This window comes from Dama dama, chromosome 7 (assembly GCF_033118175.1).
Source record: "Dama dama isolate Ldn47 chromosome 7, ASM3311817v1, whole genome shotgun sequence".
Taxonomy (NCBI): domain Eukaryota; kingdom Metazoa; phylum Chordata; class Mammalia; order Artiodactyla; family Cervidae; genus Dama; species Dama dama.
The window spans coordinates 4,426,851-4,498,939 of NC_083687.1; the positions used below are offsets into that span (position 1 = coordinate 4,426,851).

A 72,089-nucleotide genomic window follows, 5' to 3' on the forward strand; every position below is an offset into this window, starting at 1 on the left:
ACAGGGAAGCCTGGTGTGCTACAGTCCATGGGGCAGCAAAGAGTCAGACATGAATGAGCCACTGTACTGACTGACTGACTGATAACTAAAGACATAATGCCTCAGGATCCCTGGAATGTTAGCAAATTAAACTTGTTTTCATATGAACTACTTTGAATCAGATACTATATGTCTTTACTTTTTGTTTTTAATGATTAGTAGTAAGAGTAATAGCTTTTCATTATTAAAATTGCAAGGCATTGGAAAGCAAAATTCATACATACAGATATATAGTACACTATTATATCTTTAAATATTGCTTCTAAACCCAAGAAGCCTTACATAAACAGGTAAATTTTATTCATTGATTCTACTCTGTGGAAGAAGACAGTTGTCAGATGAGCGGACACTGTCAGTGGTTAATTCTGTGGTTCTAGAACCTAAGCTTCTGGGTGAGATTTGCACATAGCAAAGAATCACTTATAATTTTCCAGCCATATGGTTTTTGAAAGGAGTTTTCAATCAGTAGAAACCCTACTTCAGATTCTGAACGTGATCTTCCTCTGGAAGATCATCATTCATGATACTCTCAGGGTGCTGGTGGCATCAGAGTCAGGGTCCTCATCAGCACCTGATCACAAGGGTGAATAACAGGTAACTTGCAACCCTGCTGTCTCTCACCTTCAGTAGAGTATTCAGCCAATTACAGGAGATATTCAGGATGTTGTTATAAAAATAGGCCTTGTGTTAGACAATTTTGTCCAAATGTAGACTAATGTAAGTGTTCTGAACACATTTGGGGTGGACTAGGCTAAGCTATGTTCATTCAGAAGATTGGTGTATTCAATGTATTTTCAATTTACAATATTTTCAACTTTTGATGGACTTATCAGGACATAATCCCACTGCAAGTCAAGGAAAATCTGTATATTTTTGTAATTTCTGATCTTATATTTAGATCTTTAATCCATCTCAAGTTTTCCTTGGTGTACAGTGATAGGAAGTATTCTAATTTCATTCTTTTACATGTCATTGTCGAGTTTTCTCAGTACCACTTTTGAAGAGACTGTCTTTTTTCCATTGCATGGTCTCACCTCCTTTGTCAAAGATCAGGTTCCCACATGAGTGTGCATTTTTCTCTGGGCTTTCCATCTTGTTCCATTGTTCTATATTTCTGTTTTTGTGCCTGTACCATACTGTCTAGATGACCGTAGCTTTGTATTATAGTCTTAAGTCTGGAGGGTTGATTTCTCCAGCTCTATTCTTCTTTCTCAAGATTGCTTTGGCTATTCAGGGATTTTTGTGTTTCCATGCAAGCTGTGAAATTTTTGTCCTAGTTCTGTGGAAAATGGCATTGGTAATTTGATAGGGATTGCATGGAATCTGTAGATTGCTTTTGATAGAAGAGTGATCTTCAAAATATTGATTCTTTCAACCAAGGAACATGAAATATCTCTCCATCTATTTATTTGATTTTTGATTCCCTTCATCACTGTCTTATGTTTTTCTGTTTACAGATCTTTTGTCTCTTTAGGTAGGTTTATTCCTCAGTATTCTATTATTTTTGTTGCAATGGTAAATGGAATTGATTCCTTAATTTCTCTTTCTGGTTTTTCATTGTTAGTGTACAGGAATGCAAGTGATTTCTGTGTATTGATTTTGTATCCAACTATTTTACTAAGTTCCTTGATTAGCTCTAATAATTCTCTGATAGTATCTTTAGGTTTTTCTATGTATGGTATCATTTCATCTGCAAATAGTGAGAGTCTTCCTTCTTATTTTTACAATCTGGATTCCTTTCATTCCTTCTCAGATTACAGTAAGTATGGCTTCCAAAATTTATGTTGAATAATAATGGTGCAAGTGAACACTTTTGTCTTCTTCCTAATCTTAAAGGAAATACTTTCAATTTTTCACCCTTGAGAAGCAGGATGTCTCACCCAAACAACAAGCAAGACAAAAATACAAGCCTAACCATCATCAAGCAGGCTTTCCACAGATACCCCAAATCATGCCACCTCACACAGTCCTGCCCATAAGAGGCAAAAATCTCACCTCCACCAACTAAAATGCAGGCACAAGTCCCTCCCAACATGAAGCACACACAAACAACTGGACCAATCTCACCCATTAAGGGCTGAAACCAAAAGGAAGAAATATTATGGCTTTGAAGTCTGGCCTCAGACTAAAAAGAGACCTCAAGCATAGTAAATTAGGGGAAAAAAGAAAGAAAAGAAAGAGAAATATTGTGCAAATAAAGGAAAAAGGTAAAAATTCACAAGACCAAATAATCAAAGAGGTACTAGGCAAGCTATCTGAAAAAGAATTCAGAGTAATGATAGTAAAGATGATCCAAAACCTCAAAAATAGAATGGAGAAAATGCAAAAATCAATTAAAATTTTGGTAAAGACCTAGAAGAAATAAAGAATAAACAGAGATGAACACAATTACTGAAATTAAAAATACTATAGAAATAATCAATTAGCAGTATAACTGTGACAGAAGGATGGGTAAGGGAGCTAGAAGATAGAAAGTTGGTCATAACTGCTCAAGAGCAGAATAAAGGTATTTTTCTAATTTCTTGCTTAAGTAATCTTTGGTTTCTTTCTTTTTTTCTAAAAATAAAATAGGTACTCAAAGCTCATTGTTTCTAATTATTTTTATTCATTTTATTATCTTCTGTTCTCCTGAGGTTAATGGTATCTGTGTAATGGAGACACTCCATAGCAGGATGCTATAGGGCAGCTTGTCCCAACTCTTATTCAGCAACTGGGAGAGCTGGGACCAGCTACCATGAGAGAGTTCAAACCATAGACATGGGCCAACACTGCAAGCCCAGCTTCTCCCCCATCCACCGGCTTGTGAACAATTTATCATCACTAGAAGTCGCAAAGAATTGAACATGACTGAGCGACTAACACACACACATACCATTTGGTCCTTATACTTTAAATTGTTGTTCAGCTGCTCGGTCATGCCTGATTCTTTGCGACCTCTTGGACTGAAGCACAACATGCCTCCCTGTCCCTCACCAACTCCCAGAGTTCGCCCAAGTTCATGTTCATTGTGTCGGTCAGGTCCTCCAGCCATCTTATCCTATGACACCCTCTTCTTCTGCCCTCAATCTTTCCCAGCATCAGGGACTTTTCCAATGAGTCTTCTGTTCATATCAGATGATCAAAATACTGGAGCTTCAGATTCACCATCAATCCTTTCATTGAATATTCAGGGCTGATCTCCCTCAAAATTGACTGGTTTGATCTCCAAGGGACTTTCAGGAGTCTTCTTCAGCACCACAGACTGAAGGCATACATTTTTTGACATTTTCCCTTCTTTACAGTACAGCTCTCACAACCGTACATGACCACTGGGAAGACCATAGCCTTGATATAGACTTTTGTCATCAGAGTAATGTCTCTGATTTTCAACACACTGTCTAGGTTTGTCATCGCTTTCCTGCCAAGAAGCAACTGTCTTCTGATTTCATGGCTGCAGTCATCATCTGCAGTGATTTTGAAGCCCAAGAAGAGGAAATCTGTCACTACTTCCAACATTTCCCCTTCTATTTGACATGAAGTAATGGGGCCATGATCTAAGTTTTTTTTTAATATTTAGCTTTAAGCAGCTATTTCACTCTCCTCCTTTACCTTCATCAAGAGGCTCTTTAGTTCCTCTTCACTTTCTGCCATTAGAGTAGTATCATGCACATATCTGCAGTTGTTAATGCTTCTCCAGCCTATCTTGATTGCTGCTTGTAGCACATCCAGCTTGGCATTTCTCATGATGTGCTCACTGTAAAGGTTAAACCAACAGAGTGACTTCAGACATCTCTGTTGTACTCCTTTCTCAATCTTGAACCAATCAGTTGCTCCAAACAGGGTTCTAACTGTTGCTTCTTGACCTGCATACAGGTTTCTCAGGAGACAAGTAAGATGGTCTGGTATTACTATCTCTCTGAGAGCCTTCACAGTTTGTCATGATCCACAGAGTCAAAGGCTTTTAGGTGTAATCGATGAAACAGAGATAGATGTTTTTCTCTGAAATTCCCTTGCTTTCTTTATAATTCAACAAATGTTGACAGTTTGATCTCTAGTTCCTCTTCCTTTTCTAAACCTGCTTGGACATCTGGAAGTTCTTGGTTCACACAAGGCTGAAGCCTAGCAGGCAAGATTTTAATGACCTTACTAGCATGGGAGATGAATTCAATTGTCTGATGGCTATCACATTCTTTGGTACTGAAGAACATCAGTTTGTATACTTACTCCTGAGTGAAAACATCTGTTTGTATATTCATAAGAAAGTCTTTCTTATGAAACTTGAAACATTCTTTAAATTCAATAAAGAAGGTAACTTAATATAAATTAAAAAGCAGTTCAATTCTTTCCTCCATGTCAATGGAAAAGGCAGAGCTAGTCTTAACAGGTTATAATCATGATTGTGTTGATTGATCATGTTGACAACATGCATAAAGTATCTAAATCATATAGCAGATTCTACACACATACCCTGCCTACACTTATCTGAAAGTCTTGGGTGTATGAACTCATTTTCTTATTTTACACCTGGGTAAAAGGGGGCTCAGAAATTTAAGTGACCTGACCAGGACCATATGATTGGTTTCAGATCTAGGATTTATATTTTATATTTAAGTTTGGTGCTATCCAGAACTGTGTATGTTTTCACCAGTAAAGAAACACCATCAGGGTTTATGGGAGATATTTCTGATATAAGATAAATACCCACAGTAAAAAATACATGAAAGTTTACCTGATGCTAAACTCTCTTTCCACTATATTGCACTAACTATGCCTATCTATATTTGGGAGCCCAAATATTTTGAACTTAAAGAATTAACTTTAACTATGCAAATTCACAAAAAGATGTAATATTCTCTATGTCCAAATCTGTGTCATATTCATACAATAGCCCATTAGAAATTTCATATTTAATCACACATATGGATAGATGGGGCCTTCCCTGGTAGTTCAGTGGTAAAAAATTTGCCTGCAGTGCAGGATACCCAGGTTCGATCCCTGGGTCAGGAAGATCCCCTGGAGGAGGGCGTGGCAACCCATTCCAGTATTGTGGAGAATCCCATGGGCAAAGCCTGGTAGGTTACAGTCCATAGGGTTGCAAGTACTAGGACATGACTGAAGAGACCGAGCACAAAATAACACAGCACATAGATGGATGGATGGTTGGATGGATAGATTTTTACTTCCAGCCTTTGATGCTTAGTAAAGTTAAGAAATTATGCTTACCATCCTGGCTATACAAATATAATATCATGCAAACCATTTTCAACTTGTCTGATGAGAAAACGGGAAAGAAAAATAGCAAAGAGAAAGATGTCATCTCTTTTATGCATAAATATAATTTAAATTGATGTGATAGTCAAAACTTATTCCTTAATGATTAGCACACTACTCTAGATTTAAGTTGGATTAATTAGTTTGCCCTACTTATTACAAATATAATTTCTCATATCACTTCTAATGACATTTTTAGGTTGTTAAATTGCCAGTGAATGTAGAACTTGAAATAAAAACATTCTTTCAAAATGTTAATTTTGCCGATTATGAAGGGAAATATTGCACTGTGTAAAGAACATGAGACTTGGAGTTTAAAGACCATGGATCAAATCCTGAATCTGACATTTACTCAATTATTTGCTAAATCATTTCATTTCTATGACTTAGTTTTTTCTTTATTGAAATTGTGAGAAACAATATTTCTAAAATGAGATAATGAAAGTACTTCAGAGGCTATAAAGTATTCCAAAATGAAAAACAAAAATCCTTGTGATTATTTGTCACCTAGAAATAATTGAGCTGATGTTTAGCTTAGATGTTATTGAAATAAACTCAGAAATGACTTTCTGTAATCGTTTTATATCCAATATGATTTAGGTTCATGTGTCCATATGTAAGTAATTTGAAGCCAATAGGATAACTGGTAACTTCTGAAACAAAAAGAAAATTTAGCAAAACAGCCAGTATGAAATAAAAAGAACTTTTAGTAGGATGGATTTTTAAGAGATTGGACACCATAATTTATTTTATGCATTTTATACTTCAATCTCTTATATGGTCTCAGGGTTGGGTTGTGTCCAGGGGTGGGGCCAGAAAGGTGGCTTAGCTGGTTTGCCTACCCATCAGGTGGTGTTATGTGCAGGGGCATACACAGTACCTTGCTTTTGTTCTGGGCTCTTCAGAAGGGGCAGTTGGGTTTTTGGTTTCTTTTGTATCTTTTATGTTCAGGTATATACAGAAAGTTACTCTGAAACACATTCAGCTAAGTGTAAGTTTTGTGGTTTTTGTTTCCCTCAGGGAAGGTTATTATAAAATATTTTACATATTTAATGTACACATTTTTATAAGTTTAGACATATATACACCCTCACCACAATCAAGGTATTGAATATACTGATCATTCCCAGAAATTTCCTTGGGCTCTTTAGTTTAATACCTGCTGGCCTGCAGCCACAGTGGCTGCTGAGGAGGTCAGTAACTTTGTAAAAGAAGAAAGCCTGTGGGATTTGTTGAGTCCCAGACCTTCATTTCTTCCCTTTGTAATTCAATGTTAGCAAAATTTCTTTGAAAAATTATGTCCACTGTTAGGAAACAGAATCAGGAAAACTCAGTGTGAGGAAAGGTGTGTTAATCTGGCCTGGAGCCCTGAGCACCAGAGCAGCTGTCCACAGCTTCCTGTAGACAAATCTGTGGAAGCCTAGAGGCTTAAGGCAGCAGTCACTTGGTTCTCCAGCGTGTCTCAGCAGATGGTCGACCCTCATTTGGGCCACCATGACCCTCCCCTAGACTTACTGTTTCTGCCTTGGAGGATATTCATCTGCCCAGCTGCAGGTTTGTTGTTCTAATTTTATAGAGGAGAAAACTGAGAGTGTGGTGGATAAAGAATTCTGACCTGCCCAGACCTATGTAGCTAATAGTGTAGTCAGAGCAGAGTACAATCAGAACCAATTCTGATTCTTGTCTCAAAACTGTTCTGTCCACTTCCTGTGATGTTAGTCTCCTTTTCTCAGTTTTTCTGCTACTGGTTAAACCAGCAGCATCCTGGCTATTCAAACATTCTCATCCATCCTGTATTTATTGAGAGTGCGCTAAGTGCCAAGCATATTGCTGGGTGCTGGGGAGGCAGTGTTGAAGAGTCCAGAAGAGACTCCACTCTCATGGAGTTTGTAGTCTAATAGGGGGAGGCGCAGTCAGGAGATGGACATTGATTTCGTAACATAAGTAAGAATAACAAACAAACATGACAATAATCACTTGTTATTGTTTATGAGGTTATGGTTAGTCATTTGGTTCTGCTGATCTGGGTCAGACGTGAATGATCTTACAGTGGGCTTCCCATGTTTCTCTGATGAATTGGCTAGGGACTAGCTCATTCTGGAGCCCTCAGCTCACCAGGGAGTCTGATAATGAGGTGACATGCCTTTCTTCATTCAGCTGCTGGCCTGCCTGAGTTCAGATGGCAGCAGCAAGATTCTAAGAGAATGAAAAGAAGACTGCTAGGCCCTCAGAGACTAAGGTTTGGAGTTGCTGTGGCAAAACTACCACCATATTCTGTTGCTCAAAGCAAGAGAGGAGACCATCCCAGATCAAGAGGTGCAAGAAGAAACTCATTTCAAGCTGGGAGGAACTGTAAAGCCCCACATCAAATGATACAGTATTTGGGAAGAGTAGGAAATTGCGCCTTTTTTTTTTTTTTTTTGAAGCACCTTATTATACTAGATGTGACTTAGGAACAATGTCTGTGCAAGTCCCTTTGGAATAAAAAGCTGTAACCTCAGGAAATAAAACATGTGAAGCACAGAGAAATCTGTGAAAATGACTTTGCAGGGAGAATTTTCAGCAATGCCCCCAATGAAGATTTGGTGAGGCAAAAACAGTGAAATGACCCTCCAATTTCCTCTTCACCTGGTACTTGGTGAAGTACCAGGGGCAACATGATTGACCCTTTTTTGATTGAATAGTTTTGAGTTCTTTGGCTAATTCAAGTTCAAAGAGGACTTCCTGAGATCTGGATGTCCTGATGTCATTTGAGAGAGATGTTGGAGCGATTAATCTGAGAGACAAAATGTTTTCACAGCATTCACACACAGTTGACACAGCTGTTTACATTAGTAACAAAAGTGTTTGAGATTTGGGCATTTGTCAGTGAGTCTCCCTTGAGATTATAACTGAGCCCCACGTTCTCCTATCACATCCTCTTTTCTGTCACAAAATGTTTATTATCCCTTCATTCCTATTTGTATGGTTTTAGCATAAAGTCATAAATATTATGCTACAAAACTGACACAACATATTTAACTATAAGTTGTTCAATCTTGAAATTGGATTAAGTCCTCTGTATTCTCTACTAGCTGGGCTTACCAGGTGGTTCAGTGGGTAAAGAATCTGCCTACAGTAGAGGAGATGCCAGAGACTCAGGTTTGATCCCTGGGTTTGGAAGATTCCCTGGAGGAGGACACGGTAACCCACTCCAGTGTTCTTGCCTGGAGAATCCCATGGACAGAGGAGCCTGGCGGGCTACAGTCCACAAGGTCACAGAGAGTTGGACACAACTGAGCAACTGAGCATGCACACACACATCCTCTCCTAACGCATATATGTGGAATCTAGAAAAGTGGTACAGATGAACCTAGTACTAGGGCAAAATAGAGACATAGACATAGAGAAAGCATGTGTGGACATGATGAAGGGGTCGATAGGGGAAGGCGGGATGAACTGGGAGATTAGACACAGTGTTCATTTGACACATGTACACTGCCGTGTGTGAAATAGAGAGCTTGTGAGAGCCTGTTGTGTAGCACAGGGAGTTCAGCTTGGTGCTCTGTCATGTCTAGAGGGCTGGGATGGGGGTTAGTGAGAGGGAGGTCCAAGAGGAAGTGGATGTATGTGTACACACGGCTGATTCGCAACGTTGTACAGCAGAAATGAATGCAAAATTGTAAAGCAACTCTACCCCAATAAAAGATTTAAATTGCAAAAAAATTTAATTAAGTCTATAGTAATGTTACATTTCATATTTTACCAAGGCACAAAGTAATGTTAACAGATTGCAGTTATGTTTGACTGAGGGCCAAAGTACTTTTTCAAAAGGTGTATTAATAGTTCCTAAAACTAATAAAAAGCTAAAGTAATGTGACATGGAGTACATGGCTACTTTGTAGTTTTAATACTTTAAAAATTATTTAATGAAAATAGTACATATTACAGAGTATTTGGGAAAGGGGAAAAGCACAAAGAAGAAAGTTGAAATTAATCATAATCAGTCACTCAGAAAGCTGCTATTAATATTTTGATGTAAATAGCAAACTTTATAGAGGATATTTTATTTTCTAAAAGGTACATTTGTGGCAGAGTAACTCCCTAGGATCTCTTATATGTATATGTGAGCTGTGGGACTAGTTCTGGATATGGTGGTGAAGAACACACCTCACCTTCTGGTCAAGCCAGCTAAGAGTTGATGCAGCTCCCCCACTTCTCCTTCTGAGCCACAGGGACCTCAGAGACCACACATGCCACCATCGAGGGCTTTAAGAGGAAGGAGGGCTCCCTAACCTGCAGCAGCCTCTATGTGTATGAGTAATTGAAGATTCAAACTCCAACTTGGACTGCAAAATGGGCAATTCTATCTTGGTAAAGCCATTTCACAAAGGTGTGATCATTCTACATATCAACCTTGTATTTTGGCTATTGTCACTGAACACTATATACAAATGCATTCAGTAAGATACACGTTATATAACACACATATACCATATGTACTATATATATCCTTTGCTAAAAAACATACTTCAAATAATAATTTAAATAGCCATAAGTAGTATGTGTATGTATATATATACACACACACAATGGAATAATATATGTAGTAGCAATAATAATAGTAAGCTAATATATATATGTTAGTCATGATAATTTAAATTAGTATTTTGTTACTATTATAAATATACTACTATTTATACATGTATGTATGTATACATGTAAATAGTATAACCATGTATATATTAGTTATATATATATTATATATATATATATATATACCCTATTTTATTGCAAGCAATTCAAACATATATATGTTACATATATTCTATTATTGAGTGTATAAGTGGATGGACTTTATGTCAGACTACATAATCATATCCTCTGAAACTAGGAATTCCATGTTTAGTTTCCCTTTTCCTGCAGAATTATTGTATTTTCAAATGTTTCCTAAGGATGCCAAAGTGAGTCACATGTATTGTACAGTCGTCTTTATTAACTCAAACTATCCCAACCACAGTCCTCAAATTCAGTTGAAAGCTCTTTATCATTTTTGAGTGATGCTGTAATAGATGTCCAAAACAAAATGCCACTTTGTTTTTGTGGATAATTAAATTATGTGATACTTTTTCCAATTCAGAGTGTAAAATACTGCATTTTACTTGGCACACTACTGCAGGTGCAAAAATTTTAATATCTTATTTATTAATTTGAATTTTTTTGAAGTATACCACTCATTTAATCAAACAAAAACTGAGTAGATATTAGGTAGTCTAGGGCACACATTCATTTCTAAAATAAACCTGATAAAGCTAGACATATAAAGCTACTCTTATCTCTAAGAATGAGATCTTCCATCTCCATCAGAATCAAACTCTCAAATGCTCTGGTGCTGGCATAACAGAATCTAAGGAGTTCCTGATTTCCTGGGAGGTCAGCTTCCCATCCACATTACAGTCAGTGTTATGGAGCAAGTCCTGAAGATCTTCAATGCTAGAAATTACTGATAAGGAGACAGGTCTTACCTGGGCAGATTTCTCAATCTGATCTCCAAGAGACTGTGGGAATTTTGGAAACGCTGAGGGCTTTGATTTGAAACCCTGTACTTGCTCTTCATTTGGTAGTCTCTGGAGGCCTGTGGCTCTCAGCTTTGCCTGTGAGAGCACTGATCAGCTACAGTTTCTCTCTGAGCTTGAATACCTGAGACTCTGAACTATCGTCTTTCTTTCTTGTTGCTCTTCAGTCACTCGGTGGTGTCTTTTTGTAACTCCCTGGACTGCAGCAGCACATCAGGCCTCCCTGTCCCTCACCACCTCCCAGAGTTTGCCCAGGTTCATGTCCAGCATTGGTGATGCCATCTAACCATCCTATCCTCTGATGCCCTCTTCTTTCTTTATGTCCTGGGATTTTACAAACTCTGTTCTGCTGGTCACTTGATGCAAAGACTCTTTCTGGAGAGACAGCTCTATCATTCACCATGGTGGAGGACAGGTTCACTTGCTTTTCTACCTTGCTGATAGCAACCAGAACTCTTTCTATCAAGTTGACTCTCTGGGTAAGATTATTAACTGCCTCATTCATTCCCTTGAGTTTAAGATACTTCCATCGCTGGTATTCCCCTAGAGCACTGTTTACCTCCTCTAAAAAACTATGGAGGTACAGGATATCCTGTTTCAAATTCACACTGTCTGTTTTGTTGTCAAGTTCAGATATAGCTGGAAGTATGATCTAGTTGCTTCCATTGGTCTCCTTTAGGTCATGCTGATTCATGCCACTCTGAAGTAACTTTATGGTTTTCTTGTATTCCTCCACAGTCCTCTGTATTGCCTCCACAGCAAGATAGATGTTGTTTAAAGTGTTGCCAATAGAAGTTACACTCTTCTGAAGTCCCTCTACAGTGGCAGGCAGGCTAATTTAGTCTGCAGCTAACTTGACATTGGCTTTGAGGTGGTTTATTGCAGAAGTTAACAGAGAAATCTGCTTATTCATTTCTGTGATGTTTATCCAGACTTTGTTCAACCCCAGCTCTTCAGATTCAATCTTCTTAAGTTGTTTTTGTTGGCTAAGTAGCTCTTCCTTAACTTCTGGAACTTCTTGGAACAGCTTTTCTGATTAGATCCCATTGTTCTAAACTTCTCCTTGCTGTTGTTGCCATTTAGTCACTCAGTCATGTCTGACTCTTTGTGACCTCATGGACTGCAGCATGCCAGGCTTCCCTGTCCTCCATCATCTCCTGGAGCTTACTCACACTCATATCCATCGAGTCAGTGATGTCATCCAAACATCTCTTCCTCTACAGCCCCTGCTCCTCATGTCTTCAATCTTTCCCAGCATCAGGGTCTTTTCTAATGAGTTGGTTCTTTGCATCAGGTGGCCAAAGTATTGGAGCTTCAGCTTCAGCAGCAGTCCTTTCAATGAATATTCAGGATTGATTTCCTTTAGGATTGACTGGTTTGATCTCCTTGGAGTCCAAGGGACTGCAAGAGTCTTCTCTAACACCACAGTTCAAAATCATCAATTCTTTGGCACTTAGCCTTCTTTATGGTCCAACTCTCACATCCATACAGGACTACTGGAAAAGTCATAACTTTGACTATACAGACCTTTGTTGACAAAGTAATGTCTCTGTTTTTTAATGTGCTGTTTAGGTTGGTCATAGCTTTTCCTCCAAGAACCAAATGTCTTTTCATTTCATGTTTTCAGTCACCATCTACAATGATTTTGGAGCCCAAGAAAATAAAGTCTGTCACTGTTTCCATTGTTTCCCCATCCATTTGCTATGAAATGATCCTGGAGTGGAAGTCAAGTGGGCCTTAGGAATCATCATTATGAACAAAGCTAGTGGAGATGATGGAATTTCAGCTGACCTATTCCAAATCCTAAAAGATGATGCTGTGAAAGTGCTACACAATATGCCAGAAAATTTGGAAAACTCAACAGTGACCACAGGACTGGAAAAGATCAGTTTTCATTCCAATCCCAAAGAAAGGCAACGACAAAGAGTGTTCAAACCAGCGCACAATTCCACTCATTTCACATGCTAGCAAAGTAATGCTCAAAATTCTTCAAGCTAGGTGACAACAGTACTTGAACCTAGAACCTCCAGATGTTCAAGTTGGATTTAGAAAAAGCCAAGGAACCAGAGATCAAATTGCCAACATCCACTGGATCATAGAAAAAGCAAGATAATTCCAGAAAAAAACATCTACTTCTGCTTCACTAACTATGCTAAGGCCTTTGACTGTGCAGATCACAACAAACTGTAGAAAACTCTTAAAAGGATGGTAATACCAGACCACCTTACCAGCTTCTTGAGAATTCTGTATGCAGAGCAATTTGCATCGACACCAAGCCAACACAGGCCAGGACACAGGCGGTAAGGATGACAAAAGCACAGAGGGGATACCAGATCTTGCAGTATCATAGTCTCCCTTGGAAAGGCCAGAGTGATTCCAGCTGCACCAAATTCCTCTTCCTCCTCTTAGCTAAACTCAGAGTTAGGAGGCTCAGTGCAAAGCAGGCATTGGCCTGAGCCTTTCTTGGGCTTCTTTTTTCACTTGTCCCCAGCCAAGCCTGTCAATGCATTGAGCTTTGCGCTTTTTCATCTTCTTGTGTGGGGTAAGTAAAACACCCACTCCTGAGCTGCAAGGTAGAACCTGTTCTACCAGACATCTACTTCTCTTGCTTCCTTGGAGCTGTCTTCCAGGGTGAGAAATCCTGGGTCAGAGCCCTTCTGGTCAGTCCCACCCAGCAGTGGGACTGCCCAGATCTGGTGGGAGCTTGGAAGTTGGAGTCCAGAGGGAACTGAAACTCACTTGGGTGAGGATAATCACACAAAGATAGCCAGGGAGCTGGTGATCCAAACTGATAAAGCCCTAGGCATGGAGTGTCAGTTACTTAGGATATTGGGGAGGGGAGTCAACATTTTCCTCAAAGATGAAAAGTCAAGTCAAGAATAAAAGTTTCTGAACCTTGGTCAGTAGATAGTATTTCTAAGAGTACTCTTAGGAGCTGGGGAAGGACACACAGATAGGTGTTTTGGACTTCCAGGTAGGATTTCCAATGGAGAGAAAAAAAGAAACTTGCTTTTGAACGGGAAGAGAGGGAGATGCCGAGTGAGACCTTGGGGATGTGCTGGTCCTTCCCTAGCAGTCAGCAGGAAGGGGCACCCTCCCAATCACTACAATCTGGGCGGAGAAAGCACCGGAGTCTGAGTTGATCACCATCCTCCCACCTCATCCTGAGTGTGAAGGGAGCCAGAGGCCAAGGAAGACCCAGAGCCTGGCCTGGAGGATTGGGCCTGAGACAAACGAGTTCCAAGACTGGGGAGGCCCCAGTCCTGTGGTCCGGGCCTGGGGGTGTGGTGAGGAGGGAAGATGGCAACTCAGCCCACCTGAAGCACCCCCTCCCAGAGTTTGAGTAGCTCCAGGTCAGGTGAGTCTGAGCAATTTACATGCAAGTCCTCAACTCCAGCCGCAACTCTGGCCCCCTCTTGGGCTATGGCCTCAGATGCTCCCAACCTGCTGCTGGCAGGGGCAGTGGTGGGCTCCAGACCTGTGCCAGCTGCTCCAGCCCCAGCTTCCTTCCCCTTTGGCAGTGGCTGCAGGTCTGTTTTTTTTTTTCCCCTTAATTTTTATTTATTTGTTTATTTGGGGTTGTACTAGGTCTTCACTGATACATGCAGGCTTTCTCTAGTTGCAGTTTGTGGGGGCTACTCTCTAGTTGCAGTGCAGAAGCTCCTCACTGCAGTGGGTTCCCTTGTCTCCCTGGGACTCTAGGTGCTTTGGCTTCAGTAGTTGCAGCAAATGGGCTTAGTTATGGCATGTGGAGTCCTCCCTGGCCAGGGATAGAACCTGTGTCCCCTGACACTGGCAGGCAGATTCTTAACCACTGGACCCCCAGGGAAGTCTGTGTTTCTGTGTTTGTAAAGTGTAGAATTTCCAGAAAAAAGTATACCTACAAGCACTGAGGGAAGTCTTGTAATGCCATCCTGCAGTGTAAATATTACTATGACTTTAACTATGATGATGGTCCTGTGATATTTCAGTTGGCCCAGTATTGGCCAGGAACACGTAGGTTGAAAGGGACTGGTGGAGATCAGTGAAGTAGCTTCTGGGCTGAAAGATTAAAAATCAAACAGGGCAAATGCCAAGAGCTAAGGCAACAATTTTAGGGGGATGGTTATCAGCCTGACATTGCTGATAATGCATATTAGCTCACCATCCAAGAGGAGGGACAGTTTGGAGAAATGGATAATTCTCTAGTTTTATTATTTAATTCTAATGTGATTAATTCATACAATGCTAGATATCCAAAATATCCTCAAATATTAAAAAGAAGAGTCCAACTACTTGTCTTTCTTCTTCAATCCTTGATAAAAGAGGTAGACAAATTTAAGGTTAAATACCAAATAAATCTTTCATTCTTCATCTACCTCCGGTAATGCTCATCAAATATTCATGTTTTCATCTAGTATGTTTCATGTTTCATCGAGACTTGCACTAGCTTTTCATAAAATTAATAAGGCAAATTTAGGGGTTCTTTTCATGACACTGGAGAAGAAAATGACAAACCACTTCAGTGATCTTGCCTTGAGAACCCCATGAACAGTATGAAAAGGCAAAACGAAAGCCTCGCATGCTGCAGACCATGGGGTCATAAACAGTCAGACACGACTGAACTGACTGAGGGGTTCTTTTCATGAGAACTTAAAGTTATTTCCATCAGAGCTTACAACCTGGTAAATGTGCTGCACTTCCTAGTTCTTGACTGAAAGATTTGTTGTGAATCTCAAAACTATTTTTGAAGTAAGTAGGATAATAGATCATTAATAGACAAAGAGATACAAAAACAAATAGACATATTGATATACAAATAAACAGATAAAGCACAGAAGCATAAAGGATGTAATACCCTATAAAAGTCAAAATTTTAAAAATCTGCAATTTATATCCATTATTGCTGATACTTATAGGTAAATCTTAAATTTGAGAATTATGTTTGCTAAAAACATACAAAATTCTCTGTAAGTCAGATTTTTAAAAATACTTTCCCTTATATGACACTAACCGAGAGTAGACCTTGATCTGTTATTTGTATCTTAATAGGCACATCACCAATGGATTCATCCCTAAAGGCAGTGGCATTCAAGTGCGTTCAATGTGAATGCATTTGAAAGAATCATTCTTTGGCTCACAAAATAAATGTTACTATAGGAAAGTAGGTATCTTCTTGAAATATTTCACTCTAAATAAAAAAATATTTGCGTGTTTTGTCATGTTACATAGTAATAATTTGATATGTTCTATTAATCAGAAAATTTTGTGTTTTCAACAATTTAATGTTCTTTTGTCATTGTGATAAAGTGATAGTTTATAGCAAAACAGCTTCCAGCAGCCTAGGAATCTTTTCCATAAAGAGCGCTCAATAAATATGCTAGTGTTAATAGTTTTATAATCAGGTAGAGAAACACAATTTTTATCAACTATTACCAAAACTATGAATTTCTCAATAGGCTGTACTTCTTTTAAAGAAAAGCATTTTTTTTTTCCAATTCTGTTTGTAATTCTTTTAAAAGCGCATCATTTTTTAAATTTTATTTATGTTACCCTTTGATGCAAAAAAGAAAGACAAATCACCCTGAGTAAAATTTTATTGAGAATTAACATTGAGTGTTTTAGTATGTTATCCCCTTTTAACCTTCATATCTGAAAATAAGTCATATTAGAAAATGCTTATACTTTTTCAATTTTAGCACTTAAAACACACACAAAAAAATCAGGTTTTGGAAACTGGTTCCCTTCATGATGATATATTAGTCATTAAAGCTGGCAAAAGAAGAGTAAGAAACCACCCCTTATACAGAGTGAAGTAAGCCAGAAAGATAAAGAACATTACAGCATACTAACACATATATATGGAATTTAGAAAGATGGTAACAATAACCCTATATGCAAAACAGAAAAAGAGACACAGAAATACAGAACAGACTTTTGAACTCTGTGGGAGAATGTGAGGGTGGGATATTTCAAAAGAACAGCATGTATACTATCTATGGTGAAACAGATCACCAGCCCAGGTGGGATGCATGAGACAAGTGCTCGGGCCTGGTGCACTGGGAAGACCCAGAGGAATCGGGTAGAGAGGGAGGTGGGAGCGGGGATCGGGATGGGGAATACATGTAAATCCATGGCTGATTCATATCAATGTATGACAAAACCCACTGTAATGTTGTGAAGTAATTAGCCTCCAACTAATAAAAAAATTAAAAAAAAATTAAAAAAAAAAAAACCAATCATGGTCACTGAAAAGAGGTATTTATAATATTGTGATTTTCATAAAAAATGTCTTTGCTGGTTTTTTAAATTAGTAGATTAAGGGTTTAAAAAAGATGAAATGAGCCAAAACATTTTAAGGAAAAGTTATTTTAGAAAGTTTACATTTTTTTCAAAAAACTTTCTAAAACTTTTACTCATTAGTACAATATCAGATTTATTTCAAGAAGAATTTATATTTCAGAAGAGATTTACTGGAGTAATAGCAGCAGCATAGTGGAGTAGGAAGGCTCAGGCCCACATCCCCCTTTAGAAACACCGACTTCACAACAGTATATGCCCACACTGCCTTCATGAAAAACCAGAAGGCAGGGAAGTGGCCGCAGCATCCCCGGTGAGGGTGAAGCTGGAGAGAACTGGACAGAATCCAGTAAGGGGGTTCCTTGCATTTGCCCACCTGGTCCTGCACAATATAAACTGATGTAGAGAAAGCTCCCACATTCCAGGCTCCCCTCCCTACTCAGGAGGGAAAGAAAAGCCTGGGCTGTGAGCCTATCACTCTGGCTTTCAGAGGGCTGCCCAAGGAAAGGATTTCGTCCAACCTGACTCTGAGCACCAAGCATAGACTTGATTGGCAGCCAGGTGCCAGACTGAGGGTTTCTGTGACACCATCAGGGAGACTGTCTTACTGCAGAAAAACCCAAGGCAGAGAAAAAGCTTATAGAACCCAGAGAAGGGGGTCAACTTTCACTGGGAAATTACTTGCACAAGCCCAGAAAAGATACAGTTTTAGAAGGCTTTAGACACTCCTTAAATCTCCAGCTGGGTTCATTAGTGAACACTTTCCTAGTATAAAAGTAGTAAAGGCTGAGAGGTGTGACTGTTTGTTTGTAATTGGAAAAAAGAAAAAAACATATTTAAATACTTTCCTTTCTTTTAGAGCAGATTTAGGTTCACAGCAAAATTGAAGGGAAAGTGGAGAGGTTCCCAAGATTGCTCCTCTCCTGAAAATGCACAGCCTCCCCCATCATTCACATCCCCCACCAGAGGGGTACATTTATTAAAACTGATGAACCTATATTGGGAAATCAGAATCACCCAAAGTCCATTATTTACATTATAGTTCTCTCTGGCTGTTGTGTGGGCTTCTCTGGTGGCTCAGCTGGTAAAGAATCCTCCTGCAATGCAAGAGACATGGGTTCAATTCCTGGGTTGGGAAGATCCCCTGGAGAAGGGAAAGGCTACCCACTACAGTATTCTGGCCTGGAGAATTCCATGGACTGTATAGGGTTGCAAAGAATTGGACATGACTGAGTGGCTTTCACTCACTTTTCACTCACTCTGGCTGTTGTACATTCTATAGGTTTGGACAAATGTATGACAAGTATGAATAACTACAGTATCCTAGAGATATTTTCATTACCCTAAACATTACCTGTGCTCTATCCAACCTTTCCTCCAAACTGTGACAACCACTAATTTTTTTTTTTTTTTTTAACTGTCTCTGTAGTTTGCTTTTTCCAGAATGACATATAGGAATCTTATAGTACATAGCTGTTTCAGATTAGCTTCTTTAACTTGCTAATATGCATTTAAATTTCCTCCATGTCTTTTCATGGTTTGAGAGCTCATTTCTCATTAGTGCTGAATAATATTCCATTGTCTGGATATACCACAGTTTATCATTCAAGGACATCTTGGTTGCTTCCAAGTTTTGGCAATTATGAATAAATATACTACAAATATCTTGGTGTGAGTTTTTGTGTGGATCTAAGTTGTCACATCTTTTGGATAAATACCAAGAAGTGTGATTGCTTGATAATATGGTAAGAGTATGTTCATTTTTGTCAGAAACTACCAAACTGCCTCCAAAGCGACTGCACCATTTTGCATTCCTACTTATTGCTCCACATCCATGCCGGCATTTGGTATAGTCAGTGCTCTGGGTTTTGGCCATTCTAATAGGTGCATGATGGTATCTCATTGTTTTGATTTGCATTTCCCTGATGACACATGACAGGCAGCATCCTTTCAGATGCTTGTTTGCCATTTGTATATCTTCTTTGGTGAGGTGCCTGCTAAATGTCTTGGTCCATTCTTTAATTGGTCTGTTTGTGTTCTTAGTGAATTTTAAGAGTTCTTTGAATATTTTGGATTACAGTCTTTTATCAGAATGTCCTTGTAAATACTTTCTCCTGGTATATGGCCTATGTTCTCATTCTCTCAACATTGTCTTTCACAGAGCAGTTTCAATTTTAATGAAATCCATCTTATCAATTATTTATTTTATGGATAATGCCATAGACATTGTATTGCCATACCCAAGGTCATTTATATTTTCTCATCTGTTATATTTAGAACTTTTATTTTACATTTGCATATTATAAGTGTTATTGTACTTTTAGGACTATGATCCATTTTGAGTTATTTTTTGTGAAGGTTGTGAGGTCTAGATTCATTTTAAAAACTGTGGATGTCCAACTTTTCTAGCATCGTTTGTTGAAAAGACTATCTTTTCTTGATGACCTTTGCTTCTTATTGAAGATCAGTTCACTATATTTACATGGATCTATTTCTGGGCTCTCTATTGTGTTCCATTGTTCTATTACTTTACCCATACTACACTGTCTTAATTACTATGGCTTTATAATAAGTCTTGAAGTCAAATAGCATCAGTCTCCCAACTTTATTTTTCTCCAATATTGTGTTAGCTGTTCTGGATCTTATACCTCACCATATAAACTTTAGAATCAATTTGTAAATATTCATAAAATAGCTTGCTGAGATTTTGATTGGGAATAAGAACTAACATCTTGACAATACTGAGTTTTCCTATTCATTAATTTAGGTCTTTTTTGATTTAACAGTGTTTTATAGCTTTTCTCATCTAGATCTTATATATATATATTGTTAAGACTTGTACCTGAGTATTTTATTTTGGAGATTGCAAATGTCAATGATATTGTGCTTTTAATTTCAAATTCTACTTGTTCATTGCTGGTATACAGGAAAGAAATTTACTTTTGTATATCAACCTTGTATATTGCAACTTTGTTAAAATTACATCTTTTTTTTTTCAAATGTCCAACTATCAACAAAAGATCACAGGTACACAAAGAAACTGGGGAAATGCCCCAATCAAAGTAACAAAATAAATGTCCAGAAACTGACCATAAGGAAACAGAAATCTATGAATACTTTACAGTGAATTCAATTAAGTATCTTAAATGTGTTCAATATGTTAAATAGAATATAGACAACTAAATAAAATCAGGATAGCAGTGTGTAAAAAATGGAAATATCAGGAGAGATATTTTACATAAAAGCCATAAAAAAGAACCAAATAAAAATTCCAGAGCTAAGGAATACAATAATTTAATTGGCATGCTCACTAGAGAAATTCAGCAAGCTTTTATCAAGCAGAAGATAGAATGAACGAGCTTAAAAATAGATCGCTTGAAATTAATGAATCAGAGATGCTAGAAGAAAATAAATGAAGTCAAGAGAGCATAAGCACTATGAGATATCATCAGGGAAACCAATATATGCATTATACAAGTCTCAGGAGAAGAAAATTAGCAAGGAGCTGAAAGTCCATTTGAATATATAATGATCAAAAACTTTACAAATTTGAGGAAGGAAGGATGAAAATTCAAAAAGCTTTATGAATTTCCACTAATATAAATCTAAATAGACTCACACAAACACATTATAATCAAACTAACAAATCACAGACAGATAGTATTGAAAACAGCAAGAGAAAAGTGATTAATTACATACAAAGAGCATCTATAAGGTTGTCAAAGTAGAAACTACAGAACAGAAGGGTATGCACTGACATATTCAGAATGCTGAAAGAGAAAACATAAAAACAAAAATTCCAACCAAGAGTACTGTACCTAGCAAATTGTTCTTCAGATATGAAGGATATTTGCATTTCCCTGGTGATTTGTGATGTTGAGCCGTTTTTCTATAACCGTTGTCTATGTGTATGTCTTGTTTGGAGAAATGTCTGTTTAGGTCCCTTGTGCATTACTAACCGGGTTATTTATTTGCGTTATTGAGTTGTAAGCACTGCTTATATATTTGGACGGTAGCATCTTGTCAAGTGAGGTGCTGTGTTTAGTTGCTCAGCCATGCCCTGCTCTTTGTGGCCCTGTGGACTGTAACCCACCAGGCTCCTCTGTCCGTGGGCTCCTTAAGGAAAGAATACTGGAGGGGGTTGCCATGCCCTCCCCCAGGGAATCTTCTCCACACAAGGATTGAACCTATGTGGCTTATGCCTCCTGCATTGGCAAGCAGGTTCTTTACCACTAGTGCTATCTGGGAAGCCCCTTTTACTGTACAGAAGATTTATAATTTGGTACAATCCCACTTGTTTATTTTGATCTTGTTGCATGTGTTTATGGAGTCATATAAAACATATATCATTGCCAAGACCAATGCCAAGAACCCTTACTCAATGTTTTATTCTTGCAGTTTTACAGTTTCACATCTTATATTTAAGTTGCTAATCCATTTTGAGGTGATTTTTATAAGTGGTGTGAGATAAGGATCCAATTTGGGCTTCTCTGGTAGCTCAGCTGGTAAAGAATCCACCTGCAATGCAGGAGACCCTCGTTCTATTTCTGGGTTGGGAAGATCCCCTGAAGAAAAAAATGGCTATCCACCCCAGTATTCTGGCCTGGAGAATTCCATGGACTGTATAGTCAGATGGGGTCCCAAAGAGTTGGCCATGACTGAGTGACTTTCACACAAGGATCCAATTTAACTGTTTTGCATGTAGTTTTGCCAACACTGTTTATTGAAAAGACTATTCTTTTCTCATTTTATATTCTTGGCAAGCTTGTTAATGGCTATTATCAGAAAGACAAAAGATAATAAGTGTTAGTGAGGATATACAGAAAAGGAAACCCTTGTACCCTGTTGATAGGAAAGTAAATTGACATAACAATTACAAAAACAGAATGGAAGTTCTTAAAAAATTAAAAATAGAACCTTCTGATCCAGCAATCTGTTTCGGTTTTATATATATACATATATGTGTGTGTGTGTGTATAATTTTATTTTATTCTATATATATTTATATTTTAAATGAAATTATTATCTGAAGAGACATTTATACTCCCACATTCATTCCAGCATTATTCACAAGAGCTAAGGTATGGAAACAACCTACATATGTATCAATGAACAAATCAATATTGATAAATAAATATATGTTAATGGAGAAACACCTTTAATATATGTTGATGGAGGTTATATTTACATTATATATATATATATATATATATACACACACACACACACACACTCAGATAAATGCCATTCAGTCATAAAAGGAAATCTAGCTATTTGTGACAACATAGAAGAACCTGGAAGACATAATGCTAAGTGAAATACATCAAACACAGACAGACAAATACTGCATGATCTTAGTCATATGTGGAAACTAAAATAGTCAACTTTATAGAAGCAGAGACCAAAATTTGCCAGGGTCTAGGGAATGGAGGAAATAACAAGATATAGATCAAAGGGTATAAAGTTTCAGTTATGCAGAATGAATAAGTTCTGAGCATCTAATGTAAAGCAATGTAACTATGATTAACAATATCTTATTTTATACTTCACCAAATTGTTTTGTCAAAAGTTTTCACTTTCATCTCAGGTTCAAAGGATTTGTTAATAAAATAAGCCATTCATTCTATACAAATAAGTAATACCAATATTTATTAGAGAATTATCTAGCAGGAGACCCTGGCTCAATTCCTGGGTCAGGAAGATCAGCTGGAGAAGGGATAGGCTACCCACTCCAGTATTCTCAGGCTTCCCTTGTGGTAAATAATCAGCTGGTAAAGAATCTGCCCACAATGCGGGAGACCTGGATTCAATCCCTGGGTTGGAAAGATCCCCTGGAGAAGGGAAAGGTTACCCACTCCAGTATTCTGGCCTGGAGAATTCCATGAACTGTATTATCAGTCCATGGGGTCACAAAGAGTCTGAAATAACTGAGTGAATTTCACTTTCACTTTCACTTTATTTAGCCTAGTTTCAATATACTAACGCTAAAAGAAAAAAGAAGCAGAAACAGAAAAGGATTCATTACCAAACTGGGTTTTGACAAACATTCAGACTCAAATAGTGCTGGGAAGTCCCAGATCACAGCACATCTGGAGTCCCAGTTGGGAATATATCCCAGACATCACATGTGCTCTGTGGGTGAGACTTCAAAGATCACAGAACTCAATATAATCCCAGGATGCAAATTGATATCATCATCAATCTGTGAGCAAATTGCAGCTCTGGTTTCATGGTAATGCTGTTTGCTTTGTCATATAAAATTTGAAATGTTATTAAGCCTGGGGCTTGGGTGGCCAGGCCCCCTACAGGGACTCAACAATCTCAAAATTCCTCCTATCTTATCTAAGTTCAGTCACTCAGTCCTGTCCCACTCTTTGTGACCCCATAGACTGCAGCAGGGCAGACTTCCCTGTCCATCACCAACTCTCGGAGTTTGCTCAAACTCATGTCCATTGAGTTGGTGATGCCATCCAACCATCTCATCCTCTGTTATCTCCTTCTCCTCCTCCCTTCAATCTTGCCCAGCATCAGGATCTTTTTGTAATGAGTCAGTTCTCTGCCTCAGGTGGACGAAGTATTGGAGTTTCAACTTTAGCATCAGGCCTTCCAATGAATATTCAGGACTGATTTCCTTTAGGATTGACTGGTTGTATCTCCTTGCAGTCCAAGGGACTCACAAGAGTCTTCTCCAACACCACAGTTCAAAAGCATCAATTCTTTGGTGCTCAGCTTTCTTTGTAGTCCAACTCTCACATCCATATATGACTACTGGAAAAACCATAGTTTTGACTAGAGCAACCTTTGTTGGCAAAATAATGTCTCTGTTTTTTAATATGCTGTCCAGGATGGTCATAGCTTTTCTTCCAAGGAGCAAGCATCTTTTAATTTCATGGCTGTAGTCACTGTCTGCAGTGAATTTAGAGCCCCTAAATACAAAGTCTGTCACTGTTTCCATTATTTCCCCATCTCTGCCATGAAGCGGTGGGACTGGATGCCATGATAGTTTTTTGAATGTTGAGTTTTAAGCCAACTTTTTGACTCTCCTCTTTCACTTTCATCAAGAGGCTCTTTAGTTCTTCTTCACTTTCTGCCATAAGGGTGGTGTCATCTGCATATCTGAAGTTATTGATATTTCTCCCAGCAATCTTGATTCCAGCTTGTGTTTCATCCAGCCTGACATTTTGCATGATGTGCTCTGCATATGAGTTAAATAAGCAGAGTGACAATATACAGCCTTGACGTACTCCTTTCCTGATTTGAAACCAGTCTGTTGTTCCATGTCCAGTTCTAGCTGTTTCTTCTTGATCTGCATACAGATTTCTCAAGAGACAGATAAGATGCTCTGGTATTCCCATCTCTCAAAGTATTTTCCACAGTTTATTGTGATCCACACAGTCAAAGGCTTTGGCATAGTCAACAAGCAGAGGTAGATGTTTTTCTGGAACTCTCTTGCTTTTTCAGTGATCCAACAACCACAAGTCTTGCACTCACAGCAGGCAGTCAGGGAGGTGTCCAGGCACATTAGATACAATGTTCTGCTCTACTTTGTCTCTGAAGCCTAAACAAGACTATTTATTTAATTTCCCTCACACACACACGTTCCGACCTGGGGGCTCATCTTTTGGTGGTATATATTTTTGTCCTTTTAATGAGTTCATGAGGTTCTCACGGCAAGTATACTTTGGTGGTTTACCGCTCCCTCCCCCACTTGATCATGTTTTGTCAGAACTCTCTGCTATGACCCATCCATCTTGGGTGGCCCTGCATGGCATGGCTCATAGTTTCATTGAGTTACAGAAGCCCCTTCGCCTCAACAAGGCAGTGATCCATGAAGAGGAACACGGCATCAGAGGATGAGATGGCTGTATTGCATCACCAATATAACAGATGTGAACTTGGGCAAACTTCAGTAGCTGATGAGGGACAGGGAGGCCTGGCGTGCTGCAGCCCATGGGGTTGCAAAGAGTCATCTATGACTGTGTGGCTGAACAACAACAACACACACACCCTACAATGACAACTATGAAGCATGAAGGACATATTTATTAACTTGAATGTGGTGGTTATCTCACAATGTATATGTATGAATTGTACATGCTAAATACATACAGCTTTTATTTGTCAGCTATAATAAAGCTTGAAAAAAAAATTAAGATCATTAATACTTTCCCAAAAGTATAAACAAAAGTTGAAGGTATACTTCTCCATACAAGAAATGCTAAAGGAATTCCTTCAAGTAGGAACAAAAATAAAGTAGATAGCAACATGAAACATATGAAATTATAAGGTCGTCTGGTAAAGATAAATATCTAGACAGGTGAATAATCCTGTAGTATTGTAATGTTGGTAGTTAAATCACTCTTTATTCTGTATATAATATAAAAGATATAAGTGCAAAAGTAACCATCAGTGTATGTTAATGCTATACAATATAAATAGATGTAATTTATAAAATCAGTAATTTATAAATAAAGCAGGGGGCAGAGACATAAAAGGGAATACAGTTTTTATGCAATTGAAGTTAAGTTGCTATCAATTTAAAATAGATTGTATAACTTTAAGATATTCTATGTAATCTTCACAGTAAACACAAAGAAAATACTTACAGAACATACAGCAAAGGAAATGGGAAAAGAATCAAAGCATTTAAAAAAATCAGTGAATTGGGGAAAAAATTCAGAAAGAGAGGAAATGAACAACAAAAACATTACACAAATAACACAGAAACAAAATGGGATTAATGTAAATAGATAGACTCCCCCCAATCAAAAGACATAGAGATATAGATTGACTATACTGATTAAAAAAAGAAAAAGAAAAAAAAAAACAACCCTAAAACAAAAATCAAGCTCCAACTGTATGCTGTCTAATAAAGAGGTTCACTTTAGATCCAAGGGCACACATGGGCTGAGAGTGATAGAATGGATAAAGATATGTCATGCAAATGGTGTCCAAAAGATGAGGGATGGCTATATTACATCAGGTCAAATAGACTTTAAGTTGAAAGCTGTCACAAGAGAAAGAAAAGATCAGTTCCTAGGGGTCATCTGTGTTGTAGCTTGTGGTAGGATTTCTTTCTTTTTTTAAAGGCTGAATAAAATTACATTGTATATGCACACACATTTTGTTCACCTATTCACCTATGGATGAATATCTGGTTGGCTTCTGCTCCCTCTTGACTGTTGTGAGTAATGCTGTAATGAACATGAGTGGACCAATATCTCTTAGAGACCTTTTTAATTATTTTGGATATATGTCTAGAAATGGGATTGCTGGATCATGAGGTGATTCTGTCTTATGATTTTGGGAAATATCTGTACTGTTTTCCAAAGTGGCCATAAAATTTTACATTCCCACTTAAAATACATATGACTTCTAATTTCCCCACCTCTCCTCAACATTTGTCATTTTGTTTATTTTTGGTAGTAGCCATGTTCCCAATGTGTGTGAAGTAATAGCTCACTGAAGTTTGAACTCATTTTATCTAATAATGAGTAATGTTGGGCATTATTTTATATGCTTTTTAGAAAATTGTACATATTCTTTAAGGAAATTCTGTCTATTCAAGCCTTTTGCCTGTTATTTAATCAATTTATTTGGTTTTTGGTTGCTGAAGAGTTATTTATATATTCTACATATCAACTCATCAGAAAAATGATTTTTTAATATTTTCTTTCACACTGTAGCTTGCCTTTTTCTTTCTAGTCTGTTGACTGTTTTCTATGATTAACAGAAGCTTATATAGTCCTATTTTTGTTTTTTTGCCTGTGCTTTATGTTTTATATTCAAGAAATTGTTGTGAAAATCAATGTCCTAAAGATGTTTATGTGCATTTTCTTCTACAACTTTTATAGTTGTAGGCCTTTAACCAATGTTAATTTTTCTCTGGTGTAAGGTGAGATTCCAACTTCATTCTTGTGCATATTGAATATCCAGCTGCCTAGCAACAGTTTTGTTAGATGAAAAATTTCTAGAGATATGTTGCATAACAATGTGAATATAGCTAATACCACTAACTGTACTGAACTGTACAACTGAAAATGGATAAGATGATAAATTTTATGTTGACAAATTTTATGATGACAAATTTCATCACAATTTGTTGAAAAAAAATTCTAATATAGTTTTTGCTACAACATTTACTATTCACTGTGGTCTTTCCTAGTGGTTCAGACGATAAAAACACTCCTGGCAATGCAGGAGACCCAGGTTTGATCCCTGGGTTGGGAACATCCTCTGGAGGAGGAAATGGCAGTCCACTCCAGTGTTCTTGCCTGGAGAATTCCATGGACAGAGGAGTCTGGCAAGCCCCAGTCCATGGGCTTGCAAAGAGTCGGACATGACTGAGTGACTAACACTTTCACTTTTGCTTCCATGAAGTCATATAATTTGCAGAATGCTGTACCCTACACTGTTAATTCTATAAGACACATAGGGGTCCTTTTCAGAGGATCTGTGAGATCAAAATTATTTTTGAATATACTAAGATGTGATTTGCCTTTTATATTTTTTTATTCTGTTTCATGTAAACAGTGAAGGCCACATAATGAACCACAATTATTTGGAGAGGTTATTAGAATATATTCATTTTTTCTCAATTATATATTTATACAAAACCAGAATTTCTTCATACACTTTCACCAAACAATATATTTTACTACAATGAATGCAAAGTTGATATGAGATTTTAACATCTCTTATTAAGCTAGACATTAAAGAAATGTCTACAAAAATGTAAAAACATGCTACTTTTACTTTAATAGAACCTGGGGGAGAAATTGCTTTTATTTTTCAAAATAAATGAATAGTTATTTTGCATTAAAAACACATAGCTTATATCACCATATATAGTATTTATTATTGTCATCTAAAATGAATTAATGTTATAAACACTGTGACTACACTTAACAACAGTAAACTGCACATTTAAAAGTGGTTAAGACTGTAAATTTTATTTTGTGTATTTTACCACAGAAAGAAATTAAAAATGAGCTAATAAACATTTTAAAGTGATTCAGTTTAAATTTCTAGTAGCATTATTGTTGTTCAGTCCCTAAATTGTGTCCAACTCTTTGTGACACTGTGGACTATAGCATGCCAGGCTCCTCTGTCCTACAATATCTCCCAGAGTTTGTTCAAGTGCATGGCCACTGAGCCGGTGATGCTATCTAACCATCTGATCCTCTGCTATCCCCTTCTCCTTTTGCCTTCAATCTTTCTCAGCCCCAGGATCTTTTCCAATGAGTCAGTTCTTTGCATCAGATGGCCAAAGTAATAGAGCTTCAACTTCAACATCAGTCTTTCCAATGAATATTCAAGATTTATTTCCTTTAGGATTTAGGATTGGCTAGTTTGATGTCCTTGCAGTCCAAGAGACTCTCAAGAGTCTTCTTCAGAACCAAATTCAAAAACATCATTCTTCAGCTCTCAGTCTTCTTTATGGTCCAACTGTCACAGCCTTATATGACTACTGGACAAACCATGGCTTTGATTATATGGACTTTTGTCAGCAAAGTGATGTCTCTGCTTATTAACATACTGTCTAGGTTTGTCATAACTTTCCTTCCAAGGAGCAAACATCTTTTCATTTCATGATTACAGTCACTATCCACAGTAATTTTGGATCCCAAGAAAATAATATCTATCACTGCTTCCACTTTTCTCCCAATTATTTGCCATGACATGATGGAACCAGATGCCGTGACCTTAACTTTTGGAACTTTAAGTTTCAAGCCAGTTTCTTCCCTTTTCTCTTTCACCTTCATCAAATGGCTCTTTAGATCCTTTTCACTTTCTGCCATTAGAGTGGTATCATCTGAATGCTTGAGGTTATTGATATTTCTCTGGGAAATCTTGGTTCCAGTTTGTGATTCACCCAGCTTGGCAGTTTGCATGACATACTTGGTATATAAGCAGGATGACAATATACAGCCTTTGTACTCTTTTCCCAATTTTGAATCAGTTTCATGTCTGGTTCTAACTGCTTCTTCTTAACCTGCATACAGGTTTCTCAGAAGGCAGGTAAGGTGATCTGGTATTCCCATCTTTTCAAGCATTTTCCACAGCTTAGTGTGATCCAAACAGTCAAAGGCTTTAGTGTAGTCAATGAAGCAGAAGTAGATGCTTTTCTGGAACCCCTTTGTTTTCTCCATGATTCAACAAATGTTGGCAATTTAATCTCTTGCTTTTCTGTTCTTTGAAACCCTTGCATTTAGCAGCAAAAACATCAATAATAGATATAACCCACATAAGCAGAACACTCCTTGAAGCCCTCAGTGAGTTTTGAGTGGGAATGTGTCTAGAGATCACAAAGTCTGAGAAATGCTTTTCTCAACTCCTGTGCTGTGCTGGCCTATTATTAAATTAGAATTAAAATCTATTGCAAAAAATAAAAGAGGCATAATCCATTCAAAAAATTAAAAATAATTGTCTTGAAACAAGTGAAAATTGACTTTTTTTTTTAACTGATCATTTCAGCTTTGTAAGCAAAAGATGCAGCATCTGTGATGGCTGCAGCAACAAGAGCTGGGATATTCAGCGCCCAGAGTGAGTTCATCCATCACTGCACCGCACAACTCAGGTTCTTCTCATGGGTTTATAAGGTGCGATGCCATGGAGTTTTCATGGATGAGACAGAAAGCTCTTCTGCAAAAGAGAGAAAATGGATATTCCCCTAAATAAATGCCACAAATTTCAGTCTCTAAATAAATAATAGTACACGCGGCATGTAATAGACCTGAATTTTTCATCCAGTTTGTCTATATGCTGTGATCTCAGCAAGCAGCAATTTTCTTTCACAGAGCTTCAAAACAACGTTATTATAATAAAAGTGGATGACAATGAGACGATGACAGCAGCCTATTTCTTACTGCCTTGGTTAAAAAAAAAAAAAAAAAAAAAAAAGAGTTGTTAACACTTGTTTTGTTATAGCCACATGTTCCAGAAAACAAACTCACTCAGAAGGACAATGCAGATAGTGGAATGCAGTTTATTACACCAGCGGGCCCAAGGCAGAATCTCCTCTTAGCCAAGGACCCCGACCAGCATTTGTGAAAATCTTTTATACCCCATGTGTCCGAACCCACCAACCCAAATTCCTTGAGACTTACGTAAACTGAGGAAGGGTAAATACAATCACAATAACCCCATCATTCATGTGTTATGTGTTCAGACAGTTAATTATCAATAAGCCCGCAATTACATTCCAACCAGTTAATAACTGATAAGCTTGTAGTTACTTTCCGATAGATACTGTCTGGAGGAAGGGGTGATTAGAGTGTGTTTTCTCTCAGGCGATGAGTAACCAGGGTACGATCTTCAAGGTTCTCCTGTCTGGAGGGGGTCTTATCCTTCTGTCGTCGTTTCCATAGGCACTAAACACAGAGTTCAGAGTCCACTGGAGAGGTGGCCGAGCATGATCAGCATGGACAGGCCTAAGGTGGAGTCCAGGCCCTGTGAATTCCTTCTTCAGCTTGTCGTTTTGCTTACTAGTTGTACCTATATTAGTTTATTAGTTCAGTGCATAAAAAGAAACATTTCTTTCTTTCTTTTTTTTTTTTTTTTTTTTTTTTTTTTTGGCACTAGCCAAAAATATTACTGCTATAGAGTTTAGGGGAAAAAAAAAAACTTATTATTTTAAAAAGGGAATGCAACATTGAATGATAGCGTGTTCAGATAAGCTCTCCACGGACAGTAGAGTTCACAGACTGTTTCATGAGGCCCATGAGGTCTTGTTCTGCTGTTTCTCTGCCCCTAACTCCTTCTCCCAGATTCATCTGTCCTCTACTCACAGAATATGTGTTACCTTCCAGTCGTGCGATTCCCACGCAGAGCAGTGCTCTTAGAAGACATAGGGCAGACTTCTCATTAAAGGCCTCACAGTAAGTATATTCGACTTTGGGGCAGAGGCCATATTTACAGCAACTACTCAGCTCTGTCATTGTCCTGTAAAGACAGCCCTGTGGTAATGTGTATGTTTCCACGTTATTATCTCAATTCATCCCCACCTCTTCTTCCCCAGCTGTGTCCACAAGTCTGTTCTCTATGTCTGTGTCTCCACTGCTGGCCTGCAAATAGTTTCATCACCACCATAAAATAGATCACCAATGGGGATCTGCTATATAACACAAGGAGCTCAAACCAGCGCTCTGTGACTACCTAAAGGGGTGGGATGGGGTGGGAGGTGGTGAAAAGGTAATGGGCAGGAAGGCCAGGTGTCTCCAGATGGAGGAAATAGGCTGCAAGGGTCAGACATTTTTCTCTCTCTTAAGCAGCAGGAGAAAACAAATACGATATATATTTTTTTCTTCTCTATACAAATTTAAAAGGAGGTTTCTCTTAAAATACTGTGTTGCCATAATGACACCTGGTTTCACCTGAAGCTAACTATTCTCAAACCTTGAGTTAACCAATGCATTGTTCTTATGGAAATGTTTGTCTTAAGCTATGTTAATGTGCTATGCATTTACCCCAGACTCTGTCTTCAAGTCGTTCAGCCTAAGGGCTCAGAACCTACTTGACAAACCAGTATGTTATACTCAGATATTGTTCCCCTAATCTATGTAAATGAAACTATTTGTATGGTAATCTGCCCTTCGACAAGATTCAAGTCAATCATTTTATGGCCTGGGATGAATCATCTGGTGCCAAGATTATCCCAAAATGCATCTTATGGATGAGGGGCCTGGTGCCATTCTGACTTTTAAGACATTCCTTTCCTTTCATTAACAGACTGCTAGTGACTATATAACTTACAGCTGAAGACTAGCAGGGTGGTACTCCTTCTGCCCCCTTCTGATGCCTGTGTCAGAAGCTTTCTCTGTCTTCTTTATACTTTAATAGAACTTTGTTACACAAAAGCTCTGAGTGATCCAGCCTCATCTCTGGCCCCAGATTAAATTCTTCTCCTCCGGAGGCCAAAAATCCCGGCATCTTTTCGTTCAGCAGCAACCTTCCAGTGGGAGGGAGGTTCAAGAGGGAAGGGACATATGTATACCTATGGCTGATTCATGTTGTTGTATGGCAGAAACCAATGCAATCTTGTAAAGCAATTATCCTCCAATTATAACTTTTAAAAAATACTCCAATAAATGCTCCAATAAGTAACTTTAAAAAATTTAAAAACCAACAATAGCAGCAGTCTTGTGCTCAGTTGCTAAGTTATGTCTGACTCTTAGCAACCCCACGAGCTATAACCCACCAGGGTCCTTTGTCCACTGGATTTCCCAGACAAGAATCCTAGAGCGTGCTGCCATTTCTTTCTCCAAGGGGTCTTCCAGACCCAGGAGTCAAACCCTCATTGAACCTGGATATCCTGAATCTCTGGCTTGACAGGTGAATTCTTTTACCACTGAGCCTCCTCGGAAGCCCCCAAACAGCCACAGGTACCCACAAATTATTGTGTATGGCTGTGTTTCAATAAAATCATATTTACAGAAAGAGGCTGGAGGGGAATATATTTGGCTCATGAGCCATAGTTCAAGGACCCCAGACTTGGACTCTTGTTCCTATTCTGTCCCCATCAGTAAGTTCATGTGTGAAGTAATTAAACCATTGGTGTTTCCACACCAGAATGTACTTATCCCCAGCAGTGACAGCAACAGACAAGTGTTGACATGAATTGATCACTAGAAATTCATTAAACATATTTGAAATTTTGTTGTTCTTTATCACTATTCTTTAAACTCCCTTAATTGTAACTTTTTGATTTTGGTCCAGAAACATGAACATTTCCAGCTCACATTTTCAGGCTGATCTCAATTTTGCTTAGTTTAACCATGCACCAGCATTGACAACCAAAATTAATGGAGATGACTTTGTAAACCAGTCAGGGTTGTAAAGAATTTTTCTCCCAACCTCTATACTTGCTAAAGGTCATATATAGAAAATAGAATTTCCCAAATTCTCAACCCACCGAAAAGTATACCCTGTAGTCAGTGAGTCTCCCACAGTCATAAACACTGTTCTAGTCTTGCCATTTGGAAATTTACTGCATTTCACAGATCAATGGCTCAGTAAAAGCAGTTTTTATTTTTACCTCCTGTATAAACTCGTGTGAAAATCTTTCCATGTCAGAGAGGCAGTAGGAGGTAGACATTAAAACACTTTTTAATTTTACTGTTAGAAAAATATGCTTCAAAACACTAAACTCAAAATGTTGACAGCTGAAGAACCAGTGGGAGGTAGTCTAAAGCAGGTTACCCCGCTGCAATAAATGCTAACACATTAAAACATTATTAATATCAGATTGTTAGAAATCATTAACAGAGCTCCAGCTCTTCTAGCTTACCTAAGTATTTATTTACTTCTTTTCCTATCTCTATCCCTCCTGTTTTTCCCCTTCACCTGCTGTTCTTTTCTACCTCAAACTACAATTCTTACATTATTATCAAGGGTCCTGTTCAAACAAAACCACTCAAGTTTATAAACCATGGGCAGAAATTCAAAGTCCACAGAGGGCTAGAATAGAGGTTTGGTTTTTTAAACTGCTATAGAAATCAGTTTTCTTTTTTTCTCTATTTCTTTTATGTCTTGTCCTGAACTGGTCTCTCTCCAATTTATTCAAGCTTTGGTGGCCAAAAGCTTCCAGATTCCCAGTGTTTCTCTTTTATCACATATAAGCCTATTTTCATGTCTCCCAAGGTCATCAGTAGTTTAGTCCCACCATCATTATCCAGTCATAGGATGTTTTTCCACTTAAATAACGCCAGGCGCCTTAACATCATGGCCTCTAAAGTAATTCCTACCATGTCTTTGCTAGTATTGTGATATTATTCTATCCACCCTCCCGAACCTGGTGGAAATTTCACATCTTGTATTTATTCTTTCTCATATTCTGAAACAAACAAATGGCCAGATATTTCTCCAGTGAAGATGGGTTTATTCAGGATCAGCAGAGAATTACAGTTTGGGTTCTGCAGCTGTGGGGAGCCAAGTGCAAGTCCCCATATGGCAAGGGAGGGAGCTGCTTTTATAGTAGGGAAAGGAAGGTGGGAGGGCTATAATTAAAGATTCCATGGCTTTTCATTGGCTGAGCCCTGGTCAGCAAGGAAAGTAAGTCCTCCTTCTTCCTGATGACCTCTACTGTTATTGCAGGGCTCCAGAACCTCCACTGCTGGATCTATTTAATTGGGGTTTTTGTTTATTAATGTTTTACACTCTCTACCTACTTCTTGATTTCTATCCCTTGTTATCACTCCAGGTGAAAGCCAAAGTTCTCACAAAGACCTACATATAGTGATCTGATTCCCTGTTCTTCCTTGAGCATACTTCTGCCTCAGCAATTTTACATTTGACAGCCCCTCTGCCTGAAATGTATTTTCCCAGTTATCTGCATGGCTGGTTAATTTCCTTCACTTCCTTCAGATTCCCAGACAGTTCATCTTTCACTGGACATTCCACCTAAATTCCCAGTCAAACCCCAGTGTGTCTTGGGCCCCTCTCTTCCTCATTGTCTGTATTTAGCTTTCTTTACTCTTTATTGTGTCTATGTGTTTATCTTGCTGATTGTCTGTTCATGGCACCATGGGCCACGTAAGAGCAGGTTTTTCATCAGCTCTGTTCAATGCTGTATGCTCAGCCCTAGAAGAGCATCTGAGGCAAGGGGCCCCATCGATGTTTGCTGGGTGAAGACATATCATGGGGGTGATTCACTCTCACATCCCATCTTGTGTGCCTGGCCCTGTATTTCCCTAAGTGATGCTAGTCTGTCCCATTTAGATTGTCAAGACTTGAGGTCATGGTCTAGGTTTCACCTTTTTATATTCCCATAACATCTAGAAAGGTGCTGGTAATATGGAAAAATTATATGTATATACACACATACACACACACAAACACACACAGGTATATTGAGTTTTAAGCTTTTGTAAGTGAAAAAAAGAACGTAAATTTTCCAAAAGTAGAGCAAGTTCATTGTTTGGCTGTGAGATGTTCTGGGAAATATATTTCTGGTTGGAAAGAAGATTCTAAGAACCCATTTCAATTTATTACTGTCTCTCCTCAATAATGGTCTATCCCTATTTAAATGCTGAGTTGGGACACTGTAAAGTGCAAAGAAGACAAAGATAAAGAAGGTCAAGAGAAAACTGAGAAATGGCTGAGGGGAGCTTTGAAAATTCTTTAACAAAATTTCTGTCAATATCCCATCAAGAGTGAATATAATGGAAAAACAAGTGTCGGCATCTGTCTCCTTGGGCTTCCCAGGCAGTGCCAGCTGTAAACAACCAGCCTGCCAAGGCAGGAGACAGAAGACCCCTGGGTCTGGAAGACCCCGTGGGGTAGAGGGTGACCGTCCACTTCAATATTCTTGCCTGGAGAATGCCGTGGACAGAGGAGCCTGGCAGGCAACCATCCATACTATCACAAAGCGTGAAGTGACTTAGCACGCATGCATCTATCTCCTCAATCTTGACCTGTTGTGAAGATACTGCAACTCCTGCGGTTGAGTTGAGTCAGAAAATTGGACAATGTTGCCCCTAGGTGGGTTTCCCTGGTGGCTCAGCTGGTAAGGAGTCTGCCTGCAGTGCAGGACACCTGGGTTCGATCCCTGGGTTGGGAAGATGCCCTGCAGAAGGGAGAGGCTGCCCACTGCAGTATTCTGGCCTGGAGAATTCCAGGACTGTGTGGTCGTACTGTGAGGGAGAGACGAGTGGCAGCAGGGTGTTTGGTGGTACCTGGGTTCCTAGCTCAGCCTGTGGAGGATGCGGCTGCTGTCACCGCTGTTGAGATCCTTTCCCCACCAGCCTTGGAGCTCCGAGCACTACCTGGGCCACCACTGATAATAATTGATTTTGGTCCAGAAACATGAACATTTCCAGCTCACATTTTCAGGCTGATCTCAATTTTGCTTAGTTTAACCATGCACCAGCATTGACAACCAAAATTAATGGAGATGACTTTGTAAACCAGTCAGGGTTTACACTAATAATTTCCACTAATAATATCACAATACTAGCAAAGACTACCCTCTACCACTGAGGAAATGGGTCTTAGTTTTATTTTTGAGTGGGATCTTGCTTTATTCTGAATTTTAATTTATGTTACTTAGCACAGAACTTTGAGAAATTGGTGTGACATAGCCCTTCAACACTTAGGGTAAACTATTTCTTTACAAAATAATGCATGCTCTTAATGTTTAAAATGCAATGTTATTTTCAAAACACTCATTAATGCATGACTTTCAGAAGCAGTTTGTTTCTTCTCCAAGGTTCCTTGCATTATGCCAGATAAATAATAGGCCAGCCGTTAATACTTGCGGGCTGATTGAGTTCATCTAGTTTGCAGAGTGAGGTGTGTCTCGTGTCTTCTTTTGCATCAAGTGCACTGTGAGAACAAAAATGCCCCAGGGAGTGGAACAGGCAATTGAGTGGGTGCTAACTGCGTGTGTCAAGTTCTCGATGATTCATAATGTCTGACCTCGGGAAAGCCACTCTTATCAATGCCTCAGTTTCCTATCTGTCAAATGGGGGTAATAGTACTGATCTAATTCACAGGGGTGTTGTGAGGCACTGTGAATCATAGTCAGCAGAATACATTTAGAGTCCTTGGTGGAGGCTACTTTGAGCTGAAGTCTAGGCCTGCCATTGGCTTTTGTCCTCACTAAGCTGTACCAAGCTTAGAAGCACTTATTGACCTCAGCAAATTCTTTGGCCCCACCGCTGGTCAAAGCTGCTCGTTCAGATGTTGACAGTGTTTTCACGACTTTTAGAATCTTAATAGTCCAGACTTACTTCAGACTTACTTAAGTGCATTGCCAGGGGAAGGCACTTAGTATTTTCTATGTCTTTGATCCACAAAGAGAGGCTGTTTGAGATCCAAGATTTCTCTGCAGGTTGGGAGTTGGGGTTTCATTCCCCTTGGGCTTAGAACAGACTGGAACTGTCTCAGGAGCAAAGAACACACAGTGTACTTGATTTATATCATTGTTTATTGCTCCCTGAACTGATCCCAGAAGAGCTGGGTCACTTCACCCGTTTGTAATATCTGTACCCAAGCCTCTGCCTCCTCATAGGAATGAGCTGGCTATCTTCCTCCATCCTCCATCAAAAAAGAGCAACATTAGAAAAAAAAATTTTTTTTTTTCTAGAGATAGGTTTAACCCTCAGAATTGGGTACTGATACTCCTGAAAACTTCATCTAATTCACTGTATTCAGCATCTGCCACTTCTCTCTCAGTGTCCAGAATCTGAACTTGGCTTCAGCAATGTTTCTCTCTGGTTTGGGAAACCTTCGCACACTATTTCTATTTGCCCAGGTGTGGACTCAAGAGCCTTACTCTCCATCTCAGTTTAGGGGCTTGGCCAGATCCTCTTCCCAATAATGTTTGTTCTCCTCTCCTTCTCCTTGGCTGTAGATGTAAAACCCACAAAAAGGCACAGTGTCCCGGCCTCTTGCCACAGTCACATTCCAGTTCTGTGTTTTATGGACTCTGCTCCTCTGCTCACTGCGCTGAAAGCATCAGGAGGTTCTGGGGAGTCCTGGACCAGGGAGAGAGAACAGTCAGACATCCTGCCAAGTAGCCAGGAGGTGATTCGCCCATGACCCACAGGCCTTCCCACCCCTTCCACAGGATGGGAGCTGAGAGGAACCTGAGGCTGGGCTTCTTTCAGCCCTAGGTACCATCCTGAGTAGAAAAACAAATCACACTTTGTTGTCAGAGTTCTGAATGTAAAAATGGGAAATTGAATTCTCTATGGATATTTTTAGTTTGTGGGAGAGTTTTGGTTGTGTTTCTTGGTTTTATTTCAGCCAAATATGTCTACTTTTTATTTATTTTGGGAAAAGTGATATATATTTATATAATCATATATATATATTACATATATACAATATCTAATATATATAATGTTGTTATAATATTTATAAAATATTATATATTATATGTATATATGTATTATATGTATAATATATATAATATTATATGTAATATAATTATAATATATATTATATATAATATATTATTGATTATATTATATCTATATATATTTATATAAACATTCACCTTTTATCTCATTATCTGACTTTTATAAATATTTAAAATTTAAAAATTTTTGTGTTTCACAACTGACATCTGATGCAGATCTCATTCTCTTCCCCCTTCCAACCTTCTCTCTTCTCACTTTTCATACTCTTGTATTGGTTCTAATAAACAGTTGCTTTTCAAAAAAAAGAATGAAAATAACTTCATGCCATATTAAATTAAAATAATCTCTTACCAATTTCAGAACCTATAGATGTAACACTTTAATTGTATGCAAACTTACATTTCATTTGTGTTTCTAATATTTGCTCCACTTGGGAACAGGATTACCTAGTGGAAGCCCTTAAATTGTACACAGTGACCTCAGTATAGCAGTTACAGGAATCTGTGCTTTAAGCATGTACAATAGCTGGTGCAACAATAAATCAACCCCAATTAGAGCAGTAGTGACTACAGAAGTTAGAAATCTGTAGATCCAAACTTAACAAAGCTCACCTGCTGAGAATATTGAATTGTCTACAGTTTAGCTGTTAAGCTCATTTTGTCTTCATCTGCTGCCTGGTGTATGAGAGCCAACCCTCACCTCCTATGCTGAATTAGCTAGAGAGGAAACTGCTGTTTGTCCAAAAGGCCTCCTTGCATAAGGTCTGTGAGAAGGCACTGCTGCTGTGGTGGGATTTGTTTAGGGACAGGGCTCTGAATCTATAAATTATGTATTTGGGCAACAATTAAAATTATGGCACAGAGAAGTAAGATTGGGAACTGTGAAAAAGAAACCCCGAAAAGAAGCTAGAGTGCACGTGGGTAGGTGTGAGTGTGCAAACACACACACACCCCTGTCATTTCTCATCACTTTGAATTGTTTCAATCAGACATTAGTTTTATCTCATCGTCTGACCACCTCAAGGACATTGTTTCCTGTTAGGATTTCTTTCCAATCCCATAACTGAGACTCCATCCCTCTCTATTCCTCTCATACATAAAATGCTTTTGATCACCTTTTTGTCTTCTGCTCTTCTGAAATGTTGGTCACTACAGTTTCAATAATCTTATCCTCCTGCCCTTTCACAGGAAACATCTGGGAAAAATTGTAATCATGACTCAATCTCAGTCCCTTTCTTTATACCTAAAGTGGTTTCCTAAGCTCTGCTGTGTAAAACCAAGTGACCATATAGATCAGAAAAGCAGAATAATGATTTTCACAAAGAGCTGGGACCTCAAATCTCAGTTATTTGTTTTCAGCACCACCTTCTTTCCCCTCAACAACTGTCTCATTTTCAAGCTTATCCTGCCCCACACTCTTATGGTAACTCTTATCTCAACTGGAAAACTGACGCAATTACAGGTGAATATTTCCAACTTCCAGTCACTTTTATTTGTCAACATATTCTTATCCATCCGTATGCTCCTTTTTTCCTCTAGACTGAGCTGAAGAAGATTCCCTCTTTCTACTCAGAGCTGGGCCCCCACTGTCCCTGGGCAGGGAAACTCTGCCTCCACCGAGGTAATCCTTCCCCACATCGAGTATTTCTCCTTCACCCCTGCCCTCCCTGCAGACTCTTCTCCCTCAGCCTTGAGACTCTTTGCTGCTCACCTAAGCATCTCCATCCCATCACAGCAAAGTTTCATAAAGAAATATTACCCACCCACCTCATCCCCACCTTCAGCCTATTTTTCATTCATTCACCCACTGAAATTACCTTATTCTTCCTTCACTTTTCCCTCCATGGGCACTGATTTGGAAGTGAACTTCGCCTTGAGTGGACACGGCAGAAATCTACTCTCTCTTCATCCTGGCTTTATGTCACTGCTGTGCCCTCAGGTTCTCCTTCTCAGTCTCCCTGGTGGGGCCCTCCTGTGCCGACCTCGTCAGACCAGCCTCACCCTCTCTCTCAGCACGTCTTTCCTCAGCTCACTCTTCCTGACATTGCCAGCTGTCCATTCCCTACCTTCATTCTTATCACCTCTTCCATTTCTCCTTCTCAAAGAAAACACTCTTTCTTTCTCTTGGTCTTTCACTGTATAATTACCTTTTCTGTTGTATTGATATTTACTGCAATGCTATATTAAAGATATTTTGTCATTTCATCAAGTAAATTATAACTGCCTAGATGACAGATACCTGATTGTGTTCATATCTGTAGCCTATAACATTTGGATCTTTGGACTAAGTGCTGCTCAATAAATTGAGTTAAATGTAAGTTTCATGTACTCCTTGCCACTTAGCCTACATTTTTTCAAAAGCCAAACCTCAACAGTAATTACATTACACAACATTGATATTCTTAGATACTCTCAAGGAAATTCCCCTGTTATTACCAGGCAGTAAATTTTCCTTCTCACAGAAAGATTTTCTCCTCTACAGTCAGGAATTATCCAGCAAGCCTGTCTTGAAAGGGAAGTTTAATGTCTATAAAATCACTTGCTTAACCATTTTCACTTTTGAAGCCTACCTACCTTTCCTGCAAAGAATTTGGGAAGAAATGTATCACATTTTTCTTTGTATTTCAAAAGAGAGGTAGAGACTGTAGCCCGCCAAGGGCAAGAATACTGGAGTGGAGTGCCATTTCCTTCTAAACACTGCTGATCAATTTTCAGTTTAACTCTTTTTAGCCCTGTGTCTTTAAACAAATTAAATAATGTTTCTAAACTTCATATGCAGCATGGTCACAAAAATAACTACTTTTTGACAAAGAATTTGTTATAATTAAATGAGATGATGCTCCTAGAAGTATTTTGAAAATATAATACACCACTAGGCTATTGATTATTATTTCTATTTTAAAATTTGCTTCTTTTGTATAGTTTTCCCACTTATCCCTCTAAGCCACCCTATTGGATCCAGTTAGCAATTTTTTGCTACTGCAGTGACCAAGGTCACTGATTTAATTTTCCATACATCAGTTCTGACAATGTTTCTCTATACAGGCAGTTCCATGGATGTTAAGCTGCTTTTCTTTAGAGTTGGCTAAATATCACCCTGTGACAGATTTATTTTCAAGAACCATTTTTGTATCTTCCATACTTTTTTTGCATCATCACTGGAAAATACTGTGGGAAACATCCTTGGAAATTTACTAATGACACCTCCCTGACAGATGCAGCTGATGAAAATACCAGTTAGTGACATATCATGGAAACCTGTTGTTTTATCACAATGGCTTGGGAGCCGCAAGTATCATGTTCATATTTAGTCAAGGTGGACAGATTTCACTACTTAGGCCTCAGATTTTTGGATGATTTCTCTAGTGTCTGTAGTCATTGTCCACAGTTCTAATATGGAGTTTATCGCTTTTATTGCTAATGACTTAATAAAAGCTATAGTAATGGCATTCTGTTATTAATTACTGTCATTTACAAAGACAGCAATAGTACCTCTGGGAATCTTCAAAACACATTCAGTGCAACCTGGGAATAGCCAGTAGATTCAAGTATTTAATTTTTGGCAACAATTTAAAGAAATTATCATTCAAGCAAGGTCTTATAAATCCCTCTTATCTTCCACGTACAAAAGGTATTTTCTTCAGCATATGCAGAAACACAATTTAATCAAGTAATCTGTGGATACAGCTATCAGAGCTCTTAATACACACACATACACACACACACACACACACACACACACACACACACACAATGTTGCTTTTCTTTCCATTACATGTACCTAACTGTTGCATAGTCTGAGAAAAAACTAAATCCTCTTTGGCAATTTGAACACAGAGGATGCCATGATATCATGATGGATGGATAACTTGACCCAAAGAGCAAAGAGGTCTGTTTTAGATTGGAAAGTTGTTTTTGTTTAGATAGATGTAGGAATCTTAAATATATACTGTTAAATATCAGAGCTTAGGTGGCAGGATTCATTTCTTTGTTACTCGTTTAATAATACATGTATCCCAAGAAGTTTTATTGAAAAATTAGGTGCTACATCCTGTAGAAATCAGTCATAACTTGTTATGCGCTCTCTTCTTAGATACTCCTACAATATCCCCTACATAGCTCCTCATTTGTATTTTATATGTATTCTCTGTTTATGTGACTATGCCTTTAGATATGAACTTTGTGACTGAAAGGTCTTCTTATTCATCTTCAAAACACTTGCACCTGGTATACCATTTGGCATGCAGGATATATGAAAAAAACAAGAAGTGTTAAATGAATAAATTAATAAATTATAGCCTACCATCTAAAATAAAAGTAATATTATTACTCTTGATTGTCACTCATTTATCTTATTTCCCTATTCATTCCACTTACAGTTCTGAGAATATCACTGCAATATTTTATAAACCTAAAAAAAATACATTTAAATCTTGATCAGAAACTATCATCATACAATCATGATAGGTCAAGACTGATCCCATGGCTTGTGAATCTCTAAGAGCTGGCTCTAGATACGGGGAAAGAAGGAAGAGAGAAAAAAGAAAGACAAGCCCGATTTGTAGCATTTCTGACCTACAATGGCCAATTTCAAACTACCAACATGTCACCAATGTACTATTGGGAAAGAAGGTGAACCCCTGCCTTTTCTTAGTGGTGAATAAACCTTGACTTCACCGGTTGCTTCTATACCCTGTCTTGTTTTACTCACTTCAACCAGTTTTGCTGAATTGCCTTCTTCTACAAGTTTTCAAGAAGGGCTTCCCAGGTGGTGCTAATGGTAAAGAACATGCCTGCCAATGCAGGAGACATAAGATATGCAAATTAAATTCCTGGATCCCCTGGAGGAGGAAATGGCAACCCATTCCAGTATTCTTGCCTGTAGAATCCCCATGGACAGAGGAGCCTGGCTGGCTACAGTACACAGGGTTGTAAAGAGTCTGACACAACTGAAGCAGCTGAGCATGAAAGCACAAATTACCATTCAAAGGCTGAATTCTATGCAGAGAGGTAACAGTTCAACATTAGAGCAGTTGCCTGCCATGTTCCTTAAAAATGCTGTCTTTAAACACAAATAAAGCCAAATCCAAAAGAAAAATAAAAATCCAAAAACTATACCATAATCCCAACTTGATGACATTTTTTATACCCTTGGATGCACACTAGCATTAAAGAATGTAAAAGAAACTAATCTTTATTGAATGTTCATACTGTAATATTATTCATCTCATTTAATCTTTACACTGTGGATTAGAAAGATTAAAAAACTGAGTAATATTCCATGGTGTGTATGTACCATAGCTTCCTTATCCATTTGTCTGCTGATGGGCATCTAGGTTGCTGCATACAACAAAGATGACAAGTCAAACCACACCCCCGCCCAAAAAAATACACAATCTTCAGGATTACCAATAAACCACAAGAAAAATTACCTGTACCTTTTTTTAGGAAGCATATTTTAAAACTCATAAAATTATGCAGTGGATACTTTTGGAGTTTATTTTAATTTGTATTGGGAAAAGCTATATTATAGTTAAAATTTTTATCCTTTTAGGGGGATAAAAGTTTACCATTATCTCTAAAACCAATTCTGTGTTGCTTTTCAACTACTTCCTTCCTCCTTTCTCAATTAAGTTAAGCTTAGTTTGTCTCTGTGGGTAAAGCTCCAGAGCTTTAAACATTTGAGGTGAACCACATGTTTCAATATTTATGTATTTTAGGTATGTTGATTTCTGTCTCACAGTTTTTAGAATCAAATGAGAAAAGACTGCTCAGTAATTCTGTACATATCTTACAGACTGAGGCTTTGAAATAAACCAAAAGTAATGAGAGTTGCTCAATCCATAACCTGGCTGCTGGTGATTTACTGTTTTCTTTTCTTTTTTTTTTTTAACATATGGACTAAATGGAAAAATTCTAAGATATTTTATTAGTGAAATCATGATAATCATTTATACATAGGGAAGAAAAGATATTTCAAGTAAACATTTATCAATGTCTTCACTACCCGTGCTCTCAAAAGTAATTTGAAATGCTTGTTTAAAATCTTGAATTTATGAGGACCTCCCTGGTGGTCAAGTAGTTAAGACCTCACCTTCCCATGTAGGGGGTATGCGTTTGATCACTCAGGGAGCTAAGATTCCACAAACCTCACAGCTAAAAAAACAAAACATAAAACATAAACAATATTGCAAGAAATTTAATAAAGACTTTAAAAGTGGTCTATATCAAGTATCTTAAAAAATAAAAATAAATAAAATATTGAAATATGTAAAACTTTCAATAGTCAAAATACATACTGATAGCAATGCATTTGTAATTTTGTGTCTACAAGTTACCTATGGAGTTCAGTAAACAGTCTAATTTTCTTCTAATACTTCAAACTCAGTATATTTTTAGCAGAAATAGGATAATTCATTGATTTCTGGGTATGCATACCCAGTTGAGAAGTCACACCTCTCTGAAAAAATAGTAAACATACCCAAGTAAATCTTGGGTATGAGGTATCATACTGCATCAAGCTATAGGTAAATTAAAAATAAAACAGTATGATTTTAGTTGGTTTGTACCAGATTACACAAGATAAAAATTGGAAATATCATATTAAAAGAAATAGATAATCAGAATACCCCAAGACCCTTAAGTGCAAGTTTAATAGCCATGCTCATGTTGTAAGATGATGACTTATCAGGGAAAGGTACATATCTGTTTATTGAGGGTCTTTCAGCCCTCTGAGGGTGCCAAGAGTAGTCTGATCCTGTGAGAGGACCCTCAGATGACCAAGATGACACCCTGATCTTAGACTTCCAGGCTCTAGAACTAGAGTAAGAGAAGGGCTTCCCAGGCTGGGAACCCAACAAAGGGAATCCTCACGGAATCTGAACTGGAAGACCAGCAGGATTTGATTATAGGACTTCCACAGGACTGGGGGAAACAGAGACTCCAGTCCTGAAGTGCACAAACAAAATCTTGTGCACACCAAGACCAAGGGGAAAGGCGCAGAGACTCCACAGAAGACTGAACCAAAACTACCTGCTAGTGTTGGAGGGTCTCCTGGTGGAGGTGTGGGATGGCAGGGTCTCATCACAGGGACAGGGGCACTGGGAGCAGCAGTCTGGGAAGGTTCCCCTAGGCGTAAGCCCTCTTGGAGGTCATCATTAACCATAGTTAATGCCCATAGTCGTAATGCCCATAGACACCAGGGCTAGGTCACCTCAGGCCGAACAACTATCAGGCTGGGATCACAACCCCAATAATCAGCAGATAATTGGATTAAAGCTTTACTGAGCAAGGCCCTAACCACCAGAGCAAGACTCAGTTTTTCCCACCACCAGTCCCTACCATGAGAAAGCTTACACAAGCCCCTTAGCCTCCTCCATCAGAGGGCAGACAGAAGAAGAAAGAAGAACCCCAACCCCACCGTGGCTAAAACAAAAACCACATACCAGAAATTTAATCAGGATGAAAAAGCAGAAAGCTCTGTCACAGATGAAGGGACAAGATAAAACCCCAGGAGGAAAAAAAAACTAAAGGAAATGGAGACAGGCAAACTTCCAGAATAAGAATTCAGAATAGTGATAGTGAAGATGATCCAGGATCTTCAGAAAACAATGGAGAAGATACAAGAAATGTTTACCAAAGACCTAGAAGAACCAAAGAACAAACAGAGATGAATAATACATTAGAAAGAATCAGTAGCAGAATAACTGAGGCAGAACATATAAATGACTTGGAGGACAGAAGGGTGGAAATCACTGCTGCAGAATAGAATACAGAAAAAAGAATGGGAAAAAAAAAAAAAAATGAAGACAGCCTGAGAGACTTCTAGGATATTAAATGCACCAACATTCACATTACAGAGGTCCCAAGGAGAAGAGAGAGAGAAAGGACCTGGGACAATATTTTTAGAGATAATAGCTGAAATCTTCCCTAATGAGGGGCTTCCCTGGTGGCCCAGCTGGTAAAGAATCTGCCCACAATGTGGGAGACACAGGTTTGATCTCTGGGTTGGGAAGATCCCCTGGAAAAGGGAACAGCTACCCACTCTAGTATTCTGGCCTGGAGAAGTCCATGAACTGTACAGTCCAGGGGTCGTAAATAGCTGGGCATGACTGAGTGACTTTCACTTTCTTTGCCTAACAAAGGAAAGGAAACAGAAAGCCAAGTCTGGGAAGCACAGAGAATCCCAGGCAGGATAAACCCAAGGAGAAGCACACCAAGACACATAGTAATCAAGCTGACAAAAATTAAAGACAAAGATAAAATATTAAAAGCAGCAAGGGAAAAATGACAAATAACATACATGGGAACCCCCATCAGGTTGTCAGCTGATTTTTCAACAGAGACTCTACACGTCAGAAGGGAATGGCATGATATATTTAAAGTGATGAAATGGAAGAGGCTACAACCAAGAACACTTTACTTAGGAAGACTTTCATTCAGATTTGTTGGAGAAATCCAAAGCTTTCCAGACAAGCAAAAGTTAAGAGAATTCAGCACCACCAAACCAACTTAACAACAAATGCTAAAATACCTTCTCTAGGCAGAAAACACAAGAGAAGAAAAAGACCTACCTACAGAAAATAAACACAAAACAATTAAGAAAATGATAATAGGATCACTAGTCCATCCTAAAGGAAATCAGTCCTGAATATTCTTTGGAAGGATTGATGCTGAAGCTGAAGCTCCAATACTTTGGCCACGTGATGCAAAGAACTGACTCATTGGAAAAAACCCTGATGCTGGGAAAGATTGAAGACATGAGGAGAAGGGGACAACAGAGGATGACATGGTTGGATGGCATCACCGCTCGATGGACACGAGTTTGAGCAAGCTCTGGGAGTTGGTAATGGACAGGGAAACCTGGCATGCTGCAGTCCATGGGGTCACAAAGTGTTGGACACGACTGAGCAACTGAACTGAAATGAACTGACTAAGATCATACATATCGATAATTACCTTAAATGTAAATGGATTAAATTCACCAACCAAAAGACATAGACTGGCTGGGAAGATTAAACTATGTGCATGTATGCACTTCCACATACCGCATCACTCTGCTTGACCCCCAAATTATATGTAATTAGTTTATATTGTTAAGCTAATCATGTTCCCATTATGGCTTGCAGTTGTAATTATCTTTTATTTTTTTGTCTGGATATTGATTGTGAAAACTGATAAATATCTTTTACCATTGTGCTCAGGTGACTAATACTCAATACCATTGTATTATGATTGGTCAACAGAAAATTAATAGAACTCTGTATCACCAAAACTACAATTTAATAGAAAAACCTGCAATCACTATTTAAAATCCAGATGCATATCAGAATTATTTTGGAATTTTTTGAAAAATACAAATGTCTAAGTATTGTGTTTTTTTTTTCTTTTTTCTCCAGGACTCCAGATATGTTTCTAATGAGTAGTCACATTTAAAAACAACTGAATTATATGATGATCCTTTACTTTAATCCGGTTTGTTTCACCTTTTTCTATTTCATATTCAGTGCACCCAATCATTTAGGTTATGTTTTCCAGCTTCTCCATCTCTTCTCTTTTTTGATGTTCTTTTTCAAACCCTTATCAAGCTTAGTAGAAAATCTTTTATATACATATATATATATATAAACAATATGTATAATATATATATTTTAGAAAATTTGTTAACTTTTGCCTAACTAAACATTTTATGACATTTAGATTCCACTTGTTTGATTTAGTATGAGTCAAATGCTAAATTTATAGTTAAAAAAATAGATATACAGCAAGCAGCAAAGATTTACTGTATAACACAGGGAGCTATAGTCAATATCTTGTAATAACCTATAATGGAAAATAATTTCAAAAGTAATGTACATATATATGTATAACTGAATCAGCTTGCTGTGCACTTGAAGCATTGTAAGTCAACTATACTTTAATAAATATATATACTAAGGAAAAATCTCATTGAGGCAAAAATGTATGCAATATATTCAAATAATTATATAGTCATATATACATTTATATGAATATGTATATGTATACATGGTATAAAGGAACATTTCACTAAGATATTTTTATAATTGTCAATCATATGTATATTTTATGAAGCCCAGATTTTGCCAATTTGTACTATTTGAAATATCAAAAGCATATATTTCATTTCCCTTACTTTCAAGGCCAAATGTATTTCTTTATAAGTTTGCTGTTCCATACAACTGGTGATTAACATGTGAAAACCTCAGAATCACTTGCTTTAATGCGAATCTGGGTCAATTAAATTCAGCACATAATCTGGCTTTCTTTAATCTTAATGTGTCTGGACTTCAGCATTACGTGTTTTGTCTGTCCCAAATTTGTACATGTAATTGATTGACTAAATGAAAATTTAATTAAAGTAATACAGAATTCTTTGAAGCATTTTGAGTAGCATAACATACAAGACCAAGAGGGTAGGGGAATCACTGAAGTTACTGGGCAACAAAAATGTCAAGAACAATTGTTCCTAAATAAATAATATCTGTGTTAGGTTGAACTGAATAAATGACATACCTTGTGAATTATGTAATATATAATCTTGGTGAGAAAAAAAACCTTTATATTTTATCTATATTATATTATAAAATACATATAATCTTAGAAAAAAGTAATAATACCGCTAAGGTTTATTAACTGCTTTTCATGTGTCAAGATGCCCTCTGCCAAGAACTTTAGGTGAATTAGCGGGTAATTATCTCAAACCTTTTTACAAAATAGATATTTCCATTAGAAAATTTAAGAATTTGAAATATAGAGAACTAGCTAATCAACTCATACTGCTGGGAAAGGATTGATTGAATTCCTAAACAACAGTGGAATTAGCAACTGTAAGCTATTATATCAATATATAGGATGGATCAACAACAATGTCCTAGAGTATAGCACAGGAAACTATATTCAATATCCTGTGATAAACCAAAATGGAAAACAATATGAAAAAGAATGTGTTGGCTAAGTCACTTTGCTGTGCAGCAGAAATTAACACAACATTATAAACCAAATGTGTTTCAAAAAATTAAAAATTAAACAAAACAGCACAGTGACAATTCAGTCACAATTGAAGCATATGTATCTGAACATCGAAGTTCAGGGGTCAAAAAACTATGGCTCGAGGGTCAAATCCAGCCTGTTGCCTGCCTTGTAAGTTTCAAGGACCACGGCCACACTATTGATTCCAAGGCTGTCTACAGATGTTTTACTGCAACCGAATTGAGCTGCAGTAGAGACCATGCAGCCTGCAAATCCTAAAATATTCACTATCTGGTGCTTTACAGGAAAAGCTCAGTGACTTGCATTTTAGATTTCTAATCTGAAATTGGGAATCAATATTGCATGCGTTTAGATATTTACTGAAATTTCTACTTATATGACTTAAACAGTTCATTTGGTTGAAATAATCATTATATATTTAATTTTTGTTATTTAGTCACTAAGTCGCATCTGACTCTTTGAGACCCCATGGACTGTGACTTGCCAGGCTTGTCTGTCCATGAGATTTCCCAGGCAAGGACACTGGAGTGGGTTGCCATTTCCTTCTCTGGGGGATCTACCCTACCCAGGGATCGAATCGAGGTCTCCTGCATTGGCAAAATGATTCTTTACCTCTGAGCTGCCAGGGAAGCACTATATATTTATTACATATATCAATATTATATGATTAAAACTGAAATTCTAACAGTTCCTCTAAAGAGAAACAAATAGGAAAGAGTACAAACTGTAACCACTTATCACAAAATTAGGATCTTTTCTTATACATCCCATAATGAAAATTGCTATTTTATATGAATGAATAATTTATTACTATTATGATTCAATCTAAGAAGTTTTATGGTTTAAACATGAGCATATTGGTGCCAAAACTTAGCTTGTATATGTATTAAAAAATGATACAGAAAGAAATCAATCAAAATAAAAATGAGATCTCATTGATATCCTTAAAATAGTATAAAATAAACTATCAACACTGGCTTAAATTTTACTGAAGAAGTTAGTTATAAGAAACTTAGTTATTAGAAGTAATTTTAGTTATTTAGGAAATAATGAGCAAAGTACTTTATTACAAAAGATGCAGTACTATAAGCATTCTTGCAGATTTGTTAATTCAAAATTAAATCTGAATTTCTCAACAGATTCTTTTGCAGTAGAAGTTTAAAAAAATTTGAACATAATATAATCTAAAGCAGCATCTCACAAAAAAAAAAGCTAGCTAAGCCCCTGGGCCATTTGCACACAGGGCATTCTTTTGGTAAATTCTTCACCATCTGACATCTGGTCTTTAATTTATAAAGCTGACTTAAAAGTCCACTGAGTGTGTTCCCTCTTGTGAGTTGGCACACATTAAGTACAAAGAAATGGTTGCATAAACTAAATTGCTATTTTATTTATATTCATGCAAGAAATATAACTGCTGAGCAGAGGAGGCTCTGACTTCTTTTTAATCCTTTAGGAAACCCTTACAAGAAATCTTTCTGAAAGTAGACTGTACCAATTTCAATGCCTGTAGGACATGTAATATCCATTTTTCAGGGCCTTACACAAATATACAAGATACTTAAGAGCCCAATTGAGTGATATAATTCTTCTAAATTAAGTGTACTGAAAGGACAGATCTTAAACAGACCTCTTAACACAATGCCACATAACCGCTCACATGATATAAGAGAAAAAAATAAGTGTGTTAAGTTCTTTGTAAGATGACTGACCAGAATGATGCATTTTCAAAAATTAATTTTAAAATACAAGATTAATGATTTTTTAAATATTTAGAATTCTAAATTTAGAAAAAATTAGAAATCACTCTATTGAATGTATATAGATTCTTACATATTGTCCTAAGAATACTGGACTTTACACTCTGAGTAGAGGGTAACCTTGAAGGTTATATATAGTTATATATATATAGTTATATATTTATATATATATAGTTATATATAGAAGAAGATATAGTTAGATCTTCTTTTTAGGAAAATGTATCTCATTGGATGCATCCTATCCATATGCAGAGATATGATGGCTAAAGAAGGTGCATTCTATATGGTGAAATAGGATGGACAAAATGGGTACAAACCAAGCGATCATTCTAACCTAGAAAGAATACATGTTACTAGGAACAAGTTGAGCTATAGATGCCTTCATTTAACCTTAAAGTTTCTTAAGTAAAACTCTGATTCTCATTTTACTTGATTTTAGCAGCATTTGATATTTTAACTCTCCTTCAGGAAACTGATTTTTCCTGGTTTCTATGACATTTTGCTCCCCAGATTCTACTATCTAAGTCTCATCTCTTCTTCTCAGTCTTACTTCTCTTTCTATCCTCTCAGTGAAACTGAAGGTGTAATTCCGTTTCTCTCACATGCTCACCTCCACCTTACAGTCACGATCAGAGTCGAGATCCTGTGTGGCCTGGTGTGTGGTGTGTGTCAGGCTGACAGGAGGAAGGGGACCATCTCACTCATCCCCCTCTCACTGGTGAGATGAGGCGCTGGAGCCGGACTAGGGAAATCCTCTGAGTCCCAACCGGATGCTGGCATTATGGGACTTTGGGCATAAGCAGTGGATCAGTCCTGCTATCACACATGGTTGAAAGGGCGACATTATATGACTTAACTCCGTGGCCTTCTGATGTGTCTGTATTCTGCTCACTCAGGGCTTCTGAGGAATCTTCTTTCCAGTGGCCCAGCTCCTTAAGATTGGCTGGTTTCTTATCTCCAAACTCCCTTCTATGTATCAGGGCAGGGAGGCCATAAGTTGCCTTCCCAAGATTGCATTCTGTTCTTCCTGAGTAGCAAGGAGAAGGAAAAGAAGAGGAAAGAAGACAAAATGGCTTCTATATTTAAGTGGCCTCAATGTTTACAATTCTTCAGTTCAGTCGCTCAGTCATGTCCGACTCTGTGAGCCATGGACTGCAGCACGTCAGGCTTCCCTTTACATCACCAACTCCCGGAGTTTGCACAAACTCATGTCCATCCAGTCGGTGATGCCATCCAACCATCTTATCCTCTGTTGACCCCTTCTCCTCCCACCTTCAATCTTTCCTAGCATCAGGGTCTTTTCAAATGTGTCAGTTCTTTGCATCAGGTGGCCAAAGTATTGGAGTTTCAGCTTCAGCATCAGTCCTTCCAATGAATATTCAGGTCTGATTTCCTTTAGGATTTAGGATTGACTAGTATGATCTCCTTGCAGTCTAAGAGACTCTCAAGAATATTCTCCAACATGACAATTTGAAAGCATCAATATTTTGGCTTCCAGCCTTCTTTATGGTCCAACTGTCACATCCATATATGATTACTGGGAAAACCATAGCTTTGACTATACAGAGCCTTTTTGTCAAAGTGATATCTCTGCTTTTTTAGTGTGCTGCCTAGGTTTGTCATAGATTTCCTTCCAAGGAGCAAGTGTCTTTTGATTTCATGGCTACACTCATCTTCCAGTGTCATATCTTTTTGCCTTTTCATACTGTTCATGGGGTTCTCCAGGCAAGAATACTGGAGTGGATTGCCATTTACTCCTCCAGTGGACTGCATTTTGACAGAACTCTTCACTATGACCCATCCATCTTGGGTGGCCCTGCACAGCATGGCTCATAGTTTCATTGAACTATGCAAGCCCCTTTGCCATGGCAAGGCTATCCATGATTTAGAGTGAACCCTAAATCCAATGAATGGTTGCCCCTTCATTGGAATGAGAATAGGAGAGGACATGGGAAGACATGTAGAAGGAAGGGCCATGGGGTGACACAGGCAGAAACCAGAGTGAGTGGCTGCAAACCATGGAAAGCAGAGTGGCTGGCAACTGCCTGAAGTGGGAAGAGAAGCATGTAGCTGGCAAAGACACAGCCCTTCAATTTCACCATTCTGAACTGTGCAAGAATAATTTCTCTTGTCTTTAAGCCACTTAGTTTGTAGGATAATACTATAAAAGTCCCAAGAAACTAATACAAGCATTATTGTCCGAAGAAGTGGTTGATTCTAGCACTGAAGCAGGGAAAATACAAGAGGAGCTAGGACCATTGTCTGACAGTGATACAAAGTGTGGAAGTGAATGCACATGCAAAGCATGAAGCCTGAAGGGTTATGTCAAATGGCCACAGAAGTTGATCTGAGAGGGCTTCTAACTGCAGAAGTTGGAACAGCTGAAACAATGTGATCATCATAATAGTAGATTATAATGCAAAAGGTAAAGGAAATTTTCATTAGGCTTGAGTGATATAAAAAAAAAATCATTGAATAAAACTGTGGGAGAGAAGGAACAAATCTTTCTTGTGGAAGAATTCCAGTTAAACTGTGTAGAAGTAATCACATCAGGTAAGATCCACTGGTGAATATCAGAATTCCTAGACAAAATCTTAAGGAGAAATAGAGTCTTTGTGTACCCTCAAATTTGCTCTGATTTTAGCATATGAACACAAGCTCTTGGATACCCTTCCTTCTGGGAAGTCCACATTCATCCCTCTCCCCTTCAGTGTAGGCTGGACTTAGTGACTTTGCTTCTGGGACTGGAAAAGAGAAATAGTAGCTCTAGGGTAGAGAAGCCCACAGACCCCTTAACCAGTGATCAAAGTAAGTGTCCCTCATGCTCTCAATTTGATACTGTGTCCCTGTGACATGATGCAATGAGAAGAGTATGTAACACGTGACACTCTTCCTCAGAATCTAAAAGCTCCATATGTTCATGGGAAACACTAGATATTGCCAAATGAGGGACACTTAACAAATACTCAAGCAGTGTTTCTCAAAGATCATGAAGACAAGGAAAGATTGAGAAACTGTCACAGATTGAAGAGGCCAAGGAGACATGAGCAGAGGATACAGGGTGGAATCTGGAGATTTGATCCTGAGAGAGAAAAAAAGATGGTGGAAAAATTGGTGAAACTTAGTCAAAACTGGAGGCTTAATTATTAATGTTGTACTAGTGTTAATTTCCTAGTTTTGACGATTATATCATCCCAAAGTAAAATATTAACATTAAGGAAGTTGAATGAAGACCATACAGAAACTCTGTACTGTCTTTGTAGCTCTTCTACAGATCTAAAATTATTCCAAAATTAAAAGTTTAAAAAAATCATGGCATCAGAATTTTTATACTTAGTTAGTTTGACTCAATAAATCACAAAATGTTTTCTTAATTATATATGGGGTTAATCAAAAGGCTAGCCAGGCAAGTAAATTGCTCAAGGTTACAGAGCATATTAACAATAGAGGAAATAAATTACCAAAGATTAAATTCTTATTTCTGAAAGAGTTCCTTAAAAAAAAAGATTAGTGACTAATAATAAATATGTAGCAACACATCAGGAAATTTTAATATAATCTTTTCTGCAAGTGTCTTACTAGCTTCCCAAAGGATTTTGGATGTCATACTCAACCTTGTGTTTCATTAAAAAAATCAGCAAAGTTTAACTTCAAGACTTTAAAAGATGTTGTTATATTTTACATTTCTCTACCATAAGACATAGAAGACTTATGGATAAGTTCAGAGGAAATGGCCCTTAGAGTTGAGTGAATGAATTCATGCTGAAATGTTTGATTAAAGTGAGAAAAAGACTAACTACTCATTCAGTTGCTAAGGCTCTCAAAAGGTTTGGAATGACCTATAAATATTCAAAATGGATTAACTTAGTTGGGTTCTTCACTTTGAAAAAATATTTTCTTTAGAAACAATTTGTTTCTGTACATAATATGTCTTTATTCATTTATTCATATTTTTAAATAGATTCCCTCCTACTCTTACTGTCTAGTTACTGTATTTTGGGTGATAAAAAGCATCAAAATAAAAATGTAGTGATTTTTTTCAATAAGGAAAATTGAACTTTAACCAGGTTAATATGTCAAGTCATAGCTGGAATTCTCAGAGCTTAATCTGCATACAGAAATGATTGAAAACATTTCTTTACAGCTTAATCTTCTCTAAGATTTATTTAGAAAAATATATCATTAGTCAAAAGATGAAGCTAATTCTGTTTCAATTCACACTAATTTTAGACTCTGAACTCCATATTCATCCACAAAATTTTGTGATTTTTTTCTCTGAACTCCTTATAAACTTTTTGTCGATGACTTCCATGATTTGTTATTGAAAGTGCTGTATTAAAATTTATTGGGTTGGCCAAAAAGGTTTTTTTTTTTTTCAGTTTTTAAATAGAAAAAAACATATTTTTAATTTTCACCAATAATTTTATTGAACAGCATATTCATGGTTTTATTACACTACCTTCTGCCATTTTTCAAGCAAGTTCATAATTCCATCTTCCTAAAACATATTATCTTTTGAGCAAAGAATGGTTCCATGTGCTTTTTACAGTCTTCCAGGGAACTGAAATATTTTCCATTTGGGGAAAGACCAATTTGGGGAATTTGGGGAAGACCAAAATAAATGGACATCCAAAGGTGCAATGTCTGGTGAATATGGCAGATGAATCACAACTTCCTGGCCAAACTGTAACAGTTTTTGCCTGGTCGTCAAAAAAGCATGCTTTATTCTGATGGAAGATTATGCATTTTCTGTTGACTATTTCCTGGTGGTTTTCATTGAGTGCTGTGAATGCTGCTTTCAGTTGGCCTAACTGGGATCAGTATTTGTTGGAATTAATTGTTTAGTTTTCCAGAAGTTTATAATAAAATAATCCTTTCCAATTCCAACATATAACCACACCACTTCTTTGGATGAAGACCAGCCTTTGGTATGGTTGGTGGTGGTTCATTTCGCTTGCCCCATGATCTCTTCTGTTCCACAATATTCTACAGAATCCACTTTTTATCACCTGTCACAAATTGGTTTCAAAGTGGAGCATTTTCATTACATTTAAGCAGAGAATTGCATGTAGAAATATGGTCAAGAAGATTTTTTTTTCCTTAAAAATTTATGTGAAACCTAAACATCAAAGTGATTAACATAACCAATTTGATGCAAGTGATTTTCAATGCTTGATTTGGATACTTTGAGTATGTCAGCTATTTCCAGCATGGTAAAATGTTGGTTTTGCTCAATCAGTGATCACTCAGTTTGATCACTATCAATTTCAACTTGTCTACTCATCATGAAGTATTGTCCAGTGAGAAATCTTTGTCACTAAACTTCACAAACCACTTTTGACATATTCAATCAGTCACAGCACTTTCTCCATACACTGCTCAAATCTTTCTTTTTGAGTTCAGTTGTGTTTTGAAATAATAATTTCTTGAAATAATAAAGCACAATGCTGAAAATGTTGCTTTTTTTCTTCCATCTTCAATATTAAAATGACTACACAAAAATTCACCAACTTTGATGATGTTTTTTAATGCACACTTATATGACAATTATCACAGTACAATTTAACAAAATTCTTTCAAGTGAAGTTAGACAACTAACTGCTACTAGAGCCATTTTACAGAAAAACTGAATGAACATTTTGACAATTATCTTTCGCCATGTTCCCTTCTTGTTCATCTCCAGATACACATAGTCAAGCAACTCTAGGATCATGTCATAAATTGTTTCCCAGCACACAGGGTCTGGCTCACTCAGTTCAGTTCAGTTCAGTTCAGTCGCTCAGTCAAGTCTGACTCTTTGCAACCCCATGAATCACAGCACATCAGGCCTCCTTGTCCATCACCAACTCCCAGAGTTTACCCAAGTCCATGTCCATCAAGTCGGTGATGCCATCCAGCCATCTCATCCTCTGTCGTCCCCTTCTCCTCCTGCCCCCAGTCCTTTCCAGCATTAGGGTCTTTTCCAATGAGTCAATTCTTCGCATGAGGTGGCCAAAGTATTGGAGTTCCAGCTTCAACATCAGTCCTTCCAATGAACACCCATCTGACTCATTAGAGTTATGTTTAAAAAAAAAAATGCATTAAATAAAAAAAGAATACGTGTAAACTTTCATTGTGTTGTTACCAAACTTAGATCTGGTTGCTCACCACTCAGAATGCTTGAGAAGCAAGGGTTGGTTGAAAGGAAAGTTGCTTTAGTCAGAAAAGTTGGCAGTCTGGGGAGAGGGCAGACTCCTGTCCCCAAAACCAACCCTGGAGATTCTGTTCAGCCATGACAGTTTTTAAAGGGAAAATAGGGAACAAACCTCAGTGACTCATGGAGACAGCAGGTCAAACTCTGTGTCATTTACCATTGCATGAAGCTGGCTGACTCTCCATGGTATTTCTTCAGATACTGTCCATGTGGTCTGCCTGCAGGATTGCTAAGGAGGCTGCCCTGCATATAGACCTAGTAATACTTTAACTACGTAATCCTCCATTCCTACTTCTTTTAATCTAGAGGAAAAAACCAACAGGTTAGACAAAGTTTTATGTATATTTGTTTTTTTTTTAATTTTTTAAATTTATTTTTATTATTATTTTTTTTTTCCCCAGTGGGTTTTGTCATACATTGATATGAATCAGCCATGGATTTACATGTATTCCCAATCCCGATCCCCCCTCCCACCTCCCTCTCCACCCGATTCCTCTGGGTCTTCCCAGTGCACCAGGCCGGAGCACTTGTCTCATGCATCCCACCTGGGCTGGTGATCTGTTTCACCATAGATAGTATATATGCTGTTCTTTTGAAATATCCCACCCTCACATTCTCCCACAAAGTTCAAAAGTCTGTTCTGTATTTCTGTGTCTCTTTTTCTGTTTTGCATATAGGGTTATCGTTATCACCTTTCTAAATTCCATATATATGTGTTATTTGATAGAGCAGAAGTCAGGAATTAGGTTATCTCTTACCTAGTGATCTCATTTTTATAACTGAGATTTAAGGGGAACTGAAATAAGATAAGATAAGATAACAGGAAAGGGACAGAGCTGTTTACACTGTTCTCTGCCATTATGCAACATAAAGAGAATGTATTTTTAAAATAACTTTGTAGTGCTGCATGGAACAACAGACTGGTTCCAAATAGGAAAAGGAGTACGTCAAGGCTGTATATTGTCACCTGCTTATTTAACTTCTATGCAAAATACATCATGAGAAACGCTGGGCTGGAAGAAGCACAGGCTGGAATCAAGATTGCCGGGAGAAATATCAATAGCCTCAGATAGGCAGATGACACCACCCTTATGGAAGAAAGTGAAGAGAAACTAAAAAGCCTCTTGATGAAAGTGAAAGAAGAGAGTGAAAAAGTTGGCTTAAAGCTCAACATTCAGAAAACTAAGATCATGGCATCTGGTCCCATCACCTCATGGGAAATAGATGGGGAGACAGTGGAAACAGTGTTATACTTTATTTTGGGGGGCTCCAAAATCACTGCAGATTGTGATTGTAGCCATGAAATTAAAAGAAACTTACTTCTTGGAAGGAAAGTTATGACCAACCTAGATAGCATATTAAAAAGCAAAGACATTACTTTGCCAACAAAGGTCCATCTAGTCAAGGCTATAGTTTTTCCAGTGGTCATGTATGGATGTGAGAGTTAGACTGTGAAGAAAGCTGAACGCTGAAAAATTGATGCTTTTGAACTGTGGTGTTGGAGAAGCCTCTTGAGAGTCCCTTGGACTGCAAGGAGATCCAACCAGTCCATCCTAAAGGAGATCAATCCTGGGTGTTTATTGGAAGGACTGATGCTGAAGCTGAAACTCCAATAATTTGGCCACCTCATGCGAAGAGCTGACTGATTGGAAAAGACCCTGATGCTGGGAGGGGTTGGGGGCAGGAGGAGAAGGGGATGACAGAAGACGAGATGGTTGGATGGCATCACCAACTCAATGGGCATGAGTTTGGGTAAACTCCGGGAGTTGATGATGGACAGGGAGGCCTGGCGTGCTGCAGTCCATGAGGTCACAAAGAGTCAGACACGATTGAGCGACTGAACTGAACTGAACTGAACTGAAATAAGATAACAGGAAAGGGACAGAGCTGCTTACACTGTTCTCTGCTGTTATGCAACATAAAGAGAACATATTTTTAAAACCTTGGTAGTGCTGCTAATTTTTTTTTTTTTTTTTCCTTACAATGCTGTGATACTCTCTTCCTACCTATCAAGTGTTTGAGTGGCTGAAGTGGGTGTTTTTTGTTCTAATATGACATATTTCTAATATTGTTCATTGTCTAGAAGAGGAAACTGTGCCTTTATTGACTCATTGTCTCTACAAGGCTATGAACTTAGTTTTACATATTTTTCTGTTTTGAATCTTTCCCATTTTTTGAGAGGAGTCTCATGTTTAGGAACAAACCGAAGGTCAATTGCCATGAAATCAGGGACCATAAACTCCAATGCCTCCAGGGGCCAGGCAGGTAATAGTAGGGATGGAAGCCAGCAGAGGCTCTGTCCAGCTTTCCTTTTGTACGAGGCAGCAAGACTTAGCAACCACCCAGTGATGCCATAAGGGAGGCATTCCTAACATTCTAAATGTTCCAGTTTATCCTGTAGTGCCAGAAGTGAGTATTTTTGTTTGGAATCTCTTGATTTTTCAAGACTGGGTCAATGTTTCTTTAAAGCTGCTTAAGCCACAGCTTAAGGTCTACAGGTTGGAATTGGACAACCACCAATTTGAGCCCACTAACATTCATAATTACACTTTATAGTGATTCTTTGACTAAATATTGGATGTTGAAGCTGAAATTATTCCTAAATCCTTTTTTTAAAATTAAAAGGGAGCTTCTTAAGAACCAATCCAAGCTGAAGGAAAAATATCTGAAAATCTAGAAACAGGTGAAACCTATTGTAGTTTTCTTCAAATTATGTTTCAAGAACCCTAACAGCTCAGAGAGATATTAACGGGTGTTAAAGAATATGAATTATGAAGAATAGACTTGTGGAAATGATGTAGTCAAGCATGATTTTGTTATCACTCAGCCTCTCAAAATCTTTACAGTGGCAATATTAAGATATTTTCCCTGAACTCCAAATGGTCATATGAGTTAACAAATCACTCAAAGAATGTTTCACTTCACTTTACATAATCAGAGTCAATTACATTGAGAATTACAGATATATAAAGAAGAAAATGAGTTTCTCATATACCCATCAGAAAATGGACTGTTTGCAATAAAACTGATTATATTAAAAATAAGCTCACAAGCTTTTCCTCATAAATTTCATTTTTTTATATAATTAATTCTTACTCAGTTGATTTGGGGTTAGCTAGTAGCTTACTTTTGTGAAGCATCTGCCTCAGGACTAAAAGTTCTGAAAATTCTGACTCAGTTCCTCATCTATACTTGTGGGGTGCTCTTGGTGGTGGCAGCATCCAGGGGAGCTGATACTGCAGCTCTGGGTCCCCATAGGTTCCTGGCACAGTCCTGTTTTGAGGTTGTCACCAAGCAGAACCCCATGGGACCTTTCCAGGACAGACCTCTCCCCCATGTTCTTTGCTGTAGCTCTTCTATCAAGTACCCAGATAGCAGTAACTGGTGCACATTCCCTGAGTTACTTTAAGGATGTGGAAACTTCCACCAAGTGGAAGGAGTTAAATCCTTGATGACCTTGAACACTAAACCCCGGGCCACCTGGAGACTAAGGATTGGTACCCTAAGGATGTGAACCCCTGTGCAAGGAGATCAAATCAGTTCATCCTAAAGGCAATCAGTCCTGAATGTTCATTGGAAGGATTGATGCTGAAGCTGAATCTCCAATACTTTGGCCCCCTGATGCGAAGAACTAACTCATTTGAAAACACCCTGAAGCTGGGAAAAATTGAAGGCAGGAGGAGAAGGGGATGATAGAGGATGAGATGGTTGGATGGCATCACCAACTCAATGGACATGAGTTTGAGCAAGCTCCAGGAGTTGGTGATGGACAGGGAAGCCTGGCGTGCTGCAGTCCATGGGGTCACCAAGAGTCGGACACGACTGAGCGACTGAACTGAACTGAACTCTGACACCTCCTTGTTACCACACCATCAGCCAATCAGAGAACTGTGCATGAGTTGGGATGCCCCTCTTCACCTGGCCTTTAACAATGCCTTCCTGAAGCCGGTGGCGTATTCGGACTTTTTCAGCACTTACTGTCCTGGACTTCTTGTACGTGTGTCACCTTATAGTAAGCACTGTTCTTTCCTTCACCACAGCCTAACCTAGGGTCAGTAGACTGTTTCTACTGCACATAGGGGAGCAGACCCCGGTTTGATTTAGTAAGGCCATCATTCTCCAAGACTAAATGATTCTGGTTAATTTGTTATAGTAACAAACAGTATGTAGAACGGAAGGTTAAAGAATCCTTTTATGGATTATTATGATACCATCAGTCCAGTTCAGTTCAGTCGCTCAGTCGTGTCCGACTCTTTGCGACCCCATGAATCGCAGCACGCCAGGCCTCCCTGTCCATGACAAACTCCTGAAGTTCACTCAAACTCATGTCCATCGAGTCGGTGATGCCATCCAGCCATCTCACCCTCTGTCGTCCCCTGCTCCTCCTGCCCCCAATCCCTCCCAGCATCAGGGTCTTTTCCAATGAGTCAGCTCTTCGCATGAGGTGGCCAAAGTATTGGAGTTTCAGCTTCAGCATCAGTCCTTCCAATGAACACCCAGGACTGATCTCCTTTAGGATGGACTGGTTGGATCTCCTTGCAGTCCAAGGGACTCTCAAGAGTGTGCTCCAACACCACAGTTCAAAAGCATCAATTTTTCGGCGCTCAGCTTTCTTCACAGTCCAACTCTTACATCCATACACGACCACTGGAAAAACCACAGCCTTGACTAGGCGGACCTTTGTTGGCAAAGTAATTCTCTGCTTTTTAATATGCTGTCTAGGTACTATTGAATAAATCTTTAGATTACTCTGACAATAAGAATGTATCACAGTGAAGATATTGATAAACTATAGAACCTTCTGACTCACCAAGTAAACTGAACATCACAAAGGCTATCAGTCCACAAATGCATTTTATTTATTTATTTGTAAATATCTATTTATTTATTTGTCTGTGTCAGCTGTGTCAGGTCTTAACTGTGGCATTTTGGAATCTTGCCACAGTTACAGCACACAGGCTTCTCTAGTTGTGCTGCATGGTCTCCCGAGTGCCTAGGCTTAGTTGTCCTGCCACATGTGGGATTTTATCTCCCAACCAGGAATCAAATCCATGTTCCCTGCATTGGAAGAGGGATTCTTAACCATTGGACCACCAGCCAAGTCCCCCAAGACATTTTAAACCATGAAACAGCATATACTATGTAAACTTAGTCACCACACCAGGCTACACATGAAGATATATATATATATGCATCCATGCATCTTAAAAAATATGCAATTTTTTACCAATGTATTCAAATAAATTTTGTATTTACATAATAGACCCAGAGCAAATTTGGTTCCTTTATTTGACATGACTGGCTTTCCCATATTGTGGCTTAGGGAAGAAAGATCATAACAGCAATGAACTTATATAAAATATAGTAAATACCAAACATATCCAACTACATCTAGCTTCCCTCCCTGTGAAGCTAAAAGAGTAAAGTTCATTGTTATCCAACAGCCAAATGGTAATCTCCTAAAATAGCTTTCAGGTAAAAAGTCAATCAGGTGTATTATTCTGAATTTGGAGACTGAATGTCATTGTGACATAAACTATGAATATAACTCATAGAAACTCACCTGAATAGGAATAAGAAATAGTTCCAATCTTCGTTAGTCTAAGAATATTCAAAACGAGCACAGTGGCACGTGATAATTATTAAAAATCCCTGCTCTTTTCAGAAGTAGGGAGCTTTTGTTAGAAACAGCAAAACAAGAAGTCAGTAGCCATAGAGAACTAAGCATGTCCTGGTCCTAAACACAACCTGTGCTCTCTGGGCAACCGAGAAGGCCAGGAGTGTGAATCCAGCTTATTTTAAACCAGATTGATATCTGTTTTCTTCTGACTAATGAGCTTTTATCATTTAAAAACTTTGTTAACTAATAGTGGCCTACATTTATATGTTCATGTTTAAATATGTACATGATTAAACACAAGTACAAATTTACAAATCTTGTCAGCATAAGATAATACAAGAACCACATTAAAACTTCTGTGATCTTAATTGGAGTTTACATATTCATAAAAATTCCTGGCGGCTCAGACAATAAATAATTTGCCTGCAATGCAGGAGACCTGGGTTCGACCCCTGGTTAGGGAAGATCCCCTGGAGAAGAGAATAGCAACCCACTCCAGTATTCTTGCCTGGAGAATTCCATGGACAGGGGAGCCTGGAGGGCCACAGTCCATGGGGTCACAAAGAGTTGGGCATGACTGAGCGACTAAGTACAGCACATAGGTAGATAGATTTTTAAGAGAGATTTTCCAGGAAGACTTTTGAGAGATTCAGAGGGAAAATGATTACAAGTAAATTATTCCTTACTTAATTTTTATGTTAAGTGCAGCCTGTGTCCATGTATCCAGTCAAATTTATTCATAACAAAGTGATCACACTGAAAAAACAAAACAAAACAAATGCATCATTCCTTGTAGTTAATGACGTTTCTTTTATAAAGTGAAAGAAGACACTTTTCTCACAGAATAGGACAGAGAGATCTGGTCTCATCTAGTAATTCAGCTATGAGTCAAAAGTTAATAAATTCACAAACACATGTGCAAACAACTTCTGTGGGAAAGGAAAACATGTTGAGTTACTTCCATAGCCAAATGCAAATAACATCAGTAACATTGGACATGACATGGAGCAACATTTTCACTCATGCAGTGGAGATTTGCCCATGATTTTTGTAAAATGGCTTTTTCCATAATGCAGTTTGAAGAACCAGGTGTTTCAATGACAGGAGATACTCCAGAGTGTCATAAACACCCAACACAGAGCAGAAGCAGGTACCAGCTTCTCTGCACATGCCACTATTAGAAAGAAACAAGCAGCCACTAAGAAAGACATAATCCAGATTGACCTTAAAACAGATCTATTCCAGACAACAAGATGACCATGAGATAGGCTCCGAGGGGATAAAAATTCTGTTGTTGCGAAATGAAAATAAGCCTTATCACAATCAGAACCAAGGAAGGCAAGACTAGCACAAGGGGTCAGTAAAAGATACTTCTTGAGTAACATAATTCATTTATTTATAACTATGTTGGAGGGTTTTCTGTGGATATTGCACCAGGACTCCCCCATGCAAACTTGTTTTGTGTGTGTGTGTGTGTGTGTGTGTGTGTGTGTGTGTATGAACTATATAGGAATTCAAAAGAAAGTCTTTTATAAACTGAGTATAGTTTTACTCATAATAATAAAATATAATGCAAATGAGTTCCATTTTTGGAATACCTGCCATTTCAGAATAGTTTTAAGAAGGTTCCATCTATCTTTCAAGCTCTAATATGACAGTAGATGATTCTGATGGGATAATGCATGGATAAATCTGAATTAAAAAGCAGAAAATTTGTTCTTAGGTAATGGAAAAAAAGGATCCAGGTTTATTTTAGAATGTAAAGCTTTTGTGGTGACATTGAAATTTTTATTATCTTTTGAAGTCCTAGGCTTTTTGGAAATGGAAATCTTTTTCCAGGTCATGATAATTGAAATGTTTCAAACAAGAGAAGGGGGAAAGTAAAAGACAAATGCCAGATCACTATTCCAACTCAAGATCACTATTTCAGTTTCAAATTCAAGATAATTTATTTGAGAATTTGGAGTCTGTGAAATTGCTAAGTCGCATCTCTTAGGTTGATTTAAAAATACAACATATGTACACCCATGTTCACAGCAGTATTATTCATAATAGCCAAAAAGTGGAAATAACTCAAGTGTCCATGGACAGATGAATGGATAAACAAAATCTTTTACATGTACACAATGAAATATTATTCAACCTTTAAAAAGAATGGGAATTCTGACAAATGCAACAACTCTGTGTGAACCTTGGGGACATTATGCTCTGTGAAGTAAACCAATGACAAAAAGATACATACTGTGTGATCCCATTTATGTAAGGAATCTAGATATTCCTCACTGAGACAGAAATTAGGGTGGTGGTTGCCATGAGAGGCAGCAAGTGGAAGTGGGGAACAGTTTAAGATGTACAGAGCTTTAATTTTGCAAAATGATAAAATTCTGGCTCAACATTATGAATATACTTCACACAACTGAAATGAACAATTCAATTGTTCAATTGATAGATACAATGGTAATTTCCTATTTTGTGTATTTTACCACCGTTAAGAAAAAATAGACACCCCCACTGCAAAACTGAGTCTTTTGGGTTATTGATTTTTTTATATATATTATGCAGACACTATGTTTGGTAAAGAATCCACCTGCAATGCAGGAGACCTGGGATTGATCCCTGGGTTGGAAAGATCCCTTGGAGAAGGGAAAGGCTGCAGACTCCAGTATTCTGGCCTGGAGAATTCCATAGGGTTGCAAAGAGTCGGACATGACTGAGAGATTTTCATTTTCATTTTCATACACTATATATACTACAAACATGTTTTCTATATTGTATTTCCTTCTCTAGTTGAGCAAAAGTTTAAAAGTAGTTTTCTAAGTGCAATACTATTAGATAAGAAGATACATACTTTTTGACAGAGTCATTCTTACATTTTTGAACCAAAGAATAATTCACACTGGGCAGCTTAGGGCAAGAGACACAATGGGATGCCATAGTTTAACCTGTGACAATGGGACACAGTAGTCCTGTACTGTGCACAGTGAGATTTCAATAGCCATTCTGTCTGGAGAAGCAAAATTGTATTTTGAATATTTGTTTTTGGTTGCTATGAACTTCATTAGATTCACTAACTTAGATCGAAGTTAACTAAAGCATGAAAACATCTACTAGTAGAAAATTAAGACTTGACTTGTTTTCTTTCTTCTACCTCTTCTACTTTCACTCCCGATTTAGTTGTTTCATTGTCTAACACCCAGGTCATGGGTTAAATGAACTGGATAATTTATATTGTTGGATTAGGGGTAGGAAGGTTAAGGGAGATTTGTTGAGCTTTTACAAGGTTCCCAGTCCATTTTTATGCATAGACTAACTTTCAGTTTTATCAAAAGTTCCTGAACTTAACCATCCTTGTTATGTTCCACCATAGCCCTGTTAACTTATCCTCCATGTATAGTACAAATGACTTCATAAACTTGGTTGCTTTTTTGGAAAGGTAGGAAAATGAATTTTTTTTTTGAAGAAAAGGAAATAATTACCACTACATAATACAATCACATATCCCTTTTCACCCACCTAACTTCCATGCTTGTGATAGCTTATGGTGAATGGTGTCAGATCCTTGATCTCTGAAGAAGATTTAGCTTCAGGGCTAGGGACCAAGCTTGATCACTCAAGAGCTTCTGTGTAGCAGAGTTTTATCAAAGTATGAAAATGGGCAGAGAAAGCTTCTGACACAGATGTCAGAAGGGGATGGAGAGTGCCCCCCTTGCTAGTTTAGCAAGCTGTTTTATGTCTGTTAGAAAGTTATAAATCAGACAAGAGAGACCCCTCAAGGCTGAGGGAGTTTCACCAGGCCCCTCTCCTGCAATACGCATTTTTGAGATAGGATGGCACGAGGTATGTCATCTCCCAACCATAAAACAATTGTTATGAATACTGGTTTGTCCAGCTAGTATCAGCCCAAGGTTTGAGAAAAGAAAAAAGCTAGTCTTAGGTGGAAACCATTTTGAAGAAAGGCAAATTCCAAAGCAAATACATAGTTTCATTAATATAGCTTAAGAAAAACTTTCCCGTAGAGGAAACTTACTTTCAATTTTGTATGGAGAAGGAAAAAAAGTCTGACACTTGCAGTTTGTTTCCTCCTGCTGCTTAAAGGAGAGATAAAAAATGTCTGACACTTGCAGCCTGTCCTCCATTTGGAGACCCCTGGCCTTCCTGCCTGTTACCCTCTCACATGCATGCACACACACATGCATATAGACACACACACGTACACATCATTACCTTTCTAACAACAGAAAGACCAAAGGAAGTCAAAGGACCTCTGATGGATGTTATGCATTTCCCTCATAGGGTTTCAGAATGACAATTATTTTTACAGCTTTGAGATAAAGACATATAACATTGTATAGGATTATGATGTTGATTTGATTGCAATATGATTACCACCAAAGAGTCAGTTAGCTAACACCTGCATCTTCATATAATTAGCATTTATTTTGTGCATTGAGAACATTTAAGATCTATACTTTAAGCAAATTTCAATTATTACACAGTATTATTAACTATAATCATTATACTATATATTAGATCCCCAGAATTCATTCATCATATAATGAACGGTATACCCTTGACCAACATCTCCCTATTTCTTGCAGCCCCTGGTAAATACCACTCTTGTCTCCATTTCTATGAGCTTGGTCTTTTTGCTTCCACATATAAATGAGACCATAGAGTATTTGTCTTTCTCTCTCTGACATTTCATGTAGCCTAATACTCTCAAAGTTCACCTGTGCTGATACAAATAGTAAGATGTTCTTCATTCTCAAGGATGAAATTTATGCCTATATGTGTGTGTGTGTGTGTGTGTGTGTGTGTGTGTGTATACATATGTATGTATATATATACATACATATTGCACATCTTTTCAAAAAATCTTTTTTGTCCATTCATCCTTAGATGGACCATCCTTGATAGAACACTAGGTTATTTCCATATGTTGGCTGTTGTGAATTATGTTGAAGTGATCATGGGAGTGCAGATATCTCTTCAAGAACATTATTTCATCTCCTTTGGTACACACCCAGGAGTGGGGTTGCTGGATCATATAGTAATTCTTTCTTTTTAATTTTTTGAGGAACCTCAGGACAGTTTTCCATAATGGCTATAACCAACAGTATACAGATTTCCCCTTTTTTCATATCCCCTTGAATATTTGTTAACTTTTGTCTTTTTGACAATAGTCATTCCAGTGGATATGAGGTGATATCTCACTGTGGTTCTAATTTGCATTTCTCTGGTAATTAGTGATTATGAGCATCTTGTCATGTACCTACTTGCCATTTGTATGTCTTTTTTGGAATAACATTTATTCACTTGCCCTGCCCATTCTTTAGATCCAATTGGTGTGCTTTTTTTGTTTTTGTTTGTTTGTTTTTGCTCTTGAGTTGTATGAGTTCCTTATACATTTTGGATATTAACCCTTTTCAGATATTTGAGTTGCAAATATCTACAATAACTGATGAGCCTCTTGATGAAAGTGAAAGAAGAGAGTGAAAAAGTTGGCTTAAAACTCAACATTCAAAACACTAAGATTATGGTATCCAGTCCCATCATTTCATGGCAAACAATGGAAACAGTGACAGACTTTATTTTCTTGAGCTCTAAAATCACTGCAGATGGTGATTGCAGATATGAAATTAAAAGACACATGAAAAGAAAAGCCATGAACAACCTAGACAGCATATTAAAAAGTAGAGACATTGCTTTGCCAACAAAGGTCCGTCTAATCAAAGCTATGTTTTTTTCCCAGTAGTCATGCATGGATGTGAGAGTTGGACTATAAAGAAAGCTGAGCACCAAAGAATTGATGCTTTTGAGCTGTGGTGTTGGAGAAGACTCTTGAGAGTCCTTTGGACTGCAAGGAGATCCAACCAATCCACCCTAAAGTAAATCGGTCCTGAATATTCATTGGAAAGATTGATGCTGAAGCTGACACTCCAATTCTTTGGCCACTTGATGACAAGAACTGACTCATTGGAAAAGACACTGATATTGGGAAAGATTGAACATAGGAGAAGGGGACAGCTGAATTTGAGATGGTTGTGTGGCAAGACTGATTTGATGGACATGGGTTTGAGCAAGCTCAGGGAGTTGGTGATGGTCAGAGAAGCCTGGCATGCTGCAGTCCAGGATAGCAAAAAGTTGGACACACCTGAGCAAATGAACTGATAAGTTTAAAGTCACTAGTATAAGAAATGCATGTAAATATCTCAATAAGAATGTTTATATTAATTATATTCAAATGAGAGTTTGGATATATTGGGTTAAATAAAATATAATATTAATTTACATATTTCTTTCAAAATTATTTTAATATAGTAAATTTTAAATTTTATAGATCTCTCATTTTAGTCACTTGATATTATTTTTATTGAACAGTACAGATTATTCTGTAGTGTGGTGGGCATAATGTTCCCTGTAATTGTCCACATTCAAATCCCTGGAAACTGGGAATATGACTTTGCAAAAGATGTTATGAAGTTTACAGACCATAAACTGTGAAATTATAGAATTTTATTCAGGTACTTCATACATTATCATAAAAGTCTTTTTAAAGGGCACACTTTCTGCTGCTGCATTCAGTGAATTGGGCTGAAATAGGAGCTGGAGTCAGAACCACGACTCCCACCCTGTTTTAACAAGGCTGTGCTTCCTGGTAACTGTCCACAGTGATATCCAGTGGCCAATATTAGTAAAGGAGCACCCTTATGCTCCCAAATATGGAGGTTTCAGCAGATGCTCAATAGTGAGTCAGAATTCCTTCCCAGGCTATAGTAACAAAAGCCCCTCCTCTTCCTGTTATCAGTGAAGCTCAAATGGGGGAATCTGGACTCCACTTCCACATGACAAGAAAGTAGCATCCCTATCCTTTCCCCGCTGGGATGGTATCAGAGAAAATTAGCAAACATAGAATATTTAAAGAAGATAAACTCTGTTAAAACATAATGTCCATATTGTCTAGGTTCCAATAAAAATTCCCTTATTATACAAGAAACTGGAAAATTTTACTTGAATGAGAAAAGACAGTCAACAGATGTCAACACAAAATGCCATGGATATTAAGAGTATTAGTAAACAAAGGAGAAAGAGCATATGGCTGAAAAAGTATTTGAATATCTGATAGCTTAAATTATCCTAAATTGGCAAAAGGCATAAACCTACAAATTCCAGAAGCTGAGCAAGTCCCAAACAGGATAAACCCAAAGAAACCCAAGCCAAGGCACATCATAATCAAATGACTGGAAACTGAAGAAAAAGAAAAGAATATGGAAACAGAAACAACCTATGGGGAAAAGCAATTCACAGAACAGTGAGTTTCACACTGGAAACTATGGAGGTAAGAAGGAAGTGGCACACATCTCAAGAGCTGAAAGAAAAGCATTGCCAACTCTGAATTATCCGCAAAAATATCCTTCAAAAATGAAGCAGAAATCAACAGAATCAGAGAAACCAGATGAAGGAAAAACTAAGAGAATTTGTCACCTGCTCTAAAAGAATGGCTAAAGTAGGTACTTTAAGCAGAAAGCAAAATTTTTTTTTTTTTTTTTTAAATCATGGAACAACAGGAAGGAACAGTGGATAAAATAAAAAGATGGGTAAATATAATGTCCTTTCCTTCTCCTGGGTTTTCTAAGTCATACATGAATCTTGAAACACACCAATAAATAAATAAATTCCACATAGATTAAAGACATAAATGTAAAAAGTAAGCATTAAAGTGTTTGAAAAGAAAACACAAAATGCGAAAGCAGGCACTTATTTCTTAAATAAAACCCTCAAAACAAAGATATCATAAGAAAATGACAAATGTGAGTACATTTAAATATCTTCAAGAAACAGCAATGTAACAAGAAATTAAAGTGAATCTTCTGATTTCCATAACCTATTTGCAAATGTTTAAACAATAAAGAATTCATATCAAGATATTATAAAGATCCCAAACACATCAAGATTTTAAAAACTGAATAACTCAATAAAAATTATATAGAATAGGAACAGGTAAATTCTTGAAATGGGAGGCTAATTACCAATAAACAAAATTTGCTCAATCTAGTTAGTAATCAGCAAAGTGAGATAAAGAACATTACAGCATACTAACACATATATATGGAATTTAGAAAGGTGATAACGATAACCCTATATGCAAAACAGAAAAAGAGACACAGAAATACAGAACAGACTTTTGAACTCTGTGGGAGAATGTGAGGGTGGGATATTTCAAAAGAACAGCATGTATACTATCTGGTGAAACAGATCACCAGCCCAGGTGGGATGCACGAGACAAGTGCTCCGGCCTGGTGCACTGGGAAGACCCAGAGGAATTAGGTGGAGAGGGAGATGGGAGGGGGGATCGGGATTGGGAATACATGTAAATCCATGGCTGATTCATATCAATGTATGACAAAACCCACTGGGAAAAAAAAAAAAAAAAAAAAAGATTATTGCTCTTGCTCCCTCCCTTAAGATTGGGAAACATTAAAGAGCAACATAAAATCAAAGTGTTGGTAGTGATGTAAGATAAAATGAAAATTCTAATATGCTTCTCATATTAATGCAGATTGGTACATTTTGGGAAGCATTTGGGAATGCCTGGTAGACCTGAAGCTTCATTTAACCCATGGCCCAGCAATTGTACCCTGAGACAGGTAGAGGGACATTTGCCTAAAGGAGAAACTCTCACACAATCACCTCCAAAAGAAAGTTTATAGTTATATGGATATAATGGTGAAGAGCAAGGGGATGGGGGGTGGAACGAAGAAGAGAGAAACTAGCAAAACTCTGAATAGGGAAATGGAGAAGCTGGGTGAAGTGTCCATATAAATTCACACAATTAGGAAGAGATCCAAGAACAGAACTCTGCTTCAATTAGTCCTGGGACCCCTGTGGCACAGCAGAGAATCTATGTTTCATGAAATATTCACAAAGAGCTGAACTGCAGACAGGGATCATGCCAAGGGATTCCTCAGCTGGAAGGGAATTAATAAAACCACATTGTACAGCTAAAACTCAGCTTCAGACACAGTAAGATTAACATGCACTTTTTTTTTTTTTCTTTCTGTTTTCTGCTGGCAACTCATTAATTCAACATGTATTTTTGGAATTCTTTGAACATTCCTTGAAACATATCTGTTTCATCTTGAGCATTAATCAAGTAAACTGTTTGTTGATTCACAGTCTTGGTAGATTTCCTGGTGAAGTCTGAAACTAGCCCCCTTACCAGAGTGGGGACAGACCAGAGAAAGAAATGGACACTCTAGGTTGGTACGTGGTAGTTTTGATGAACAAAGGAACATGAAGTTTGTCTCTAGTGGCTGCAACGCAAGTAGATCTCCACATTCATCTGCAAGTATCTCAAAGTTTGTGCGTGCCTGCATGCCCAGTCACTTCAGTCATGTATGGCTCTTTGTGACCCTATGGACTGTAGTCTGCCAGGCTCCCCTGGCCATGGGATTCTTCAAACAAGAATACTGCAGTGTGTTGTCATGTCCTGCTCCAGGGAATCTTCCCCACCCAGGGA

The 72,089-nt window shown here is 37.9% G+C and overlaps 1 pseudogene; it reads right to left on the reverse strand.

The window, feature by feature from the left end:
- Positions 1-10,580: 10,580 nt before the first annotated feature.
- Positions 10,581-45,151, reverse strand: LOC133059987 (EF-hand calcium-binding domain-containing protein 14-like; annotated as a pseudogene).
- Between the last annotated feature and the right edge of the window lie 26,938 nt (positions 45,152-72,089).